The following is a 69,573-nucleotide window of genomic DNA, read 5'->3' on the forward strand; positions in this document are numbered from 1 at the left end:
AGCCACAGGGAGGTGGTGAGCCACAGGGAGGTGGTGAACCCAGGATGCAAACGCTGAGGTGGTGCACAAGAATTTTATTTAAAAAATTAAGAAAGTAACACAAGGGCAATAACAGGGAAAAACAAGAAGGCAAAGGATCTCAAAAACGAAGACGAGGCAGGGGAACTGAAGACTGCCAAAAACTAAAAAGAGAAACAGGGAAAAAAGACAAAAAAACAAGGCAAGGACGCTAGAAAAAAACACAGAAGATATTAACTCGAGAGAAGCAACAATAAAGACAACAGGGGCTTAGGAAACAACAATAACCAAGCGGGGAACAAAGGCAAAAGGGATGGCTTAAATACACAGAACGGAAACAAGACACAGGTGAAAGCAATGAAACCAATTACAACAAAGAAAATCTAAGGCTGGGCGACATCTAGTGGGGAAAAAAAACCATAACACAACAAAAAACACAGAAAAAAGGACCAAAACTCTGACAAAGCATATTCCCCCACCTGACTATAATGCAGTGAAGGCCCATATATGTCAACTGCTTGATAGCCAGGTCATCCAGGAAAGTTGTAGCCCTTATGCTTCTCCTATTGTTCTGGTGAAGAAAAAAGATGGCAGTCTACGGGTGTGTGTCGATTACCACCAGCACAATAGTAAAACTAGGAAGTCTTGTGCCCAGTGGTACTACAATGGATTTGGCTAGCGGCTATAATCAGATCCTGGGTACTGATAGCGACTGCCCAAAGACAGTCTTTTGTACAACTTTTGGGTTCTTTGAATTTAACTGAATGCCCTTTGGGCTATGTAATGCACCCAGTACATTTCAAAGACTTATGGAAAGGATGTTTGATGATCAGAACTGCCAGTCACTGATATTCAAGGTTCAAGGTTCTTTATTTGTCACATACATTACATACATGTGATGTATTAATGTAGTGAAATGTTTTTCCTTAGTGCCTTGTCCCACAGTGCAACAGTGATACATAATAAAACAGAATATAATAAGCCAAATATAATAAAAGCAGAATATAATGAATAAAATAGAAAAATAGAATAGAATAGAATAGAATCTATTAGACAAAATTTTGATGTTATATGTAAAAATATGTTTAGCAGCTTGGAGGAATCTTAGCATCTTTTAGAGGACGTAGTGTGCAAAAGAGTGCAAGAGTTTTCGTTTGTCCATAGCGCAACTGTTTGTGTATGTGTGCCTGTATGTGAGGTAGTAGTATGCAGACTTCAAGTGTCCTCATTCAGTTGCCAGATTGCCTGAGGGTAGAAACTCCTCCTGAATCTCTCTGTGTTGGTTCTCAGGATCCAGTAGCGCTTCCCTGATGGGAGCACTGAGAAGAGACTGTTTCCGGGGTGGTGAGAGTCTTTTATGATCCTCCTGGCCCTGGTCTTGCATCGCTGGTTGTAGATGTATGTGATGCAGGGGAGAGAGGTCCTGATGGTCTTTTCCGCTGCCCTCACCACTCTGGACAGTACATTCCGGTCCTTGGCCGTGGTGCCTCCGAACCAGCTGGTGATGCTTCCGGTGAGAAGACTCTCCACAGCCTCAGTGTAGAAAGCCTTCAGCACCCTCTGAGAGACCCTGAACCTGGCCAGACGTCGTAGATGGTAGAGATGCTAGTGCGCTCTTGTCGCCAAGCTGTATGTGTTTGTGTAGTCCATGACAGGTCTTCTATGAGATGGACCCCAAGGTATTTGAAGCTGCTCACCCTCTCGACCGTGGCCCTATTGATCAACAGGGGGCTACAGTTCCTCAGCTGCTTCTTCCCATAGTCAATAATCATCTCCTTAGTCTTGGTGACATTCAGGGATAGACTGTTATTCCGACACCATGTGGAGAGGATATTCACTTCCTCTAAGTAGGCCTTCTTGTCATTGTTGGTGATGAGGCCTATAACCACTGTATTGTTGGCGAACTTCACCAGCCTGTTGGAGCTGTGTGTGGCCGTGCAGTCACTGGTGTAGAGGGAGTACAGCAGGGGGCTGAGGATGCAGCCCTGAGGAGCTCCAGTGCTGAGGGTGAGTGTGGAGGAGGAGTGGTTTCCCATCCTGACCACCTGGGGGCATCTGGTCAGGAAATCCAGGACCCTGTGGCAGATGGAGGAGTTTAGTCCCAGATCCTGGAGCTTTTTGCAGAGGTGTGAGGAAACTATGGTGTTAAAGGCAGATCTGTAATCCACAAACAGCATTCGCACATAGTTTCCTTTCCTCCGGTCCAGGTGGGAGAGGGCACTGTGTAAGGTGTAGTTGATGGCATCATCTGTGGACCTGTTGGACCAGTATGCAAACTGTATTGGGTCTAGGCAGCTGGGTAGGAGGGAGCAGGTGTAGTTTCTAACCAGCTTTTCAAAGCACTTCATCACTAAAGAAGTGAGTGCTACAGGATGGTAGTCATTCAGGGAGGCAGTACGGGCAGTTTTGGGGACAGGAATGATGGTGGAGGACTTGAAACAAGTGGGGACAACACTCTAGCTGAGGGAGAGGTTAAAAATGGTGGTAAAGACTGGTGTTAGTTGGTTAGCACAGACTTTTAGCACATGTCCAGGGATGTTGTCCAGACCGCATGCTTTTCTGGTGTTAACTATGTGTAGCACCTTCCTCACATCCATTTCTAAAATGACCAGTCTTTCCTACTCTCCAGCTAGACCCGATGGTTCATACTCATGGTTGTCCTGGTCTGTGCTAGTAACCTCAACTGTGAGTAGAAATTCATTGGCTAAGGAGGCACTGGCATTATTAATGGTGAGGAGCATGGGTTTGTAGTCTGTAACAGTTTGCAGGCTCTGACACAGATGCCTGGAATCTGCCTGCTCAAACTGGGTCTTGATCTTCTCTCTGTATTTCCTTTTGGCTTCTCTCACTGTTTTCTTCACGTTGTAAGAAGCCACTTTGCATTTACCCATGTTGCCGGTCTGCAGCCCTGCATTGTAGGCAGCTGTGTGCTTGTTCAGAGCCTTCCGCACAGACCGGTCCACCCATGGCTTCTGATTGGGAAAAACCTTTAAAGAGCATATGGGAATAGTCACATCAGGAACTCTGTATAACCGAACACTGCTGCTGTAAACTTGCTGATGTCATCAGAGCTGTGCCAGAACATCTCCCAGTCTGTGTCCTACAGCACGTCTTGTAGTGTGGCTTGTGATTGGTCAGACCAGCACCACACCTCCCGTGTCACCGGATCTTCCCTCCACAGCCTTTGTTTATATTTTGGGAGTAGTAAAATGGCAGCATGGTCTGACTTACCAAGTGGTGGTGTTTTTATTGCCTTATAGCAGTCCCTGTGTTGTGTGTAAAAGTGATCCAGCGTCACCGGTAATCACCTGGGCTGCATCTGGGTGCAGTGTTTGAAGTAGTCCACTGTCCCTGTCCAATGTCTGTGAAACAGTGTCTGTGTGTGCCTGAGGTGGAATATAAACAGTAATGATGATGGCGGAGGTGAATTCTCTGGGTAAATAAAAGGGACGGCATTTGACCGTGAGGTATTCCAGGTCCGGTGTGCATAATTCCATAAGATGAAGGGTGCTCCCTGAGCTGCACCATTTGTCATTGATCATAACACACACTCCACCACCCCAGATTTTCCCCGAGTTCTCCGTCCTGTCCATGCGGTGAAGGGAGAACCCAGGCAGCTGTACAGCATGGTCAGGAATGGTTGGTGTGAGCCATGTCTTGGTGAGGCAAAGAGCGTTGCAGTCCCTGAAGTCTCGCTGGAACTGTATCCGGGCTCTAAGATCATCCAGTTTGTTGTCAATGGACTGGACATTAGCTAACAATGCTGGGCATTGGTGTGGAGTATGCCCTCATTCGTCCGTACCCAGTTCCTCACACCGGCTCTTTTTCCTTGTTATCGTCGCCACTGTCACAGGAGAGTAAGTCCATTGTTTACCTGGCTCAGAGTGATCTCAGGAGGCCAGTCAGGGTCAGGATGAAAATGGGAATTAGAGTGGAGAGTAAAGTCTATTCCAATGTTGATTAAAGTTTGTCGGCCATATGTTATATGTCCATGGGTTAGCTCAACAATAGTGCAAAAACAAGATAAAAAACAAGGTAAAATACACAAAAGTTGCAGTGTGGGTTGCAAGCACTAACGTAGGCAGCCTTCCTTAGAGGCGCCATCTTAGTGACATTGATAATAATGACATCATAGTGTTTTCTTCTGACATAGGCCAGCTTGGAGCTTGTACTGAGTTGACTGCAACAGGAGGGCTTGAAGGCCAAATTGGAGAAGTGTTGTTTCTTCAAAAGAGAAGTCTGATACCTGGGCCACATCGTTTCTAGTGGTGGAGTATCAACAGACCCTGAGAAGGTGTTTGCTGCAGCTAACTGACCATGCCCCACAACTGTTTTGGAGTTGCACTCCTTTCTAGTTTTCCCCAGTTATTATCGGCAATTAATCTGAAGGGGTTCTCAAAGCTAGCTGCACCTTTGCACCGTTTGATAGCAGATGTTGGTGGAGTCAGGACCCGGGTAGTGGCCTCATTTGGCAGAAGCCTGGTAGGAACAATGCAAAGCAAATGCAAACGTTCAGGAGTTGAAGGTGATGCTTGTAAAGGCACTCACACTTGCTTTCGCTAATTTTACACTCACTTTTATTTCAGAGGTTGATGCCAGTCACCAGGTCTTGGGGCAGTATTTTCTTAGGAGCAAGATGGTAAAGTCCATCCCATCGCCTATGCCAGCTGCAGTCTCAATCCCATCGAGAAAATGTACAGCTCTATGAAACTGAGTTTCTGGGTATGAAGTGGGCCATGACAGAGAAGTTCTGTGAGTACCTTTGGGGACGGCAGTGCATTATCTGGACAGACAATAACCCATTGAGATATTTGGACACAGCCAAGCTAGGTGCCACAAAACAGTGACCATTGACTACACAATTAATTATAGGCCTAGGCATACAAATAAAAATGCAGACTCATTATCTAGTGTAGGATCTGAAGTGAACAGGCAAGGAAAGCAAAGAAGCCATAAAGCTAGGAATCCTGCTCCCAGACTTTGCAGACCCAAGTTTATTACCGCTTGTTTACTGATTGCTGGATTTCAACTGCCCTGTGAACAATCAGCAACTGATAGGACATCCCTGACCAGAGGATGAACCCTTTCAGCCAAGAGGAAATTCTGTCAAACTTATTGATCTAGGCTGTTAGCTAGATGGCTAGATGGCTCACCCAGCATGATGGTAAAACTGATAACTACAGAAAAGGTGGGGGGGACTGACCCAAGGACCCTCATGGAATGAGACCTTTGTTCTCCTCAGGAACACAAAGTTCACCACCCTTCAAACATTCCACAGAACCCAGCTTTAACAGACTACATAAGGCTACTTTACATCTCCTGTAAGGACAATGACTTTTAAGATGATGCACCATAGTTTGGAAACTTGTTGCTTCTTTTAATGTCATTCCATACATGTGTCATGCTTATAGCCACCAGGTCATTATGATGCTTTTTGATCATTTAACAGGGATCATAGTGTTCGTGTGTCTATCAATAACAGCAGGTATGTCATGTTTGGTATGTGTGTGATCACTATTGAATTTCCTAAGGGTTGGTATAACGTGAAGTTGAGTACAATGTATTACATGCATGTTACCCAATTCCTTACCAAAGTTCTAACCTAACCTTATGCAAAGTTTGCAAAGCACATAACTCAGAGACCAGAATGTTAATTAGTGTCAGAGGAGGGGAATACAGTTTACACCCTGCCCCAAGATCCTGCTGATTGGAGCAAACACTTTGGGGTCAGCCCAACTGGAAAGGGTTAAAACCCCCTGACACAAAGGAAACTCTGAGTCTCATCCACCACATCTCTGCAAGAGTCTCATCCACCACATCTCTGCAAGAGTCTCACCCAACACATCTCTGCAAGAGTCTCATCCAAAACACCTGTGCAAGTGTCCAACATCTTCAGAGAGCCTCTACCAACATCTTCAAGGAGTTCTCTTCAACTAACAGCTCAAGAGAGTCTCCATCCACATCTGAAGGAAGTCTCATCAACCAAGAGCTTTAGAAGTTCATCACGAGGAGATCACGCTTGCTCTGAGACTCCGCATCCAGACTGGTTCCTGCAAAGCCTCCAACTCTCGCCTTCGCACCGCTGTGAACCATTCATCAAAGTTTTGCAACCCGCCTACGAGACTCAGCTGGGTTCGAGCCTCACTCTGTTTATCTTCCTCATTGGTCTTTCGAGACGCTACATAAGGCCAACCAGACCATCGACCAATCAACATCGCCGGAAACTCCTTCCAAACAACACTGCAACGAGGGAATCCTGGCAGCACAAACCCAAGTATAGTACCTCCAGATTGTCGCTGAACTGATGCATTTAATACAAGTTTGAAGCCCTTCTAAACGGAGCGAATGTTAAATTAAACTGAGAAGTTGATGGTTCGTTCAGGTCATGGTCTGAAACTGCTAGAAACTTGGAATTTCATTTACTCTCTTTTCAAAGCCATTTTCACCCCTGTTTACGTGTGTGTGTGTGTGCGTTTGTGTTTGTTTGTGTTAGATTAGTTTCTGTGTTTTAGAATACTAATAAAGTCTTGTCTGATTTTTAAAGGCCAGTGTCTTGTGTCTCTGTGCTTCAAATTTATTGCCTTAAACTGCCGATCTTGTTACTGTGCTCTTAATATAGTATTTCACTATATTTAGGATATTATTGCCGGTGGCCACGGAGGTAATATCCCATACACAATTAATAAATACACTCGTTTCAACTTATCGCTGGACGAATAGTTGATCAGCTATTAAAATATTAAGTTTACAAATTTCCCCTTCTGAGCTGATCTGCTAATCACCTACACATTTTGGTGGAGAATACATCAGCTTAACCTAAATGAGCTAAAATTCCTTACACTAGACAAGGCTTGTGTGCCTCAGTTGAGCCCACTGAATCTGTCATCAGGGGTGTGACTTTACCCTTGTCTTTGCAGTAGGTCGCTAAAGAAGCAGAGTCACAACCAGCGGTCCAGTTTTCAATCTCTGCTTTTCCTTCTCGTACCCCTGCTGAATTGAAGAGGCTTCAAAAAGCTGATGTGGGTATCGGTGCCTTCCTTCCCTTTTGGCATGAGCAGAGGCTGCTGAGCCAGGCAGTGAGAGAGGAGTTACTAGATTGAACCCAAGGACTCCTGCAACAGTGGGAATGGATTGTGCAAGTGGATGGACTCTTATATCGGAGGATTCTCCAACCAGAAGGTAGTGAGGAGGTTCTGCAGCTTCTGCTTTCAGAAAACTTATAGGAGAAAGTGTTGTGGCGGTTGCATGACAATCATAGCCACAAAAGTATTGAGCGGACTACAGAACTCATGAGGAAGAGGTTCTGTAGGAATGGAACAACTGGCCAGGAATGGGTAAAGACATCAAGCAAGGTGCCACCAGTGTGAGAGGTGCACTCTTGCTCAGCCCCTTCAGCCACATGTCCATGACCCTATGGGACACTTGCTAGCCTCTAGAGAAAATGAGGTAGTGGCTATTGATTTCTCCTTCTTGGAGCCAGCCCAAGATTGCACTGAACAGGACCTGGTTATGACAGATGTCTTTACAATGTTTACTCAGGCTATACCCACTCATGATCAGAGGGCCTCTACAGTGGCAAATGTGTTGATTCAGCACTGGTTTTATCGATATAGTGTTCCTGCCCCCCTTCACACTGATCGAGGCCAAAGTTTTGAGAATGTCCTTGTCCATCAACTTTGTGAATTGTATGGGGTCAAAAAAACATGGACTCCACCTTACCATCCACAAGGAAATGGCCAATGTGATAGATTCAATCGGACCATGCATGACCTCCTATGCACACTGTCCCATAAGCAAAAATGATGCTGGCCAAAATATTTACCCCAGCTTGTGTTTAAGTATAATACTGCTATCCATCAGTCAACAGGGGAATCTCCTCATTTCCTCATGTTTGGGCAAGAACCCCAACTCCGAGTTGACTTCCTTTTGGGAAGAGTGAGAGAACAAGAGGCTGGGGCAGTTTGTGACTTTGTCTGTGAACATCACTGGCACCTTCAGGTGCCCTTTGAGGGAACTACGGAGAGGCTGCAGGTGGATTCTTCCAGATCCTTCTGTGAACCCTTCCACTTCTCCTGCGTTAGCTGGATTCCTCTGTGTGGAAAAAGGGGGGAGGGCTTCGTCCTTGTATCAATTACAGAGGACTCAACCAAGTCACAGAGAAGTACCGCTACCCTCTCCCACTTGTTCCCTCAGCCCTAACAGTGTTCAGCTAAAATCTTCACCAAGCTCAACCTACATAGTGCATATAACCTTGTTCGTATCCATGAGTACAATGAGTGGAAGACAGCCTTTAGCAACAACCTCTGGCCACTACAAATACTGTGTCATGGCGTAAGGGCTCTCTTGTGCCCCCTCTGTGTTTCAGTGCCTTATCAGTGATGTCTTGAGAGATATGCTCAGAAGATTCATCATAGCTTACATAGATGATATCCTGATTTACTCCCCTTCATCTTAAGCCCATGTTCACCATGTCAGAGAAGTCCTAGCATGCCTTCTTCAGAATCAGTTGTATGTTAAAGGGGAGAAATGTAAGTTCCATGTATGCACAATTTCCTTCCTTAAATATATCAGCCCAGAAAGAGTAACCATGGACCAAACAAAAGTTTTGGCTGTTACAGAATGGACCACACCCAACACCATAAAGTGTCTACTTTGATTCCTAGGCTTTGCAAACTTTTATTGGAGGTGCATAGCAGCAAAGGAGGCTTTCAGAAAACTCAAGGAAGTATTCAGCACAGCCACAATACTAAAATATACAGATTCCTCTAAACCCTTCATTGTGGAGGTAGATGCCTCAGAAACTGGCATGGAAGCCATCCTATCACAGAGGTTTGGAGACAAGCCGAAACTTCCCTCAATAGCTTGTGCCAACTGCCCTATGAGGGAAACTCCTCACATGGGTGCACACCGCCCCAGTCACCGGACACCCAGGTACACATAGAACATATCACCTGTTATGGACCAAATACTGGTGACCAAACATGTTGATGGACGTACACTATTTTGTCTCCTCATGCACCGCGTGTGCCCAAGCACAGCGACACTGCCAGCTGGGATGCTCATTCCCTTACCTACATCACGATGACCCTGGTCACATCTAGCCATTGATTTCATCACTGATCTCCCTGAATCATGCAAAAATATGGTCATCATGGTAGTCGCTGAACAATTCTCCAAGTCTTTATGACTTATCCCACTCCCTAGATTACCCACCACCTTTGAAACTGCAGAACTGATCTTCACTTGTGTTTTGATACTTCAGGATCCTGGAGGATAGTGACAGAGGCACAAAGTTCACATCTGGAGTCTGGCTGCAGTGAAGGACTGGCAAAGCATCTCCAGGGAGGAAACTCAGAATTTGAGTTTTGAGAACATGGGCTCCAGACTTCAGGCAGTCATTGACTGCAAAGGATTTTCATCCAAGTATTAAAATTATGGTCATATTTACAGTTATGTCACTTTGCCCAAATACCTTTGAGCCCCTGAAAATGCAGGTACTTTGCTGATAATGACTGTAATTCCTAAATGGTAAATGCCATATTTTTGTGGAACCTCTTAAAATAAAACTGAAAGTCTATACTTCGATCACATCTTGATTGTTTTATTTCAAATCCATTGTGGTGGTGTATAAAGGCAAAATCACAAAAACTCTGTCACTGTCCAAATACTTCCGGACCTGACTGTAAGTAATAGTTCTGTCATTCTGAAATGATTTTTCTACAAAGTATGTGCTATATTTAAAAATCTTATTCAATCATTGAACTTACAGCTCTTTACTGTGAAACCACACCAGTGAAACTTTGAAATCTTATTCAAACATATACACTGATCAGCCATAACATTTCACTTTACCTGTCAGTGGATTTATAACATTGATTGTCTCGTTACAATGGCACCTGTCAAGGGGTGGGATATATTAGGCAGCAAGTGAACAGTCAGTTCTCGAAGTTGATGTGTTGGAAGCAGGAAAAATGGGCAAGTGTAAAGATCTGATCAACTTTGACAAGGGCCAAATTGTGCTGGCTAGACGACTGAGTCAGAGCATCTCCAAAATGGCAGGTCTTGTGGGGTGTTCCCAGTATGCAGTGGTTAGTACCTACCAAAAGTGGTCCAAGTTAGGACAACTGGTGAACCAGTGATAGCGTCATGGGTGACTAAGGCTCACTGATGCATGTGGGGTGCGAAGGCTAGCCCGTCTGGTCTGATCCAACAGCAGAGCTATGTAGCACAAATTTCTGAAAAAGTTAATGCTGTCTATGATAGAAAGGTGTCAGAACACACAATGCATTGCAGCTTGCTGCATATGGAGCTGCGTAGCCAAAGACTGGTCAGAGTGCCCATGCTGACCCCTGTCCACTCCCGAAAGTGCCTACATTGGGCACGTGAGCATCAGGACTGGATCATGGAGCAATGGAAGAAGGTGGCCTGGTCTGATGAATCAAGAGGACAGCCAGGTGTGTGCTCATCACTTACCTGAGGAGATGGCACCAGGATGCACTATGGGAAGAAGGCAAGCAGGCGGAGGCAGTGTTCTGGGCAATGTTCTGCTGGGAAACCTTGGGTCATGGCATTCAAGTGGATGTTACTTTGATATGTACCACCTACCTCCAAATTCCCCAGATCTCAATCTGATTTAGCATCCGTGGGATGTGCTGGACAAACAAGTCCGATCTATGGAGGCCCCACCTCGCAACCATTCAGCTGATTGGTGTATAATGACAGTAGAATCATTTTGACTATTAGGTGAAGAAGAACATTTTTTCTCATACATGTCAATAACTTTCTAATCCTTCAAATAATAACAGAGGGAAGATGATGTAGGATGTCATGGTTGCACTGAATGCTTCCTCTAAAATTCGTGACAGAACGCTAGACCTTACCATGGATGCAGCAGATGTTTTCAAGGACCAACAGGAACTCCTGGAGAAGAACAGCCAAATGTGGTAGCAACAGGGGAAGGGAGATTGGGTAAACACCATGCTGGAATGGCTTGAAGCCATTTGCCCAAGGGGCACCCAACCAGGCTGGACCACCTTCCCTGCCCCACTGTGGACATCACCCCACCTTGTGGCTCAGCTGAGGACGTCCCTCTACCCCCTGCCCCCAAAGATGCGATTATGGCTCATGGCCTTGGCATGGGTGTCACTCCATCTCCCTGCTCCACTTTGGACATCACTAGGCTACCAGGCTCCACATCGGACAATGCCCTGCCTTCCTGCTTGGCCTTGGACGATGCTCTGCCTCCTTGCTCGGCCAAGGACGTCACTCCACCTCCTTGCTCTGCTGAGGATGTCACTCTGCCACCTTGCTCCGCTGAGGACATTGCTCCTTGCCCCTGCTTTGTGGAGGACATCGCTCCCCCCTCTTGCTTCGAGGAGGACATTGCTTCCCCCTCTGGCCTCAGAGAGGATGTCACTCCCCCCTCTGGGTCTGCCTTGGGCTTTGCTCTCTCCACTGGCTTCACAGTGGACATCGCTCTGCTCTCAGGCTTGAACATCACACTACTCCTTACCTATGTGGAGGAGATTGCTAGACCTCACTGCCCAGTGAAGGATGTCGCATCTTTGGCTGGCTACACTAAGGCTCCTCGGTGACCCAAGGGCCTTCAGAAACAGAGAGACTTTGGGCTTGGTTATGCAGGACCCCCCTCTTTAAGTCATATTGTATGTGTGTGTGCACTTAAAGGGAGACTGGGAGCTTTTTTGTGTGATTTCCATAATGATCATCTGTGAATCTATACAGTAGGCTTTAGAGTTAGCCCCCAGCGTCGTTTCATACCATTCTGTTTGTTTTATTCATGACTGCTGGTCATGCTGTTGTGCTCAGTTCCACAAAGTCCAGCTAGACCACTATTTCCCTCCCTGCACTTACATCAGCTGCATCAGGTTGCAGCCCCAGAAAATGACCAAGGACACTTCCCACCCCATGGAGTGTTTTGCACTAAGCACTTTGCACACAATTGCACATGGCAGTGTGTTCCACTCCCACCTCTCATTATTATCTCCTTTTTTCACTTATTACATACTTTTTCTGCTTTACATTATTTTGCCTAATTCTCTATTTTAGTACATTGCTTTATTGTTTTTCCTTTTTTTTCGTATACTTTACTGTATATACACAGTTCTGTGAAACTGAGCCAGATTTAGCTTTAGACCTGATTGGGGAGCAGTCAAAATGTTATGCTTGGCAATAAACTATACTATTTGTATTATAATGAAGAACTTCTGGTTGACATACAGTGGGGTCTAAAAGTCTGAGGCCACTAGTGAAAATGCTTCTATTTTCTGTGCAGTATGCACTCGAGCTGGCATGGGCTCCTTAAGGTTGTGCTCCATTGTGATCCATTTTAGATCAAGTCCATCAGAGTGTCGTCTGAACACATGCTTCAATCTGACCTTTTGTACAAAGCAATTAACAATTGCTATCACAATTCAATATCACAAATTTGCTTACATTTAAGTAGGGACCTAGAAATAATGCAGAATTTTGAATATTAAATATTCAAGATATTGAACATGCACTTTCTTTGTTTTAAATATTTAAAAATTCTAGACTTCTGTTTATTTCCCATTTTAAATGAAAAAAAAAATCCCAGATTTTCAATGTGGTATCAGATTTTGGACCCTACTTTTTTTTAATTTTATTTTATTTTTTTCATTTCTGCACAGCCATCTATGAGGACAGTGGGATAATGTTTCTGTAGCTCAGTACTATCCTGTAAAAATCAATCAATCAATCAATCAATTAATTAATTAGGAATATACAGTAGATTCAGAAAGTATTCAGACCCATGTACTTGTTGCACACTTTATTGTGTTGTGGGTTTGATTTTTAATTGATATATTTGGAATTTTTACCCATTAATCTACAATTAATTGCCCATAATGATAAAGTGAAAACCTGTTTTTAAAAGCTTTTTGAAAATAAAATAAAAATCAAAAAAGTATTCAGACCATTTGCTGTGGCACTACAAATTGTGGTCAGGTGCATCCTGTTTGTTATAATTATCCTTGAAATGTGTCTAAACCTCAACTGTAGTCCATCTGTGAATTGACTGGACATAGCTTGGAAAGGCACAACTATAGACCCTTATAGGGTCTATTATGGCACACAATTTACACTGCACTTCCAGGAGAAAAACAAGCCCTGAAGTCTAAAGAACTGTCTGTGGATGTCCACGATCAAATTGTGGCAAAGCATAGATCATTGCAAGGATATAAAAGGATGGTGAGACAATTATATGTAAGGGGCAAAAACATAGAATAAAGGTGGCAGTTATTCCCCACCTTTCCCACCCAGTAATCTTGGGGTCCTGGCAATCAGAATGGCGTGAAGTCTGCACCTCCTTGGTGGTTGACGCACTTCCAGGTACAAGGCAGGGACAAGCATTGAGATGACAGGGCCTTCTGAGGTAGACACACCGCCCATTTGCCTTGAGCCGCTAGCGGATTTCCCACTGGAACAGTCACACGACGATACTTTAAAGTGTTCAATCAGGTAGCAGTGATTGACAGGGAGAAATCCAAGTTGCAAACTTTAAACATGCTGAACAGGCCTCCATGGGGTTTTCCCCTTATAAATTATTATACAGGCAGAAGCCCCACGGAGCCCAACCAAGCATGCCCATAAATCTGGCCCAACTATGAAAAAATATTTGGCCCTGTCCTGATGTCATCTACTTTTGTGTATTTGTCACAATTATTTGTTTCAGATCTTCAAATAAAATTTAATGTAAGTTAAAGACAACCTGATTAAACACAAATACAGTTTTTAAAAGATCAGTTCATTTTGAAGAAAAAATGTTATGCAACACCAATATCACCCATGTGAAAAGTAATTGTCCCTAAACATAACAATGCAGTAATGTCAATCAAATGCTTCCAGTAACTAGAGATCAGTCTTTCACATCATTGTGGAGGAACTTTGATCCATTGGTCTTTGCATAATTGCTTTAATTCAGCCAGAATTGATGCCTTACGAGTATGAACTGCCCAGTTATGAGGATAAGTCCTGCCATATAATCTCTTGCCATATGATGAGCTTGAGATCACACACTGATGACCAGACATTCTCCTTCATGACTTTCTGGTAGGGAGCAGAATTCATGGTTCCATCATTCATGCCAAGTCATCAAGGCCCTGAAGCAGCAAAGCATCCCCACACCATCACGTTATCACGAACATGTTTGCATGTTAGTGACTATGATGTTTTTATTGTGGAACACCAGATGTAAAAACTCATGTCTTCCAAAAATTTCCATGTTTGCCTCAGGAGTCCATAGAACAATATCCCAAAAGGCTTGGGGGTCATCAAGGTGTTTTTTGGCAAATGTGAGATGAGCCTTTATCTTCCTCTTGGTTAGCAGTGGTTTTCATTTTGCAACTCTATCAGGGGGTGTGCAAAATCACTACATTTACATACAGAGTAACATTTAGTAACACTAGCTGAGCTGATGTATTTTCCAAAATATTAAATGAAAAAACTGAGTTTACATGCATAATGAAAGAAGAAAAAAAAAACAATAAACAAAATGTCCCTAAGTCACCTGTCTGTGTACAGTGGATGAGTCCAGTCAGCACTAAAAGTAGGGAGAGAAACAGAAGTGACAAGGCTTAAGTGAGGAATAAAACACATGGAGGTGTGCAGTTATTGGAAAATAATAAACAGCAGGGTAGTATGATGCAGCCTGATGAGAAGTGGATTTACTGTTACCATCCCAAAGTTGATTATTTTCTAATAACTGTATATCTCAAGTGTTTTATTTCTCTTATACCACAGCAATTTCGATCAACGATTACAATGCGTTCATTTATTAATGAACCTGCTGTGATTTTTTACTTTATAGTAAAAAAAATTCTTATGTTATAGCAGCTTTAAACATTTGTTCCCTCACTTCATCAGTTTTTTTTTTACACTTGAAGTTAATGAGGTAAAAATGTTTCCAAGAAAAAACAAAGCACAAAATCTTCTTCTTGATCTCCAAAATCCAATTGATTTCCAAAATCTAGTGGAATAAAGACCTCTCTATGGTGGAAAAAAATTACTGACCATTACAAAGCACTGACAATCGAGATATTCAAGTGTCTACTTAGGCTACGTTTACACGAAAACGATGTAGTCATAAACGGAAAAGTTTTTCTCTTGCATTATCAAAAAGTTTCACATATACACGACAATGGTTTCAAAACGATTCGCGTTTACACATATCCGCGATAATGGCCAAAAATGCTGTATTACGTATGCCAGGCCAGTAGTTGGCGCTGTCACCTTGTTAGTAAACAGTACCTGTAGGGTACTACAGGTCTGATCCAAAAATGCCTTTTTAAGACATGTTGTCAGCGCTGATGTGTATTTAGAATTTGTCGTGTGTATATGATGTGTCTCCGCTGTTGGTTGTAATATTGGTGAAGTAAATCCACACTTTGCTGAAGAAGCGTTAGCAAACTCTTGAGCAGCAACAATGCTACCATGTACTCCACCATTGTTGTGTATGTTTGTTCGCGCTTGCCTTTACAATAGACACGTACTGCGCATGTCTACATACCTAACACGTACTACGCACACGCATGACGTCACCGTTTTCAAAGATTCCCGTATTGGGTGTTTACATGGAGACGATAACGATAACGCATGTTTTCAAAAACATGCGTTTTCAGTCCCCAAAACGCCGTTGTCGTGTAAACGAACAGGCAAAACGCATAAAAAGTTTCCCGTTTTTGCCTGAAAACGTTATCGTGTAAACGGCCCCTTAGAGAAAACATCACCATATCACCCATTAGGAATTTGTCTTTTTTAAATAACATAATTTTGTCTGCCATACAGGTTCATGTGAATTAGCTGCTACTATAGAAAAGATAAAGTAAGAGAACATCAAGACAAAGCACAGTTTTGCATTAAAGCCTGCACCATTGTCAGAGCTGCTATTATAGAAAATTAATTAACACCTTCTGACCAATCAGAATTGAGAATTCAACAGCACTGTGGTATAATATGAATTATTAGATGTTATGGCCTATTATTAGCAGGCGATATTAATGTGTTGTGCAGAGCTGAAGTTGTATAAAAAAAAAAATTCAAATCAGTCTGTGCCTGTCCTAAATTAATTTCACATTCTATATGCTTTAATGATCCCCAATTAGACTTATTCAAAGCAGCATCCGCTCTGATGTTAAACACAGTGCCATGTCTCTATGTATATACTGTATATCTTTCATTTAGAAACTGAGACACTTGATTTCCTGTCTGCTTGGTACAGGCTGTGTCAGGCTGCCAGGTTGACACTAAGACCTGTAGAGTTTTATAGTAAATTTACAAAAGCAATGCAGCATTCTCCACTTTACAGATGTCAGAGTACACTGACTGACTGAATGAGAAGTGTCTGTGTTAAAGCTGAGAGATAGAGAGAGAGAAAGAGAGAGAGAGAGGAGATTATAGTGCATTATGTGCATTATAGCAGCTCTCACACACTTCTGAAAATACCATGTGTATACCATGACTCTACATCATGTGTAGAGTCTTAAAACAATATGTATGAAAGAGGAAGTACAGAGAGAGTGAGAGAGAGCGAGCTGTTGTGGTATCTCTGTGTGGTGCTAAAAATTCTTGGTGTTGCTGACACTAATAATAGCAACTAATCAGTCAGGAAAATCTTGGTGTGCCATTTTTGTGTGTGTGTGTTTTTTTAGCCTAAGGTAACAGATCATCAGTTTCCCCTTTAGAGCTGTTAGTAAAAGACTGAAATGAAACATGATTTTTTTTAAAACACTTTCTGTTGTAGGGAGCAAATATATTATTTCATTCACGGTCTAATGGGCTGAACATTCCTGTCTGTGTGTATGTCTGTTTCTATAATGTATGAGCTGATGAGAGAAGGGGAAAGGGGGAAAGGGGGGAAATTAATGACAGAAGCAGAAGACAAGAGGCTTTATTGCAGGCCTTGAGCAGGACAGGAGATATCTTAAGCAGGAAAGAGAGGTCTTGGGCAAGACTGAATAGGCTTCTTCATAAACTTGGGCAGGACAGCAGAGGACCCAGAGTAGGTCTCTGGTTGAAAAGGAGAGGCCTCAACACAGGCTTTTTGCAGGGTCTGAGAGTTTTCAGCACCTCACCATCTCTCTCTCATTAAGCTCATTTTCATAAGTGCTGAAAATGTGGTTCAAACTGCAGAATTAATCCACATCTGGAAACTTCAAAACCATTGTATGGACTTGGTGCAGCCCAGCGAAGTAAAAATGCTGGCAAAAAAAGGGGGGTGACCAGACTTGTCATAAGAGAATATGTCTTCAGACCAGACACAAGGCAAAAACAGGAACAGGGAAATAATGCTCAGTAATACACAGGTAAACGCTACAAGGGTATAAAAAGCTAAAATAATCAAGGATTAAACTGACCAGTGAAGCAAAAGCACATGGCAAAACAAACCAATGCAAACTCACCGCTCTGCAACACATCTTTCACTGAGGGGGAATTCATGAGAATTCCACAGATTCCTGGTGCTGCTGAGGGTTGCAGTTGCACAGAGTCTCAGGATTTTATTCCTTTTTATGTTTTGATTACTGTTTACAATTTTTACTAGTCTACCAAATGAAATACCCATTGTAGGTGGGCACAAGACTGTACCTGTAAGTTTTTATGTTGTTGGACTTTATTTTCTGATTAATTCTACACTGTCCACTGACGGCAGTGCTATTCCATCTTTACAGCCAGTAGTACCGGTAGTATTCTAGGACCAGTAGTATTCTTTTCCACACTGTGGGTGGAGGAGATGACTGCTGAAAGAGATACCAAGTGTCTTGGTATACGTCTTGTGGAGTCCTGTCATTCTTTTTGCGACCACCTCCTCAAGGAGTCCACTGGACAGCACAGGAGCTGGCCTTCCTGATCAGACTTATCTTGTCTCCTTTTGTCAGCATCAGTGATGCAACTGCTGTAGTACAAAACTGCAAAAACGATGGCTGATATCACCACAGCGTTGTAAAACACCTTCAGGAGTGCCCTACAATTTCCTGATACAATAGAAATAATGACATAATGTTGCATTGTTTGGTGCTTTCACTGAATGCTGTGCTGATTTTAAAATAAAATGTACATAAACAGACTATTAGTGATCAGGGGAGACCGGGCTGGTTCTAACGCTTTCAATTTCTCCAATCAGGAACAAGTTATCATTGATATAATTCACTCAACACAAGGTCAGTTTGGCTTTTATCCCACATCTAAGGAAGCAGCACTCTGTAGCAAACACAGCAAGATACATCAGAAAACAATTTTCAGTTAAATAAGTATTTTTTTTAAACTTAAATTACGTTTGTGATAGCATTCTCCTATGTCATTAAATCAATGAAATTTAATAATGTTTATTATGTATCTATGTAAATATCATTCATGCAAGTTGTATGTGCCAGTGCTGCTGCTGTTACCTGCGAGGTAAGCTTATTCATGGCTACCACAGTCTGGGTTACAGTATTTAAAAAGCTGTATTCACCATATAAAGCTAGTTGGTTCATTAATATAATTTGCATTGTATTAGCTATTTTTGTTTAGATCACCTAACTGTTACACGATTATCTGAAAGTGATTGAGCTATAGATTTTACAGTGTATCTTCTTTTAAAAGCAAATTATATAGCATATAATGAATATGTTACTCATTTATTTTCAGTAACTGCTTTATCCACACATTTACATTTACATTAAATATAAATGCATGTGCACACATACTTACACACACACACACACACACATGGTTCAAATGTTGAATATTTTGAAGTATTGTATAATTTTTTTTATATTGTATTGTATATTGTTTTTGTAATAATTCTTCACTTACTGTATTTGATAATGTTACATTTAGCCCCAGGCTATGTTACAACTAACCCATAGTAGGGAGTAAATTGTAATATTTAACTCCATGTGTTTGAGACTAAACCCTTCATTGTCTGTTTGTGATACAGAGATAACAACTAGAACATTTAATAGCAGACTCAAGCAGCAACTTTGCATTACATTTTGAATCCTCTGTCCTAAAAGTGCTCTGAGGTACACAAAGAAATATATATATATATATATATATATATATATATATGTATATATATATACAGTCAGGTCCATAAGTATTTGGACAGTGACACAGTTTTGGTAATTTTGCCTCTGTACACCACCACAATGGATTTGAAATGAAGCAATCAAGATGTGACTGAAGTGTAGACTTTCAGCTTTAATTCAACGGCTTCAAGAAAAATACTGCATTAACCGTTTAGGAATTACAGCCATTTTTTTACAGAGTCCCTCCATTTTCACAGGCTTAAAAGTAATTGGACAATTGACTGATAAGCAGTTTCATGGCCAGCTGTGGCCTGTTTCCTCCTTATATCATGATAACTTAAGGAGATAAAAGGTCTGGAGGTGATTCCAAGTGTTGAATTTGCATTTGGTAGCTGTTCATGGGAACTCTCAATATGCCGTCCAAAGAGGTGTTGATGCAAGTGAAGGAGGCCATCATTAGGCTGAAAAACCAAAACAGACCTATCAGAGAGATAGCAGAAACTTTAGGAGGGCCAAATCAACAATTTGGTACATTCTTAAAAAGAAGGAATGCACTGCCGAGCTCAGCAACACCAAAAGGCCTGGGAGACCACAGAAAACAACTAAAGTGGATGATTGCAGAATTCTTTTCTTATTGAAGAACAACCCCTTCACAACATCTAGCCAAGTCAGGAACACTCTGGAGGAGGTAGGCCTATCATTGTCAAAGTCTACAATCAAGAGCCACCTTCATGAATGTAAATACAGACAGTTTACCTCAAGATGCAAACCTCTGGTAACACTCAAGAACACAAAGATTAGACTTTGCTAAAAAACCTCTAAAAAAAAGCCTGACCAGTTCTGATGCAAGATTAACTTGTACCAGAATGATGGGAAGAGAAAAGTATGGAGAAGGAAAGGAAGGGCTCATGATCCAAAGCATACCACATCATCCGTCAAACATGTGGAGGCAGTGTTATGGCATGGGCATGTTTGGCTGCCAATGGAACTGGGTCACTGGGGTTTATTGATAATGTGACTGTTGATAGAAGTAGCAGGATGAATTCTGAAGTGTACAGAGCTATACTTTCTGCTCAGATTCAGTCAAATGCTGCAAAACTGATAGGACAGCGCTTCACAGTACAGATGGATAACAACCCAAAACATACTGTGAAAGCAGCCCAAGAGCTTGGAAATTAAATGTTCTTAAATGGCCGAGTCAGTCACCTGACCTCAACCCAACTGAGCTGCTTTTCACTTACTGAAGACAAATCTGAAGGCAGAATGACCCACAAACAAATACTTACGGACCTGACTGTATATATATATATATATATATATATATATATATATATATATATATATATATATATATATATGTGTGTGTATATATATGTATATATAAAAAAACACATTACAACCTCCCCTGGTCTCCCCTACTTCATCTTTGAAACAAAGCTGATAATTAATGCCTATTTATTAAACAAAGCTGATGTCTAACAACAAGGTTTCAACATCAAACTGTGTGATAGCAATAACCAGAGTTCTGTTTAATTTTGGCTTTACTGAGAATGTGAAGGAAGGAACATTTCCTCATTTCTCACTGGTTGAAACCACACAGCTTAACTAGAATAGAGAACAAAATAAGAGTAAAATCTTTACGTAATAATGTCAGTCAATTGCAAAATTCATTGCTAGACTTCAACATATTATTCTTTCTTGATGCAAGTCAGATCTGAAATGACTGAAGTGGTCTTGTTTGGACCTGCTTTTTCAGTTCAGTCCACAAATTTTCTATGAGATTCAGGTCAGGGCTTTGTGATTGAAACCCCAAAACCTTCACTTGACTGTCTTTCAGCCATTTTGTTACAACTTTGAAGGTATGCTTAAGATTGCTGTCCTGCTGGAAGACTCGGCCAAGTTGCGACCAAGTTTTAACATTCTGGCTGATGTCTTGAGTTTTTGCTTCAGTATTTCTAGATAATGCTCCTTCCTCATAATATCACATATTTTCTTAAGTCCACCAGTCTCCTTTTCAGCAAAACACTCCCACAACATGATGCTGCCATCATCATGCTTCACAGTTGTGATGGTGTTCTTTGGATTGAAACACTTTTTCCTCCATACATAGCACTTCTCATTATGGCCAGACGGTTCAATTTTTATTTCATCTGACCAGAGAAAACTCCTCCAGAAGGCTAGGTCTTTGTCTTGTGATCACCTGCAAACTTCAGTCTGGATCTGCTAGTCTTGGAGTAGAGGCTTCATCCTTGCACAGTAGCCTTTCAGGCCATGATGATGTAGGACTGTTTAAAGAAACAGCCAACTTGGTGTAAGTAAGCTTCTGACCCACTGGAATGCTGATATAGTGAATTGAAGCTAAAATAAATCTGTCTTTAATCAGTTGTTTAAATTACCTCTTACGTAAACAGAAGTACATACCCTAATTGACTTGCCAAAAGAAATATATGGTAACTTCAAATGTGTGTTTAGCTTTTTATATATTAAACTATTTGGTTAGCACAAACTCCTGCTTCTCTGATTGTTTGGGAGATGGTAAGACTCATAGGTATTACAGTAATATGGGAGCACAGTATTCCATTAGCTCCAGAGACCCTCCCCAAAACCTTGGGCATAACTGATGACCTGTGTTTTCCGCATTTCAAACATGTTGAAGCTAAAGAACAAATACAAAGAACAAAAAAAGAGTAATCTCTTCATGTCATAATGTCAATGAAGATGAAGGTTAAAATAAAACTTTAAAATGTTTGAAAGGTTTATGATCATTATTATTTATCATTCTACACTGTCTCTTTTTGCCCCGTTGTGTAAAATGTCCACTTGATAGAAAGGAAACGTCTCCAGGTTACGTATGTAACCATGGTTCCCCGAGGGAACGAGACGCTGCGTCACGAAACGCTATGGGAATGCCCCCGCGTGACTGCGCTCTGAATCACGTGTCTAATCCGTCCAATGGATGGGCGAGACGTCACGGGCGGGGTGACGTAGCGACCCAGAAGCATAAAAGCCCGAGCGGCAAGCCCCACATTAGCTTACTGGAAAATGAAGCAAGCGCCGCATGGATGCCGGAAGTGTGGCACCGAGACGCAGCGTCTCGTTCCCTCGGAGAACCATGGTTACATACGTAACCTGGAGACGTTCCCCTTCAGGAACTCGAGCTGCGTCACAAAACGCTATGGGAACGAGTACACCCATGCCGCCAGACTGACAAGTCCCTGCCTCCAGGAGGAGGCAAGCCTAAGGCACAAGGACAGAGGAGCCGGGAGTGGCTCGCCTATCTAGGTCATAAAACCTGGCAAAGGTCAGGGGCGTGGACCATCCCGCCGCGTTGCAGATGTCCTGTAAGGACACACCTGCCAGAAAGGCCTTAGAGGCTGCCACTGCTCAGGTAGAGTGAGCCTTGACCCCCAGGGGACTGGGGAGACCAGAGGACTCGAAAGCCAGAGAAATGGATTCTACAATCCACCGGCTGAGGGTCTGCTTAGAAACAGGAAAACCCCTCTTAGGGGGACCAAAGCACACAAGCAACTGGTCCGCCTTTCTCCCCAGGGCAGTTCTGTGGACGTACGCGTCCAGTGCTCGCACTGGACACGTACAATTGAGCTTCCGATGGTCGGGCTCCCTGAAGGGAGGAGGACAGAAAGCCTGCAGCACGACCGGCCGTGGTGCCGAGGAGGGGACTTTCGGTACGTACCCCGCTCGGGGGTACAAGAACGCTTTGGCCAACCCAGGCGCAAAGTCTAAATAGGAAGGGGCCACAGAGAGGGCCTGAAGATCCCCCACTCTCCTAAGAGAGGAAATTGCCAAGAGAAAGGCAGTTTTCAACGTCAGAAGACGGTCTGAAATCTCCTCTATGGGCTCGAAGGGGGGTTTGCAGAGAGCCTCTAAAACCACGGCCAGGTCCCACAAGGGGACCCAAGATCGAGCTGGAGGTCTGATCCTCAGCGCACCGCGGAGGAACCGTGTCACCCAGGGGTGTCTGCCCACTGACTGGCCATGTAAAGGGGGCGCGAACGCAGACCTCCCTGGCGGTTGATGTAAGAGACCACCGTCGTGTTGTCGGTGCGCACCAACACGTGGCGGCCTGTCAGGTCTGGGAGAAAGTGTTTGAGAGCCAGAAACACGGCCAGCATCTCCAGGCGGTTGATGTGCCAAGTGAGATGGCGGCCGCTCCACAGACCACGGGCAGGACGGACACTCATGACCGCTCCCCATCCGGTGAGGGACGCATCTGTTGCTAGCTCTACGCGGCGACCAGGAGCTCCCAGGACCGGGCCCTGAGACAAGAACCCAGGTTCTCTCCACACAGCTAAGGCACGGCGGCATCGCCGCGTGACCTTGATCATGTGGAGCGGGTTTCCTCTGTTTCGGAAAAACCCCCTGGTCTTGATCCACCACTGTAGGGGTCTCATGTGCAGCAGGCCAAAAGGTATCACGTTGGACGCAGCTGCCAATAGGCCCAGCAGTCTCTGAAACTGCTTTACAGTGAGTGACCGGCCTACTTTCACTCTCGCGACCGCTGTGAGGACCGACTCGATCCGAGCAGGAGACAAACGTGCCTGCATCGTGGTCGAATCCCACACGACGCCTAGATAAGCGGTTCTCTGAGCTGGAGAAAGCACGCTCTTCTCGCGTTTAGTCTCAACCCCAGTTCCTTCATATGGGCGAGAATGACATCTCGATGCCGAGCCGCCATCTGCTCTGAATGAGCTAAAATCAACCAGTCGTCGATATAATTCAGTATGCGGATGCCCTGTAGTCGCATAGGAGCCAGGGCAGCATCCACGCACTTCGTGAAGGTGCGGGGTGAGAGTGCTAGGCCGAAGGGAAGAACCCGATACTGGTAAGCTTCGCCCCCGAAAGCGAACCACAGGAACTTCCTGTGTGGGGGAAGGATGGAGATATGGAAATACGCATCTTTTAGGTCGATCGTGACAAACCAGTCCTTGGACCTGATCTGAGACACGACCTGAGTGACCGTAAGCATCCTGAACTTCAGTCGAGCGACTGAGAGGTTCAATTGCCGCAAGTCCAAAATGGGACGCAGCCCTCCCCCCTTCTTGGGAACAATGAAGTACCGGCTGTTGAACCCGGACTCTCTGTCATGAGGAGGGACCACCTCGATGGCCTTCTTCCTCAGGAGAGTGTGTACTTCCTGCTCCAATACCAGAGCCTGCTCGGGACCCGAACTGAATTCGGTAGCCTCTTTCTACAGTACGCAGGACCCAATGAGATACATTCGGCAGAAGTTTCCACGCTGCCAGAAAGCTCACTAAGGGAATCAGTCTCGAGAGACTGACCTCTGGTGTAATAGAAGCGGTTAGCTGGGTGCCCTGAGGCGGCGAACCGACATGGGGAAAATGAGCTAACCGCTGCGAAGGCCTCAGAAGAGGCCGCGAGCCTCCCAGACCCGCTACGTTGCCGGGCGAGAACTGGGAGAGGCGCTCGCCGGAGACCGCTGCGCCCTGAAGCACCATAGGTGGCAGGGTTGGCAGATCGACCTCCTGAGGGCACTGGGGGGACCCGGGCACCATGAGATGAGGTGTACGCCGCGTCGCCCCAGAGGGGCCCGCCCTCGGAAGCCCTGGGCCAAAACCGTCAGGGCTTCTTAGCCGCGTCCCTTCTGGACATGAGGACGGTCCTTAGATCCGTCTTGGCGCCCGAAGGGCCGGGCCCAGAGCATCGTCGCGACTCCTGCTCCCGCCTCGGGGGAGCACGGGAGGCGACGCTCTGTTTTTGGGCCTCCCTGTAGGAGGGGGCCGTACACGGAGGGGGCCCCACGAGCTAGAGAGCGACGGGGGAGGAACCGCTGGAATGCCGCCGCCTGAGCACGGGCCTGCTGGTATCTCTCGACGACGGAATCTACCACGTCGCCAAACAGGCCCGAGGGAGTAAGCGGGGCTTCCATGAGCACGACCCTGTCCTTCTCTTTCATATCGGACAGGGTCAGCCAGAGATGCCTCTCCACCGCCACCAGGACTGCCATAGACCGACCGATAGCACGGGCGGTCTCCTTGGTGGCGCGGAGGGACAGATCAGCGGCCCGCCTGAGCTCAGCTACCTGCTCAGACGTCCTCTCCCCCTGCTCATCCAGCTCTTTAAGCAGGTCGGCCTGGTACGCCTGTAACACCGCCATGGTGTGCAGACACGCACCGGCCTGACCTGCTGCCGTGTACACCTTGCCTACCAGCGCTGAGGTGGTCCGCAGTGGCTTGGTAGGCAACGCCGGAGCCTTCAGGGACGATGCAGCAGCAGAGGACAGATAGCTGGCTAGCGTCTGTTCAACCCTGGGCATCGCCCTGTAACCGGAGTAGTCCAGCCCCGCCACATTAGCGTAATGGGAAGAAGTGGGGCTGAACAACCGGGCTGAAAAGGGCCTATTCCAGGACCTCGACACCTCAGTGTGGAAGTCTGGAAAAAAGGGCAGGCTCCGGGGCAGAGGTGGCGGCCTACTGCGTAGAAAACGCTCATCCAACCTAGAGCACTGAAGCTCAGGCCGTGACTCAGCGGGCCAGTCAATGTTCAGCTTGGCGACTGCCCGCGTAACCACCTCAAGCAGCTCCCCGTATTGAGGAGACTGCGGCTCTGGGTCGACACTCTCCACATCGACCTCCTCGGAGGACGATAGGTGGAGCGCCGAGTCTGCTCCCCGGGGGGAAGAAACCGCAGAGCGTGCTTCCGAGCCCAGGGAGGGGACAGTGGACCTGGAGGGTGAGGAAGGAGAAAGGGACGGGCCCGTCTCCATTCCCTCCGCCAGGTCCATCTGCGAGCCCCACGAGCGCAATCGCCGCTCTGCCTCGGCAGAAGCGGGGCCGGCACCGCGAGGCACGCTAGTGAGGGCTCCCTCCTCAAAGAGAGCCCAGCGGGAGCGGAGAGCACGCAGCGGTAAACGCTCGCAATGTGCGCAGCCGGCTCCCTCGAGAGCTGACTGAGCGTGCTCCGCTCCCAAACAGGCAATGCACAGACTGTGTGTATCCCTGCCCGTAATATATCGCGGACAGGGAGGAACACACAGCCTGAAGCGCTGCCCGCTCTCGCCCTTAGTCTTATCTTTGGCCTTTGGCATGCCGCCGATAAAACACAAAATAGACAGAATAAAGACAGACAATATACACAGAGCGCTTGCTGAAAACAGGAAGCTAACGCGGGGCTCGCTGCTCGGGCTTTTATGCTTCCGGGTCGCTACGTCACCCCGCCCGTGACGTCTCGCCCATCCATTGGACGGATTAGACACGTGATTCAGAGCGCGGTCACGCGGGGGCGTTCCCATAGCGTTTCGTGACGCAGCTCGAGTTCCTGAAGGGGAACAGTAGTTGTGAAAAGAAACACTATAATTCACTTCCAGACCTTCATTTAAAATGAGCATACATTTTGCATTTTACATACAGCCAATCAGAACTGATTAAACCTCATGTCACTTTCATGTCTGATAATGAAGAGAAGAACAGCTGTTTGGAAAAATAATATTTATTTATGCTAATTTAATGCATCATGCTTTAAAACAACACTCATACTTAAAAATGTATTGTAAAGTACTGCTTAAGTTACTTAAAAAGCTAAGATAAATAACTGTATAATAATAAATAATACATTAATAAATCGTAATAAATTTATGATGATAAAAAATGAAGTTATTAAAAATTGAAATGCATAAAAAAAACTGGTAAAAAGTACAGGCCAAAATACATAAAGAATAACAATATATACTTTTTGACATATGAGCAGTATGCATTTTGTATATATATACATATAGTCTAGAATTATAATACTGGCATCAAAACACATAAGAAGTGAATAATAAAACAAACAAAATAATTTTTTTTTTTTCCAAACAAAATAAATTCATAAAAATACCATAATAAAAAAAGAGAATTGCTAAGGTTAATTGTTATTCAAAGCTTTTCACACAGCATGTATACAGCCTTATATTTTTTTTGTTCCTGTAACATCTAAACTCAATTTAACTCAATACTTGTAAAAATACTAAAGAAAATCTATTGTAAAAATAATATTGAAGAGGCACTTGAATAGATTAGCGGTCAAAGTTTAAAAAAGTTAAAAAAAACAAAAAAAAAAACAGTCGTCCATGAGCCAGCACAAGCACACTGCTCACTTAAGGACAATACTGCATCATTGACTGTTTAAAGCAGTGAGGAAAGAATAGCTGATTATTCCTAAGCTCTAAAATGCAATGCTAGAATTTTTACTTTCACAATCCACTAATAGGTAAATAGCATAAGTAAGTAATAGTGAGTAAACAAACACAAAAATAAATATAAAATTCTTAACTCGAACAAAATAATGTGGAAAAGAATGTAAAATTTTGTCAATAGAAATACTGAAGGAACATGTATTTTGTACATGTTTTTTTCTCTAATTAGGATTATTATTAAAATATTAACCAACACTCAGTAATATACACAGAATTGCCAATTTATTAGTTATACTGAGTTTATGAGTAAATGAAATAACTAGCAACTTAGTTTAAAATCGATAAAGCCAATTCTCATCCAGTGTGTGTGGATAAATACAAATACACATCCTGCTCCTCCCTTAACATCCCAGTCAGGAGTATCTAAAATGCTTAGATTTGAGTACTGCGAAAAATACAAGCTTTTCAAAAACTACAGTGCTCCTCTAAATGTTTTTATTTTTTTAACCATGTTTGTTTCCCTATGTTATTTGGCTGCTTCAACAATTCCTGATTGGACACTTTGAAATTTCTTCATGAACCTACAGAAAAAGGATATTTCATATAATTTATTTATTAATGATATAAATGACTATTGGGTGTGATTTGTCAATAATTTAATAAAGTTGTGTGTAAATTCTTTGTTAAGCCAACCAAATGAAAAATTCTAAAATGTTTCATAAATGCCTATTGTCATGTGCATATAACAGAGAGGTCACTCATGAAACCTGGCCTCCAGCAATCAGAGGTGAGCACTCAACCCAGTAAGCCACCCAGAGACAGTGAGGATTAAATTACTAAGAATATCCACAGCACAGATGACTTACATTTAGTGAAATCAACAAAACTCATTATAGGTAAAGCTCACAGACAGCTGAAAATGACAAATTGACAAATTTATCAGGAGTGTTAAACATATACCCTGCAGTCCAAGATCAGCCAGAGAAGGGTTGTAATCTTTCCCCACAAACGAATTTATTTATTTATTTATTAATTATTTTTTAATATTCCTCTAGGGGACAAAATAGACCAAAAAACCCAGGACCATAAATTAAAATTCCTTCCTGTTATCTTCCTTAGAAAGATAACAATCTGATGCTGTACCCATTCCTCGTTGTAGAACAACTAATTTTTGTGTTGAACAGCAATGGAGGTGAATACTTATGCAATCACAACTTCTGTTTTTAATTTAGAAATAATACATTTTGCAAACATATTCCCCCACTTCAATCTATAGACTATTTTGTGTAGATTCTTGACAAATAAAAACAAAACTTCCAGTAATGCAGCTCAGCCATTGCTATACATGGGGACAGTCGTGGCCTAATGGATAGAGAGTCGGACTTGCAACCCGAAGGTGAACCTGAAGGTTGTGGGCTCGAGTCTCAGGTCCGGCAGGGATTGTAGGTGGGGGGAGTGAATGACTAGTGCTCTCTTCCACCCTCAATACCACGACTGAGGTGAGACCCTTGAGCAAAGCACCAAACCCCCAACTGCTCCCCGGGCACCGCAGCAAAAAAGGCTGCCCACTGCTCCGGGTGTGTGTGCACTTGGATGGGTTAAATGTAGAGTACAAATTCCGAGTATGGGTCACCATACTTGGCCACAAGTCACGTCACTTCACTTCACTTACATCATTTTTCATAGCGACAGACCAATTTTTCCTCCTTTAATAGGGTCCTGATTGGAAAGGTTAGTGTTATTTGTCTTAATTTATGGATTTGTTTTGGTTTACTTTCTTTTAAGTCATTAATATGAATGACTGAGTTTCAAAAATTGGCATGTTTATTTAATTGAATTAATGTTTAAATTTGACAGTGTAATCCATATATAAAATCAGAGTAACTGCAAACAATTTATGAATAAATTTGCACATGTATAGTCCTCATTTATCAACATGGATATGAACAGTGATAACATTGAAGAATGACTCCTACCTGCATTATCTCTTTTGCCCTTTTTCCTAACCTGGGCATAAGTTGCATCAGCAGTTTCAGTGAAATCCCCTGGAATATGAAACACGCACATAAAAAGCAGTTTCAGAACAAAAATGAAGAGCATTTCAACTGAATTACAGAAAGGGCTGGTGCATTTTAGATTTTTGATTATGATGGTTACCACAATGATGTATATACACTGTTTTTCTCCTGATTGTCCAAGACATTTGAGAAATCTCCACCATAGTAAAACTGTCAAGCTTATTATTGTCTGAACAATTTATGGTGATAAGAATAAAAAAAAAAAAAAAAAAAAAAAAAGATTAATGAAATACTTCCAAATAACTTTGTGGTATTTATGTCACAGTTGGGTGATTTGTATTGCTGAGCCATAATCTCTTTGCACATTTGTAAGTCTATAAGCATCTGCAAAATTACTGAATGTAGAGCAGATGTAGTGTTTGACTGTGCTTCCCCAAATATCTGTTTGCCTTAGCAATACTGTGGTCTGGAGAGATTGTGTAGACTCTTTGAGCTCATCTTACCTTTATCTATTTCCTGCTTCAGTTCTGAGTAAACAGTGTCACCTCCCTCACTGCTCTTTCCTAGTGGGCAACAGTCACTGATTTAAAACACTCCATTCATAATCCCTTAAACTTCCAGTGCTAAAGTACATTTACCTCTTCTATTAGTTTCATTGTAGCTATTAAATGATTCAAAGCAGTTTCTAAATCATTTGTATAACTGACAAATAATCCAAAGGGTTTAGCAAAAGCTAAAACATTTTGCATTTAAAACAAATTGCACAATGCAAATTGAAATAATTTATTCCCACCTTGTTTTCTGTTTGGTTTCTTTTGTCTTTTCAGGTCAATTTCAGCATAAGTCACATCACTCGGCTTGCTGGCAGCATCTATAAAAAGGAACAGACACAGCTTTCTTTTCTCACTCTTCATGCTTGTATAACATTCCTTTTAGAAACTTTGCGAGATGGTGCAATTGCAGTGACCTGTCCTAATTTCGCAGATATTGAATACAACATGAACACAATTTCCCATAAAGTTTGTATTCCTAGGACTGAATGGTCAAAGTTCTCCACTAGCTGATGCAGAAAAACACACTGTACATAAACACGGTTAGCTTAACTTGTCAAGCCTTCAATCTCTTGTCATACAGGTTATTTGTTGCAACCCTCCAGTCCTCATAATTTTTTTTTTTTTAAATGAAGTGAATTGTAGCTGTGTGGGATTCATGTTAGTTGATTAGCTTGGTCATTCAAGGACATGCCACTTTTTGCCACTTTAGAACACATTTGCAGTATAATCAGCCATAAGTACCATTAGTTTTAAGGGACTGACATTGAAGATGCTTCTGTTCACTTCAGCCTACAGTATATCATGGTGGTGCTGTCCATAACCAAGTCTTTAAAAATAATAAAAAAATCTGTTAAAAAACAAGTCCACTAGCAGCCATATACACTCACAGAGCACTTTATTAGGAACACTATACTAATACTGAGTAGGGCCTCACTTTACTCTCAAAACAGCCTCAATACTTTGTGGCATGGATTCCAGAAGATGTTGGAAACATTCCTTTGAGATTCTGGTCCATGTTGACATGATTGCATTACGCAATTCCTGCAGATTTTTTCAGGCGCACTTTCATGCGGCAAATCTCCTGTTCTACCACATCCCAAAAGTGTTCTATTGGATTCAGATCTGGTAACTGGGAAGGCCACTGAAGAACACTGAACTCACTGTCATGTTCATGAAACCAGTTTAAGATGACTTTTGCTTTGTGACATGGTGCATTATCATGCTGGAAGTAGCCAGTAGAAGATGGTAAATTGTGGCCATGAAGGGATGCACATGGTCAGCAACAATATTCAAATAGACTGTGGCATTCAAGCGATGATTGATTGGTATTAATGGGCCCAAAGCATGCCAAGAAAATGTTCCCCACACCATTACAGCACCTCCACCAGCCTGGTGCCTACCATCTGTGTGCCTCAGTAGAAACTGAGATTCATCAGACCAGGCTACGTTTTTCCAGTCTTCAACTGCCCCTTTTTGGTGAGCCTGTGCCCACTGGAGCCTCAGTTTTCTGTTCTTGGCTGACAGAAGTGGAACCTGACGTAGTCTTCTGCTGTTGTAGCCGATCTGCCTCAAGGTTCGAAGTACTGTGCATTCTGATATGCTTTTCTGCTCACCAAAATTGTACAGAGTGGTTATCTGAATTACTGTAGTCTTTCTGTCAGCTCAAACCAGTCTGGCCATTCTCCATTGACCTCTCTCATCAACAAGGCCTTTCCGTCCGCAGAACTGCCGCTCACTGGATGTTTTTTTCTTTATTGCACCATTCTGAGTAATCTCTAGTAATTGTTGTGCATGAAAATCCCAGGAGATCAGCAACTATAGAAATACTCAAACTAGCCTGTCTGGCACCAACGATCATGCCACAGTCAAAATCACTCAGATCACATTTTCTCCCCATTCTGATGGTTGATGTTAACATTATCTGAAGCTGTTGTCCCATATATGTATGAGTTTGTGCATTGCACTGCTGCCACACAACTGCCTGATAAGATAATTGCATGATTATGTAAATTTACAGGTGTTCCTAATAAAGTGCTCAATGAGTGTAGGTCCATGCCATGATACCACCACTCTGTCTTAATCTTTATTGTATTTGTCTATAAGAATTTTTTGCAGGCTTGTTAATGAACATTTGAGCAAAGCGTAGCCCGAGGTTTCTATTCTTTCCATTATATGGTATGGTAATCTTATACAAGAAACATTCACTGATTGATCATTAAGGAATCATTAATCTTTAGTTACTAAACTTCGTATTACTTGTTTATAAATAATGTATTACCAAAACTTAAATTAACAGGTTATTGACACTATTTTGTCTTTGAGTTTGACTCAGATTGACTCAAATGAAAAATCAAATGCAAAATCAGCTGTACATCTAGTGTTAGCTCTCTTGGGGATTTCACTAGAGAGTCTGCTTTTTGTCACTAAATGTGGCCAAGAACCATTTACATCTAAAGAAGCAGGCCATTTAACTGACACTGCAGACAAACTACATATCTTTTCCCTTAGACCATCTTGTCTTAAACATCTTGCCTTAAAAGCTTGTCTAAAACACTTTAATAACTATTAAGCATCTGAAGAAAAAGGACTATAACCCCTAGTGATTCCATGATTTATTAAGCTGTTTTCTTATATTTCATAATTAATTTTGGGTCAAATAGTGTGTGCGGAGTACAAATTCTTACACACTGTGTATGTATCTATGGATTTTAAAAAAAAATTAGGATGGCCACTGTAACCCACCTAATGAATGTAAACATGCACTGATGTAAATAATTTTAATTGATGTAAAGATTTAATTGCTGAGTAAACCACATCACTTGGTCTCAATGCAGAGTGATGTGATGAGAAAAAATTTAATTTAGTCAACAAAATGTAAGTGCAGATGTAACTCCGTGTCATCTCAATAAAATATCACAGGGTATCTGTAAAAATGAAAAACTGTATACAATAAGTACAACAGTACACAGTATGTCCTACAAGACATTATATTTACCCTTGGGTCTCATGTTATTAGATTTAATCACGGAGTAAATCACATCACTTGGTCCTGATGCAGAGTCATCTAATGAGAAAAAATGTAATTTAGGCTGTTTGCATGGTAAAGAGCAGTATCTAGTGAGCACTATTTGTTCCTAGAGTAAGTCTCATGTTCTTTTAAAATAATGCAGTTGACCATCTTACCTTCACTGTGACGTTTAAAGTTTTTCATCTCAATTTGGGAGTATATCACATCACCTGACCCTCTGGCTGAATCATCTAATATAGAAATTCATTTAGGTTAATGCAAAAGGCAAAAAAAGTAAAATCAGAAGAGTTGACAGTAGTTTCATGCAGCGTTCTTACCATTTTGTTTCTTTTTTCTAGTCACAACCTGTGAATAGATTGTATTGCTGGAGCCAGCTGCAGAATCAACTAAAAGAGAATAAAATTGAGAAGCTACTGCAATGTTATGCTGCCAAATCTGTCTCATGTTTAGCCACATAAATGTATATAAACTATACCTGTGGTCCTGATAGCAGCATTTTCATAGATATTTTCAGCATCTTTTAAAGAGAAAATTAAAGACTTTAAGTGGAAAATATTAAATAAGGAAAAAAAAAACTGAAAAACAAATGCTGATGTGGTTAATGTTATTGCAGACTGACCTGCAGGCTGATTGGTGTCCTGATTTACTGCAGAAGGAGTCTGATATTCTACACCTTCTCAACAGAGTAAAGCAGTGATACACATCAAAACATTGCCTTTACACATACATATATTTGGTAAAACATGAACACATAATAAAAAAGAGCTAGAATGGACATTATTTTTCCTCAAAAAGAGACAAAAATCTGCAAAAGCAAATACACCATCTGTTAACAAACCTTTTTTCTTCTTGTACTTCAACAGCAGAATCAGTAAGATCATTAAGATGACAAACGCGAAGGCCGAACTCAGTCCTATAATTACACCAGTGGATCCATAAGCTGAAACTAGGAAAAGAGGGGAACCTGAATATCCATTTAAACACTACTATTTGTTACAAATCTAATTCAAGTAAGAAGAGATGGTTTCCTCACCTCTGACTGAAACCCAGCTTTTCGGTGACTCTCCTCTTTCTGGGTGTTTACAGTGGTAGAAACCTTCATCTGACTTTGAGACAGTGTGGATGGTCATCTCTCCTGTAGTCTGGGACTGGAGGATGGAATCATTTTTACAGAAATCAACACCAGAGTGTGAGTTTTTTGTGTTGCGATATAAACAGCGTAAAGTCAGAGGATTTCCCTCAGTTACGGGATGGACAGGACTGTCCAGGATCACATCACCATCTGTAGGAAAGAGAAAGACGACACTGAAAACACAAAGTGTACAAAATACAGTAATAATTTTACATCATTACTGTAACATGCAGACCTTTATAAGGCTTGGAAAACACATTGCATTCTTTAGTGAGATAGATCCATTTTATGGGGTTGTTGTTTAACATGCCATAATTACATGGAGCAGAAAACACAAATGAGGTATTTTGCTGCATTCTCAGAAAAAAGGGTACTAAAATGTACCATTCCTTGTCACTGCATTGGCATATCTCTTAATGGTTCCCCGTTTTGTACCTTTAGGGTTTATCTTTTACCTGGAAAGGTGCATGTACAGTGAGTGCATTACTCCAAAAGCTTTTTATCTTAGAAGGTACAGATGACAAGCTCAGTGACATGTTCCTATACAGAGGGAAAACCAGAAAGAGGAAAAGTGGAATAATTTGAGAAAATCAGGCTGATTAAAAATTTTGATCCATATGAATTTCCAATAAGTGGATTATTATGACCCACAGGTACTAATATTCACTTACTTTTTTTTTTTTTTTTTTTGGCTAGATTTCTATTTTATTGGTGGCTTCAGTGCATATTTTTAAAAAGTCAAAGCTCATGTGGAATTCACAAATAAACTGACTTATAAACTGAATATTATGGATATTACAATTAATTTTAAATCCAGTTATGGATAATATCAAGGTCTTGGAGATAATATTGCAGTCATTTAGACCTGCACACTATCCTGCCTGCAACATATCATACATCTTAAAGAACCTAGCAGTAACTTAATAACTATCTATGAACATAGCTTATACAGTATGTTAAAGCTTTCATCATTTTCTCAGGTTATGGAAATACATAGCTACGCAGTTATGTGACAACAATGACAGAGTGACTCAGAGAGAAGGAAACAGAGAAATACATGAGCTGAAGAGTCTAATATAATTGTTTATTTAAATGTAACTAACGGCACTGTGTTAAGTAAAATTTCCAGAAGTTTTTCAGTAGCTTTCAGACATTAAAATAGGTTTTACTGCAATTCTGTTAATCACAAGATACTAAATTAATTTTCATGGTTTATTATTACAAAGTATCACTTAACTTCTTTATAATTCTTAAGAATAGATTTTTTAAAATGTTAGATTTTTTGGTTTTATGTATTAAAATACTACTGATGAGAATTGATAAAATGACTCACTGTGCACTGTGATGTTGACAGAATTACTACGTCCTCCAGATTCAGACTGACACCAGTAAACTCCAGTGTGTGATGTAGAGAGGGAGCTGATGTTACATGTAGATCCTGAAACTGATGAACAATCGAACAATGCCTCACTGTGTGTGTATCCTCTCACTGTCCATCCAGTAGAGTCACTCTGGTCCTCACAGCTCAGTGAGAGAGAGTCAGCAGTAAAGTGTTGAGTTCTGCTGGGACTGACGATCAGAGACACTGGAGGAGATCCACCTGTTAATAATTATAAAAATTAATATTATTCTATTTCAATTTATGTCAATATTATATTAACATTTATTATGGTTAAAAAAGTAAGAAAATTAAAAGAGATAAAAAGATTTGCTTAGAAGATAATAAATTAAATTACACAGTGCTGCATTGCACCAGAGCTAAATCACAAAAACTCAGACAGACACTTCTCTACTAATCATTGCATGTTGCGTGCACACACACACACACATTATCAATTCATGACACCTCACAATAACTCTCTAATCTCAATCATTCTTTCCGATTCTGCAGTTTTTTTCACACTCAGTGGTTCAGAATGAAAGTTCAGTCCTCCTCCTCTTCACTCATTCACACTCGAGCATGATACTGGGGGAAAATTTATTTGTGCTGTATATGTAGCTGTGTAAATATAGCTTACTGTGTGTTAATACCCAGCTCTACTCTTAACACGTTCTGTGCAGTGCAGTCACATACTCACCAGTAACTTTTACCCACAGTGCATCACTGTAGTGTGTGTAGTAGACTGGGTTTCCTCTTCCAGCTCTGCACTTGTACTGACCTCCATCAGAGACTCTAACTGATCTGATGAAGCAGTGGTGTGTTTCAGTCTCAGTCTCAGTGCTCTGTGTGTCTTTGATCCAGTAAAACTTCCATCCAGCAGACTGCAGCTTCAGTGTACAGGACAGAGTCATTGAGTTTCCTGTCAGTGCAGCTCCTTTAAGGTCTGATGTGAGTTCAGGTTTAGGTTTTTCTGTTAGAGAAGAAACTCACAGTTCAGGAGTAAAGTAATCTTTACTGTACTAATCACCTCTACAGTGAAAACATTTTTGTTGTCTCTGTGACCATACTGGTCTCAGCAAAATAATAACTAAGCCTACATCTTTTCCTAGTATTATATTACTTTATTAGTGTAGCACAGTAAGTTAAAATAATCATGTTCATAGTTATTTGCTAAAAAAGGAAACGGATCAAACATTAGAGAAATAGGAGGTCCCTACATGAAGTCATTCTTCTATTCATCACGGTTGTGTGGTGTATTAGGAATAGATTATTTAAGAAGTAAATAAGACTATTTACACAAGTGAATGACTTACTTGTAAAGGCCCCTGTGAAATTGCTTTTCCACAGTTTTTTTTAAATCGGGTCTCAAATTCTGAATCATACTGCACACATTAGTGTCTTTTTAAAAAGCTTATTCATTCATTTACCTCTTTACTGTAAAACCACAGCAGTGAAACTTTGAAGTCATTTTTCAAACACGCAAAATCATGAAAGTAGAATCAGCTTGACTATTCGGTGAAGAACAATATGCTTCTCATAAATGTCAACTGTTTTCTAACAATTTTAACAATAGCTGAGGAAAAATGTGTCAAATCGATCAGAATAGCTAATAAGTTGTAGTGATTCTTTACAAATCAAATGAACCGATTACTTAGTAAAGTGAAAATCTTAAGTAAACAGAAAAAGAAGCTGTAAAATCATTTTAATGAGACTTTGTGTCTCAAATGATAAAATCTGGAACAAAATCTGAAACAAGTGATAACTTTTACTTACATATATAAGTAATAACATACATTCACACACTCACCTGATACAGAGAGTGTAACAGGATCACTCGTCTTTGAGATCTGAGAGTCACTTCTCCTCCCTCTGCAGGTGTATTTACCACCGTGATCATTTTCAACATAGCTGATGCTGAACTCCTGTGTTGTGTGGGATGGGTAGAATGTGGAATCGTCCCTATACCAGTCGTATGTCCACTCAGTGCCTCTTCCTTCCTGTATGTCACACCTGAAAGTCACAGTCTCTCCTCTGAACACCTGTGTATCAGGCTTTATAGACACCACAGGTTTAGGACTCTCTGTAAGAAAAAAAAATCACTACTGTTTCTATATATGAATTAATTTCCAACACTATCATTTAAAGAAGTAGTAACATTTTAAAATTGAATACAGAATTTGGGTAAACATTCAGAGTGTAGATACAGTATATCTGCTCACATGTAAATGATTAAGCTCTGTCAGACAACAATCACTACTGATGAAGTAAATGTAGATCACAATTTTAAATACAGACTCAGAATAAAAGATACACTGGTATGCTAGCAGTGACTGACTGAGTACTATTTGATTACTTTTTTTTTTTTTTTTTACAAGTGTACTTAATGAAAAATTAATATTAAGTAATAGACCGATCAGTCATAACCACCTACCTATATACATATATACATATATACACACACACACACATATATATATATATATATATATATATATATATATATATATATATATATATATATGAAGAGTTGGTTCCAAAACGTGATAAACGCCATTTTTAAAAAAAATTGAGTTCCCGCCAAAAACAGTATTGTATCTGGTCGGTATTGAAAAGTCAATTTTTAATTTTATGCAAAATGCGATATCCTCCGTGTTATTTTGTCATGTTTTTTCCCTTTCTTTCCAAACCGCGACAAACGCCAGTCTCTCTTCTCTGCAGAATGCGATACATCCACTCAACCAATCACAGCGCACCATTCCACGCATTGTAAACAGTAATGGCGGCGCTTTGAATACACCCGGCATCCTAGTTTTCCTCATCTACTTTGTACTTTGTGATCAACAAACAAACAAAAAAATGAATAATTTTGACGGCAGTGATGAACCTGTGGTGGTTTCTGCGGTGGGGAACAAACGTAAGCCATTGAAATCTAACCATTTACGTGAGGAGATTAAGAAGATGAGGCACTCGGGAGGAGCAAAAATGCCGGCTGTTGCTTGAGCAAGCTATTCCTTTACCTGTCAATAGCTCGTGGTGATCTTGCTCAACAGGGCTATGGGTTGAATAAAATCTTAAAAAAAAATCTTTTAGGCCTACAAGTGATATAAAATTGATACTATAATATGTGAATCTTTCTTCTTTACAGTGTTCTTAATATGACAAAGTAAGTGTTTTTATTAATGCCATTAATGTTTTTGTTAATACAGCGTATAGCACTAGTCAACTAAATGAATGTAACATGGCAAAGATGAATGCACTTTTGGAAGTTGAATGTAAGGGAAATGTCATTTTGGAATTTCTGTGGTCTAATGTGATATTGTTGTTCATGTTCTTGTTCATGATGAAATTTTCTTTTATTGTATAATTAATTTATAGCATTAACAAGATGACCCGTTGAATGCATTTTGGGAGCGATGACTGATTGAATGTATTTTTAGTCCAGTGCCTGTATATAAGTTTAGTATTGACCAAGTTCAGAGGCTGTCATATGTGGATCAACTTACTTTGTTGTTGATATTTTCTTCCAAAGCTAAACTAGTGTTGTGCCACTTGCTTTCCAGCTCACCTCACACCAGCCCTGCTCAGCCGTGCTCACACTGTCTCTCTCTAACTTTAATAAATGATTTAGCTGAAAGAGTTCTCTGTATGTAGCTGTGTAAATGTTGCTATATTGAAAGTCTCTTACTCACCAGTAACTTTTACCCAGAGTACATCACTGTAGTGTGTGTAGTAGACTGGCTTTCCTCTTCCAGCTCTGCACTTGTACTGACCTCCATCAGAGACTCTAACTGATCTGATGGTGTAGGAGTGTGTTTCAGTCTCAGTCTCAGTGCTCTGTGTGGGTTTGTTCCAGTAAAACTTCCATCCAGCAGACTGCAGCTTCAGTGTACAGGACAGAGTCACTGAGTTTCCTGTCAGTGCAGCTCCTTTAAGGTCTGATGTGAGTTCAGGTTTAGGATTTTCTGTTAGAAATTAAATACACTTTCAGAATGTTAAATAATCTTTACTACACTAATCACATCTACAGTAAAACAGTAATACTCTCTCTGTAATGATGCTAAACAACTTATGACTACTTTTAAATTGTTTTAGAATTTTTAGTTAAACACATGATGAGAATGAAAATAGGGATATTAAATGTAAAGCTTCACTGTGATTGAAGTGAGGGTCAGAAAATAACTGCTGTGTGATGATGCAGGTCTCTAATCTCTCTCTACTCTACATCAATTTATTTTATGTGCATTTATAGTAAAGATTATTTTGGAAAAGTGGAACACAAAATGCAAAACTACACATATAATATTTATTGGAAGACATATTGGAAATGTTTAGAAATGGTCTTGTTTTTTAACACTTTGTGTTTTGCCTAAACATCAATAAAAGTGGGTCGTGTTGCCATCTCACAGCAAACAAACAAACAAACAAACAAATAAATACCTGTACATCATTAAAATGATATGAAGACAGTACACTAAGTAGAAATCTCTGCATACTCAGTAGGAGGTCTAAGTAACATTCTGTATTTCCCAGTCTACCTTAATCACCTGCTTATTCACACATTTCATAAAAACATCATTTAATGCACATATAATCCATCAATGCCTCATTTAACCATAGTTGTGGGGTGTTTCATTCATCCATTCATGCATCCATCACATCCCTTCACTTTTCCTCTCTCCACTTATTGTATTTAAGACTGTCCCAATTAAACTGAACACTGTGCTGTTCCTAATGACCTCCCCATGTCTGACAGTCTTCACAATGATTACATTATAAACATTTGGACATGATTTGAACTGATTTTATGCTTATTTTGTTACAGTTTATCATGTGTTTGTATTTATCTTAAATAATAATTTTAGAACATTATTATTTAAAAAAAAAACTATATAGTGTGTGTGTCTGTGTGTGTGTGTGTCATTTTTCTACATTGAGAAATTTTTTAGGTCAACTTTTTTGGGATGCTATGATGCTATGCTAACTCTGTTGTATAATTGCGTGACTGTTTTGCTTGTTGAAACTTTGCATGCTGCCTTCTTGCCCAGGTCTCTCTTGAAAAAGAGATTTTTAACCTCACTGAGACTTTACCTGGTTAAATAAAGGTTAAATGAAATAATAAATAAAACTTCCTCTTTCCTTCTGATCACTCCCCCTTATATGATGTCACATAAATGACATTCACTTATCAAGCCAGAAAATAAATAATGCTAAGTTTAACTGTCCCAATATACCTGAATTTATCCTATTATATCTACACATTTTATAATGTTGTCAATATTGAAATTGAAAATTATTGTTTGGCTTTGTGATTTTCTTATTAGAGTGCACATTTGTAGTCATTTTTAACAAGCAGATCTTTATTGCTGAATTCTCCAGTCAGTGAAGGTAGGGCTCTGTGCTGTAGCTGATGTGTTACAGAAACTTTGTGTTCACTGTAAAAAACTTTACTGTAGATTTTACAGTAAATTACTGGCAGCCTGGTTTGCCAATAGAGTACTGTGAAATTTACAGCAAATTTTACTATAAAACATCTTTACAGTAAAGCACTGTAATATTATGCAAAGTATAAAGTAAGACATAACCCCATATATTTGGTTAATGCAAGAAACAACTGAGCTGAAGAGTCTTACTCAAGGACACAGTCAATGCAGTTTAGTAGTGCTGGGATTTGAACACAACCTTCTAATCCTTGACTCAAAACCTTAACCACTGAGGTACCGGAACTAGCACCACTAGCTGGCATTGATTCAATGTAATCTTTTAGTGGAGTTAATTCAGTGGTAGAAGTAGTTGAATGAGTGCAAGTTAATTATGGTGTAGTTGTGATGACTCAGTGGTTAAAGCTTAGCTTCATGAATCAGAAGGTTGTGTGTTCAAATGCTAGCACTGCCAAGTTTTCGTGGTTTGGCAAGATCCTTCAGCTCAGTTTTATCCTGCATCACACAAATGAGCAAGTGTTCTGGGTTATGTTATTTTATACAACATTAAGATATTGCAGTACTTCACTGTAAATATGTTTTACAGTTGTTTACTCTAAATTTTACAGTACCTTACTGCCAACACAAGTTCTGGCAAAGTGTGTTTTGCTGTTGTAAGCTTGGGTTGACACAACCTGCACCACCAACTGCACACATCAGTATCTATTTAAAAAATCTTCTTCACTTAATTAAACTTACAGATCTTTACTGTGAAGCCACAACAGTGAAGCATTGAAATCGTTTTTCAAACATGCAGAATCATGACAGTAGCATCAGCTTGACTGTTAGGTGAAGAACATGTTTCTTATACATATCAATGATTTTCTAACAATTTAAAATAAAATCAAAGGCAAAATGACGTTCCAGCAGTCAGACTGAATAATAAGTTGTCATGATTCATGTCTTGACCAGTAATCAAGGGAATTCGAGGCTTTAAGACAGAAAAGTGAGAATTAAAAGTAAACAGAGAGAAGGAAGCTGTAAAGTCATTATAATGAGACTCAGTTACAGTGCAGCTCATTGAAAAAACTCTGGAACAAATCTGAAAACTTAAAGTAGCAATACATTTTACATATAATAAAAACAAAAATAATAACATATGTAATAAAAAAGTAATAACAAACTCACACACTCACCTGATACAGAGAGTGTAACAGGATCACTGATCTCTGAGCTCTGAGAGTCACTTCTCCTCCCTCTGCAGGTGTATTTACCACCGTCAGAGTCTGTAACTGAGCTGATGCTGAACTCCTGTGTTGTTCTGTCTGAGTAGAGTGTGTGATCATTCTTATTCCAGCTGTATGTCCACTCAGTGTCTCCTCCTCTCTGTATGTCACACCTGAAAGTCAATCTCTCTCCTCTGAACACCTGTGTATCAGGCTCTATAATCACCACAGGTTTAGGACTCTCTGTTAAAAAAAAAAAAAGATGAAGCTCTGTCAGAGGTGCACTGAGTCATTTTAACAATCACTACTAATGAAGTAAATGTAGATCACAATTTGGAAAACTGACTCAGGCCTAAAATTAATCAAGTTACTGTTCTGAAAATTTAGATCTTTTTCACTATTGATTCCTGTCTGAATGACAGTGTGTTTGTTATCCTGTTTTCCTGATTATTCATCTTTAGGAACACCGAGTGTCAGCAAGCGAACAAGAAACTAAAGGTAAAAGCTGGAAAATAAAGCTAGAAATAACTGAGTGAGTATAATTTGTTTACACTTTTAACAGGTATATTTAATAAAAAGAAAAAATAAGGTTAGAAGACAATAATTCTGATGTGCACATCCTTATCATTACTGGAGGAGACACTGGAGAAGACTCACCTGTTAATAATTATATTCATATTATTATATTTCAATCTACGTCAATATTTTATTAACATTTATTTAGGTTAAAAAACTAGTTATTTCTATTAGTTATATTTATTAGGTAAGACATAAAAAAAGTTTTGTGGTGTGAAGTAATGAAGATAATAGATTAAACTACACATAGAGCATTAAAGATGCTAGCAATGACAATAATTTTCTGAGTAAAAAGTAGCTTTTTGTTTGAAGTGCTGCATTGCACCGGAGCTAAATCACAAAAACTCAGACAGACATTACTCATCACTGCATGTCTAAACACACAGATACACACACACACACACACACACACATTTTCAATTCATAACACCTCACAACGACTCTCTAATCTATCTCATTCTTTCTGATTCAGCAGTTTTTTACACTCAGTGGTTCAGTATAAAAATTTAAACCTCCTCCTCTTCACTCATTCACACTCGAGCATGATACTGAGGAAAATTTATTTGTTCTGTATATGTAGCTGTGTAAATATAGCTTACTGTGTGTTACTACCCAGCTCTACTGTTGACACTTTCTGTGCAGTGCAGTCACATACTCACCAGTAACTTTTACCCACAGTGCATCACTGTAGTGTGTGTAGTAGACTGGGTTTCCTCTTCCAGCTCTGCACTTGTACTGACCTCCATCAGAGACTGTGAATGATCTGATGGTGTAGGAGTGTATTCCAGTCTCAGTCTCAGTGCTCTGTCTGGGTTTGATCCAGTAAAACTTCCATCCAGCAGACTGCAGCTTCAGTGTACAGGACAGAGTCACTGAGTTTCCTGTCAGTGCAGCTCCTTTAAGGTCTGATGTGAGTTTAGGTTTAGGTTTTTCTGTTAGAGAAGAAACACACAGTTCAGGAGTAATGTAATCTTTACTGTACTAATCACCTCTACAGAGTGAAAACAATTTTGCTGTCTCTGTGATGATCCTGGTCTCAGCTAAACTATAATTAAGCCTACATATTTTTTCCTTTTATTATATTACTTTATTAGTGTAGCATAGTAAGCTAAATAATCATGTTCATATTTATTTGCTAAAAGAGGAAACAGACCAAACATTAGAGAAATAGCAGGTGCCTACATGATGTGATTCTTCTGTGGTTTATAATTAGTAAATTACTTAAGAAGTAAATAAGATTATTTACACAAGTGATTATCTTTCTTCTTGATGAACTCATACTCAGATCCCTTCAGTCTTGATGTACAAAGTTGATACATTCTTGTGATACACATTACTCTTTTAGTTGATATTATTCAATATGTGATTCACACTCACAGTCAGTTTGGATTTTTCTGTTGATATGAAATGATGAAGATATGAGAGCTGCTTTTATCTTTACAATATTTGTGCTTAATAAAGCCTTTTGATTTCAAATTTATTGAAAAAAAAAACCTACAATTTTATGACTTTTCCTATACAATTTGTATGTAACACGTTGTGTTTATGATGAAATTTGTACTTTGTAGCTTCACATAATCATCTATCTCACAATTAATAATCAGATATCTTTTTCTCTGAAACAGTGTGATCAGTCTGATCATCTGCTGCAGAAAATATAATGAAAGTCAGTTGTCAATTAATGAAAACTGGCCTATAAGTAATTTTGCTAGAAATTATGTGTTCGTTTCAGCTAACACTCATAGTGTTCCCGGTCATTTTTGACCAGGATCATTTCATTCCATTATAAATCCACAATAATACATATATTATCACCTAATGTTGTATTAGATCTTTTTATCAACTTCAGCTCTTGGAGAACATTACAAGTTTTTAACTTGTATTTGCTGTGTATGCCCTGCAGGCCACATTTACCTGAGCTCATACCACTCGTCTTTTTAGGGAAAAAACATTACATAGATATTATTTTGACTATAACAAATACTAAGATTAAACCTATTGTACCATTTATCACAGAGTACTTCACTGAAATGTTTACCAAAATCACTTTTTTGAAACCAGTTATATTTTCTAAACTGTGGCACAAAATAACAACTTTTGTGTTCCTGGTCAAAACTGACTGGTATGATTTATTTATTGAAAAGAAAAAAGCCCAAATGAACACAGGGAAAACTTAACTATATTACAAAAGTAATGCTTGAACCATACCCTGTATGAACACATTTACAATTTTTCTCATGTAGCTCTGAAAAGACAGTGCCATAGTGTCATCCCAATGTTCCTCAGTTTTGTCCTCTCATGAGCATGTTGGGCAATATACTGAGGTCATTGCATGTTCTTTGCAAATATATACACCACATCTGTGGCACACAAAGCTTGTTTTTTTTTATCTCTTGGTGCACACAGTTGGCACCTCTTTCTTTTGCCTCCTCCTTCTCTGCTTGGCGTGGATGTTGCTGCTTTTGCTTGCATGTCTCTCACCCATGCAGCAGAGGATGGCGTTCGTGGAAGGTGTCGGCACCCTTGAATGAGGGGCTCCACCATGCTTTTTCCAAGTTCTTCAAGGAACAGTCTCCTCTTGTAGTTTTTGCCCTCCTTCCAGCCTGGATTGATCTTGTCAGAAAAGTGGGAGGCAACTCAAGCTTGTTTTGTTTTTTGTTTTTTCTTATTGTTCCGACCATGGTCAGTTTTTTTTGGAGCAGCTCCTGACCCAGGGCATAGCTGGTGAAAAAATTATCACAGGTAATGTTGTGTCCTTGTAGCCCTGCTGTCATTTCTAGGACCACCCTCTTCCCCTGATTTTTCTCAGGAATACCATCAGCCGGTTTGCCTGTGTACACTTGCATGTTCCAGGCATAACTTGTCTTCACATCACATGCTGCCCATATCTTTATACCATACTTAGATGGTTTGTTTGGCATATATTGCTTGAATGGGCACCGTCCCCTAAAACCGACTAGACACTCATCAACAGTGATGTGTGTGTGTATGTTGAGGTGTGGTAAGAGTGTAGAAATGTGCTTGAACTCTGTTTTATACACTAATTGTAGTCTTACCCATTCATTTCCAATGAGCGGTCATTTTTGACCGGGAACCCCATGGGTGTATACAAGTTCCATAAAACACACAAATTTTTATAAAAATATTTCAAATTTATTTTATGTGTTCAAATGCCACGTGTGAACAAAGTCATGGAACCTCATGACAAACAGATGAAATTTACTGCACTTTTTTAGAGAGGAAACTTGTAAATCGGTCAGATTTGACCGGAACACAAAAGGAGGGTTAAGACAACACCGTCAGTTGAATTTGTAGATTGTCACTATTGTGACAGATTTGAAAATCCCCTGTTTATCCTGTTTCTTATTTATAGCCTACAGGTAAACTTTCCACCACTACCTGACCTCAACATTTACACATTTACCAGGCCTGATTTTTTTGTGTTTTCTCACTAGAGTTGAGCAGATGAGCATGTTTGTGTTAAATTAGCACAGGGCTGACATTATGTGAATCAAATAAGCCCTTAGTACATGTAGACATCACAACCTTTCATTTTTTTTTTGTAAAATATGCTAGTAATGAAAAATAATTTAGTTTAAAAACAGAAGTGATATAAACAAAACTTAATGTAGTTTAAAATCATATGTTTGTTATATTTTTAAATTAAATTCACTAAGGTCATACTTCAAGAATACTGATATTGAAAATCTGGCATGTTGAACATGTGAATACTGCTCCTGACTTGAGCTGATATCTTAAAAGAAAAGTCGACTTAAGTTCAAGGTTAGAATTGTGCATAACTGAGATATGCTTCTGTTTTTGGAAAATTCTGTCCTGAGCATACAATTCACATACAAATTTACCAGAATCCCAATGTTTGTAATGTCACTATTCAATTACAATTTATCAGCTACAGGCTACCTGCAGTATCTACATATTATATGATATATAACTGATTAAAGTGGAAAGTGATTTCTCTATATAAATTTTTTTTTACCCAAATTTTCTTTCAAATTTTAGTCATTTCCATTTCCCTCCCACTAGTTAGTGAACACACTCAGAGGAAAACACTAACTGCCCTTTTCCACCTATATGAGCTCAGAGATGCTCAAAAGTGGCATCAGTTAAGTTTCAGTTGACATGGGATAGCGTGCTGCCATCAATCAAAGCCGGATATCAAAGTCACTGGACACGGGTAGCTGTGGCATCATCAGGTCTAAATCTCCTGATCTCCTGAGGACAGGGCGAACGCTTTACTGTTCTGCCATTCAGCCAAGATACAGAGTGACCGGGGGGAGTGTAATTGTTCACTGGGTATGTAGCGTTGCTGCACTTTAGTAAAATGGACATTAATTTGTATACCCATAAGCCCCCACAGCTGCCCAGTAGTGTAATCTTCAGTGTCTTGTTTAGTTGGAATTAGTGTTTTACTGAAAAATATGTTTATGGGCTGCCTGTGCCAGTACATGTCATACCGATGTACCCGCCGCCGGTTTACCCCATTCTAGCGGTCCTGTGGCTAATCACCCAGCCTGTGTTTGTGCTGGAAGTGTCAGTTTATCAATAAAAGAGAAAGTGCATTGTTTTAATTATGCTTCCAGTTCAGGCTTTTTTCTTGCCAACACCATATTAATTAACATTAATGGTATGACAATATAATAACATTATTAATTATTAAAATACAATAATTCAATCACATTGGTAGCTTTCTTCTGCATGTAATTTTACAAAAAACATTTAGCTCAGAGTGTCCTCTTAGTTCCCATAGTGTGGAACTCTACACAAAACAAACATGGCTGACAACAGACACAAGGTAGCATGTTATTTAAAGTAAACAAGCTAACAGGCATCACAAAACTCAACAACATGTGATAACACAGTAGATAAGCCCAATAAGTGTCCTTAGATGTGTATGCATGTTTTATTTGCATTTCATACAGCAGGTTAGAGATGATTTTATAATGTGGCTGTGTCAGTGTATGGAATCCAGCTAGAGGCTAATTCTGTGTTTGTGTGTGTGCGTGGGGTAATTAAATATTTCATCATTAAACTGAAATGGTGCAGTGGCCCGTGATAGAGCCCTTTGTCACATATGAAAAATACATGTCTACACTTTAAAATGTTAATGAAATAGAAAATATGAGAGATAAAACACACTCACCTGACACAGTCAGTGTAACAGCATCACTGATCTGTGTGTATTTTGGGTCTGATGACTTTGTTCCTTTACATGTGTAATCACCTTTATCAGAGGCTTTAACATCAGTGATTGTGTACATTTTCTTTCCTGCAGCATCACTGAGTTCTTTATTATTTCTATACCAGTGGTACTGCCAGTATCCTCCAGTCTGTATCTCACAGGAGAAAGTGACGGTTTCCCCAATGAACACAGGCTCAGCTGCCTGTACTTTCACTACAGGCTTTGGTCTCGCTATACAAAGATAGCAAAAACATTTTAACCATATACAGAATCAATTAATCATATTATATATTTACATAATTATATAATTATAATACTTCCTGAAACAGTTACTAAAATAATAAAATAATTAGGTTTTCACCATCTTCCTAATTTTAAATGTGTAGTGAAAATGTAAAAAACATGACGTACCTCTCACTGTAATCGTGGCTAGATAACTGATCTCTGAGTTGTAGTTTCCCCTGCGTGCTTTACAGTAGCAATATTTTTGTCCTTCATTAGAGACTGTCACAATTAGTGTGTTGGTCACTGTAGCTACAGAGGTCAGAGGTTTTAATGGCCAATAACCTTGGTACCAGAGAAAAGTCCATCCAGTAGACAGCAGATTACAGCTCAGAGTAACTCTGTCTCCAGTGTAGACGGAGCTCTGAGGATTCACACTCACAGTCGGTTTGGGTTTTTCTGTTGATATAAAATGATTAAAAGCTGGAGTTACCTTTACAACATGAGCAGTAGTTTAATCTTTGTGCCTAACTAAGCATTTAGATACAGTGTTTATTGTAAAGGTTTCAGTGATGTGACTTTTTATTTTTACATGGTTTATATACAGTACATTGTCTACAAAAAGAAATTAATGATTGAACTGAAGTGTAAAGGTCACTGTATTGCTCCTGTGATTTTGCTTTTACACATGATGATTTATAAATCATGTCTCAAATTCTGTATCACACTGCATGCATTAGTGTCTTTTTAAAAATCTTATTCAATCATTTATCTCTTTATTGTAAAAGCACAGCAGTGAAACTTTAAACGTTAAACTTTTTAACTTAAATAACAGCTGTGATCGAAGTGGGGGTCAGAAAATAACTGCTGTGTGATGATGCAGGTCTCTAATCTCTCTCTACTCTACATCAATTTATTTTTATGGGTGTATAGAGCAAAGAATATTTTGGAAAAGTGGAAAACAAAATGCAAAACTACACGTATAATCTTTACTGGAAGACATATTGGAAATGTTTAGAAATGGTTTTGTTTTTAACACTTTGTGTTTTGCCTAAACATCAGTAAAAGTGGGTCGTGTTGCCACCTCACAACAAACAAACAAACAAATAAATAACTGTACATCATTAAAATGATATGAAGACAGTACACTAAGTAGAAATCTCTGCATACTCAGTAGGAGGTCTAAGTAACATTCTGTATTTCCCAGTCTACCTTAATCACCTGCTTATTTACACATTTCATAAAAACATCATTTAATGCACATATAATCCATCAATGCCTCATTTAACCATAGCTGTGGGGTGTTTCATTCATCCATTCATGCATCCATCACATCCCTTCACTTTTCCTCTCTCCACTTATTGTATTTAAGACTGTCCCAATTAAACTGAACACTGTGCTGTTCCTAATGACCTCCCCATGTCTGAAAATCTTCACAATGATTACATTATAAACATCTGGACATGATTTGAACTGATTTTATGCTTATTTTGTTATGTGTTTATATGCATCTTAAATAATAATTTTAGAACATTGTTATTTAAAAAAAAAAACTAAATAGTGTGTGTGTGTGTGTTTTTCTACATTGAGAAATTTTTTAGGTCAACTTTTTTGGATGCTATGATGCTATGCTAACTCTATTGTATAATTGTATAATTGACTGTTTTGCTTGTTGAAACTTTGCATGCTGCCTTCTTGCCCAGGTCTCTCTTGAAAAAGAGATTTTTAACCTCACTGAGACTTTACCTGGTTAAATAAAGGTTAAATGAAATAATAAATAAAACTACCTCATTCTTTCTGATCACACCCCCTTATATGATGTCACATAAATGACATTCACTTATCAAGCCAGAAAATAAATAATGCTAAGTTTAACTGTCCCAATATACCTGAATTTATCCTATTATATCTACACATTTTATAATGTTGTCAACATTGAAAATTATTGTTTGGCTTTGTGATTTTCTTATTAGAGTGCACATTTGTAGTCATTTTTAACAAGCAGATCTTTATTGCTGAATTCTCCAGTCAGTGAAGGTAGGGCTCTGTGCTGTAGCTGATGTGTTACAGAAACTTTGTGTTCACTGTAAAAAACTTTACTGTAGATTTTACAGTAATTTACTGGCAGCCTGGTTTGCTAATAGAGTACTGTGAAATTTACAGCAAATTTTACTATAAAACATATTTACAGTAAAGCACTGTAATATTATACATAGTATAAATTAACATGTAACTCAATATTTTTGGTTAATGCAGGAAACAACTGAGCTGAAGAGTCTTGCTCAAGGACCCAATCAGTGCAGTTTGGTGGTGCTGGGATTTGAACACAACCTTCTTATCCTTGACTCAAAACTTTAACCACTGAGGTACCGGAACTAGCACCACTAGCTTTAATCTGTTAGTGGAGTTAATTCAGTGGTAGAAGTAGTTGAATCAGTGCAAGTTAATTATGGTGCAGTTGTGGTGACTCAGTGGTTAAAGCTTAGCGTCATGAATCAGAAGGTTGTGTGTTCAAATCCTAGCACTGCCAAGTTGTCATGGTTTGGCACGATCCTTCAGCTCAGTTTTATCCTGCATCACTCAAATGAGCAAGTGTTCTGGGTTATGTTATTTTATACAACATTAAGATATTGCAGTACTTCACTGTAAATATGTTTTACAGTTGTTTACTCTAAATTTTACAGTACCTTACTGCCAACACAAGTTCAGGCAAAGTGTGTTTTGCTGTTGTAAGCTTGGGTTGACACAACCTGCACCACCAACTGCACACATCAGTATCTCTTTAAAAATCTTCTTCACTCAACTAAACTTACAGATCTTTACTGTGAAGCCACAACAGTGAAACCTTGAAATCTGTTTTCAAACATGCGTAATCATGACAATAGCATCAGCTTGACTATTAGGTGAAGAACATGATTCTTATACATATCAATGATTTTCTAACAATTTTAAAATAAAATCAAAGGCAAAATGACGTTCCAGCAGTCAGACTGAATAATAAGTTGTGATCATTCATGTCTTGATCAGTAATCAAGTGAATTTGAGGCTTTAAGACAGAAAAGTGAGAATTAAAAGTAAGCAGACAGAAGGAAGCTGTAAAGTCATTATAATGAGACTCAGTTACAGTGCAGTTCATTGAAAAAACTCTGGAACAAATCTGAAAACTTAAAGTAGCAATACATTTTACATATAATAAAAACAAAAATAATAACATATGTAATAAAAAAGTAATAACATAAACTCACACACTCACCTGATACAGAGAGTGTAACAGGATCACTGATCTCTGAGCTCTGAGAGTCACTTCTCCTCCCTCTGCAGGTGTATTTACCACCGTCAGAGTCTGTAACTGAGCTGATGCTGAACTCCTGTGTTGTTCTGTCTGAGTAGAGTGTGTGATCATTCTTATTCCAGCTGTATGTCCACTCAGTGTCTCCTCCTCTCTGTATGTCACACCTGAAAGTCACTCTCTCTCCTCTGAACACCTGTGTATCAGGCTCTATAATCACCACAGGTTTAGGACTCTCTGTACAAAAAAAAAAATGATGAAGCCCTGTCAAAGGTGCACTGAGTCATTTTAACAATGACTACTAATGAAGTAAATGTAGACCACAATTTGGAAAACTGACTCAGTCCTAAAATTAATCAAGTTACTGTTCTGAAAATTTAGATCTTTTTCACTATTGATTCCTGTCTGAACGACAGTATATGTGTTAAAAGTAGCTTAAATTAAAAAATAAGGTTAGAAGACAATAATTCTGATGTGCACATCCTTATCATTACTGGAGGAGACACTGGAGAAGACTCACCTGTTAATAATTATATTAATATTATTATATTTCAATCTATGTCAATATTAAATTAACATTTATTTAGGTTAAAAAACTAGTTATTTCTATTAGTTATATTTATTAGGTAAGACATAAAAAAAGATTTGTGGTGTGAAGTAATGAAGATAATAGATTAAACTACACAGAGCATTAAAGATGCTAGCAATGACAATAATTTTCTGAGTAAAAAGTAGCTTTTTGTTTGAAGTGCTGCATTGCACCAGAGCTAAATCACAAGTCAGACAGACATGACTTATCACTGCATGTCTACACACAGATACACACACACACATTTTCAATTCATAACACCTCACAACAACTCTCTAATCTCTCTCATTCTTTCTGATTCAGCAGTTTTTTACACTCAGTGGTTCAGTATAAAATTTCAAACCTCCTCCTCTTCACTCATTCACACTCGAGCATGATACTGAGGAAAATGTATTTGTTCTGTATATAAAGCAGTGTAAATATAGCTTAGGGTTAGGGTTAGTAACTGTGTGTTCCTACCCAGCTCTACTGTTAACACGTTCTGTGCAGTGCAGTCACATACTCACCAGTAACATTTACCCAGAGTGCATCACTGTAGTGTGTGTAGTAGACTGGGTTTCCTCTTCCAGCTCTGCACTTGTACTGACCTCCATCAGAGACTCTAACTGATCTGATGGTGTAGGAGTGTGTTTCAGTCTCAGTCTCAGTGCTCTGTGTGGGTTTGATCCAGTAAAACTTCCATCCAGCAGACTGCAGCTTCAGTGTACAGGACAGAGTCGCTGAGTTTCCTGTCAGTGCAGCTCCTTTAAGGTCTGATGTGAGTTCAGGTTTAGGTTTTTCTGTTAGAGAAGAAACACACAGTTCAGGAGTAATGAAATCTTTACTGTACTAATCACCTCTACAGAGTGAAAACATTTTTGCTGTCTCTGTGATGATCCTGGTCTCAGGTAAACAATAATTAAGCCTACACATCTTTTTCTTTTATTATATTATATATGCTACACTAATTAAGTATTATATTACTTTATTAATGTAGCATATAAAATAATCATGTTCACATTTATTTGCTAAAAAAGGAAACCAAACATTAGCGAAATAGCAGGTGCCTACATGATGTGATTCTTCTGTGGTTTATGATTAGTAAATTACTTAAGAAGTAAATAAGATTATTTACACAAGTGATTATCTTTCTTCTTGATGAACTCATACTCAGATCCCTTCAGTCTTGATGTACAAAGTTGATACATTCTTGTGATACACATTACTCTTTTAGTTGATATTATTCAATATGTGTAAAGCAGTTCTATACAGAACACATCTCTACACTTTTCAGTTTTAATGCAATAGACAATATTAACATAATAGACATAAAACACACTCACCTGATACAGTCAGTGTAACAGCATCACTGGGCTGTGTGTATTCTGGGTCTGATGACTTTGTTCCTTTACATGTGTAATCACCTTTATCAGAGGCTTTAACATTAGAGATTGTGTATTGATTATTTCCTGCAGCATCACTGAGTTCTTTATTATCTCTATACCAGTGGTACTGCCAGGATCCTCCAGTCTGTACCTCACATGAGAAAGTGACGGTTTCCCCAATGAACACACGCTCAGCTGCCTGTACTTTCACTACAGGCTTTGGTCTCACTATACAAAGATAATAAATACATATTATATATAATATATTATATAATTTCACAATTATAATAATTCCTTAAAAAATATATATTTTTTCTTTCCACAGACTTACTAACGTTAAACCTGTAGTGAAAATGTAGAGAACATGACGTACCTCTCACTGTAATCGTGGCTGGATCACTGAACTCTGAGTCGAAGTTTCCCCTGCGTGCTTTACAGTAGTACTTTATTTGTCCTTCATTAGAGACTGTTGCACTGAGTGTGTTGGTGTCGGGGTCCTCGGGGGACAACAGATTTGATTTCTGATCATTTTTGTACCAGAAAAACCTCCATCCAGTAGACTGCAGATTACAGCTCAGAGTAACTCTGTCTCCAGTGTAGACGGAGCTCTGAGGATTCACACTCACAGTCGGTTTGGGTTTTTCTGTTGATATAAAATGATGAAGGTATCAGAGCTGCTTTTATCTTTACATCATAAGTTTTATTATTTTTGTGTCTGATTCAGCATTTAGATACAGAGTTACACAATTTTCAGTATGACTTTTTAACACAGTTTATATGCAGAACATTCTATAAAATGAAATTGAAGATTGAACTGAAGTGTAAAAGTCACTGTATTTGTTATTGTTAGTTTGGTGTTTTGTAAATAGTGTGTTAAGTCATGTACCACAACCTGCACCTATCAGTATCTGTTTAGAAATGTTAGTTAAGTTAATTATTAAACTTGAACACTTTACTGTGAATCCTCAGCAGTAAAACTTAAAAAAAGCTTTTTTAAACATGACAGTAGAATCAGCTTGACTATTAGATAAATAGGAAAGTGTTTCTCATACAAGAAATTATTTTCTTTTGATTCAAATAATAGCAGAGGGAAGATGATGTGGGACTGACTGCCTTTCTTACTTAATGCTTACTCTGTGCCACCAATCAGATTGGCTAATCAGCTGTGGTGATTCTTGACAAATCAAGTTAATTGATGGCTTTAAAATAGGAAAATAAAAATCAAAAAGAAGTTTAAAGTTGCTATAATGACACTATGTAGCTGAAAAAATCTGGGAAAAAAAAACATGAAACCTAAAACTACTGATAACTTTTACATATAAACAGTAACTGTTCTCTGAGCTCTGAGAGTCACTTCTCCTCCCTCTGCAGGTGTATTTAACACTGGCATCATTTCTAACTGAGTCAAACTCCTGTGTTGTTCTGTCTGAGTAGAGTGTGTGATCATTCTTATTCCAGCTGTGTGTCCACTCAGTGTCTCCTCCTCTCTGTATGTCACACCTGAAAGTCACTCTCTCTCCTCTGAACACCTGTGTATCAGGCTCTATAATCACCACAGGTTTAGGACTACAATTAAAAAAAAAAATCAATACTTTTTCTATATATGAATTAATTCCCAACACCATTATTTAAATGAGTAGTAAGATTTTAAAATGGAAGACAGTATATCTGCTCACATGTAAATGATGAAGCTCTGTCAGAGGTGCACTGAGTCATTTTAACAATCACTACTAATGAAGTAAAAGTAGATCACAATAATGTTAGAAATAACTGACAGTATAAAGTGATTACACTTTTAACAGGTATATTTAATAAAAAAGCAAAAAATAGTGCTAGAAAACAATAATTCTCATTCGTTCAGATTCTACAGCCTCTTACACTCAGTGGTTCAGTATAAAAGTTTGCTCCTCGTCCTCTTCACTCATTCACACTCAGGCAGGTCTCGACTCGAGCATGTTGATGTTTCTGAAGGAGTAACTTTATGACCTTTATGAAGCCCCTTTTACAGCCTCTGAGCAGCTTGTAAAAAGAGTTTTACAGATTTTGGTGATATTTTCTTCCAAAGCTAAACTAGTGTTGTGCCACTTGCTTTCCAGCTCACCTCACACCAGCCCTGCTCAGCCATGCTCACACTGTCTCTCTCTAACTTTAATAAATGATTTAGCTGAAAGAGTTCTTTGTATGTAGCTGTGGAAATGTTGCTATATTGACACTACTCATATGCGTGTGATAATTTATCAGGTTTCTAATCTCTCTCTACTCTACATCAATTTATTTTTATGTGTGTATAAAGTAAAGATTATTTTGGAAAAGTGGAATACAAAATGCAAAACTACACATATAATCTTTACTGAAAGTGTAACAGCGTTAAGATATAGTGTATATATGTTTTGTTAGGAATGTAGTTCATACACACACTTGGGAACACACTCGTGCACATGGCGCAGTTTGTGAATGGGGTTCAGTTCATGGAGGTTGGTGGGGATGAAAACTTTTGTTTCATTTGTTTTGGGATGATTTCATTGCATTGTTTAAAAAGAGAGTGGAAAAGTACAAACCTAGCAACATGCATGATTCTGATTGGTTACTTGGATAGGGGTTAATGAGCGGAGAGAACGGGAAAAGAAAAAAGGAGAGATTTTTTTTTTCTCTGTGAAAAAACTAGGAATTATGAATAACTAATGAACTGTGACTGTAAGTTAAAACTTGTGGTTGTTAAAACAATAATCTAAGCGCAAGAACTTACTAGTTATGAACTGTAAAAAAGAAAGGGAGCTGCTGTTTCTACATGAAGTTTGCACACAGTGTATTACCTAGTTGACTAGCCTAGTTAGCTAGCCGAACTGCTAGCCTGTTGTTCAGCTCACAGCTACACACTATTGGCTGCCGTTCTTCTGTTTCCTCTGGGAGTCTCTAAGGAGAAGCAGATAGCGCTCTGAGCTACCGGGTAACGCTCAGGGTTCCTCTGGCACCGCTGGATAAACGCCTATGGACGAGTAACACGGAGTGATGCAGGTGCTAACTTCGGAAACATGGAGCACGTAAAAGCCCCGAAACCCGCAAATACCAGGTCCTTTTGCACTCAGTACAGACATTTGCTCTTCATAGAGTGAAGAGGCCATTTCAGTTTGGGCCACACCGAACCCCAGCCACGTTACAGGCCTAAAGGTTTTGTTTTGTTTTGTTTCTGTATTTTCAATTTGCCAGTTTGCGTGAGAGAGAGCGCGCTTGGGTAAATAATTAACTGTTAGCCTGTACGAAGTGTTGGATGATTGGTTTAAGTTTATATGATTTGGGATTACTGTACTACAGTGGAGTTATTTTTATTTTATTTTATTTTGTTCTCATTTAGCAAGTAAACATTTTGGTTGGTGAATATTGAGTGAACTTGTTTTACGTACTGGCACAAGAGTAGATACCAGTAATAGTCCCTTTGGACACTGAAATACAGTAAGCTACAAGTAGGAGTCCAAGAGATATTCCTTCATCTACTATAATCTAGGAAACAACAAAGTGAGTTAGGAGCCCAGAGCTGTGCTCTCTCAGCAACAGGGAGTAAAAAGGGCTACAAAAGACATATTGGAAATGTTTAGAAAAGATCTTGTTTTTTAACACTTTGTGTTTTGCCTAAACATCAGTAATAGTGGGTCGTGTTGCCACCTCACAACAAACAAACAAACAAATAAATAAATAACTGTACATCATTAAAATGATATGAAGACAGTACACTAAGTAGAAATCTCTGCATACTCAGTAGGAGGTCTAAGTAACATTCTGTATTTCCCAGTCTACCTTAATCACCTGCTTATTTACACTTTTCATAAAAACATCATTTAATGCACATATAATCCATCAGTGCCTCATTTAACCATAGTTGTGGGGTGTTTCATTCATCCATTCATGCATCCATCACATCCCTTCACTTTTCCTCTCTCCACTTATTGTATTTAAGACTGTCCCAATTAAACTGAACACTGTGCTGTTCCTAATGACCTCCCCATGTCTGACAGTCTTCACAATGATTAAATTATAAACATCTGGACATGATTTGAACTCATTTTATGCTTATTTTGTTACAGTTTATCATGTGTTTGTATGCATCTTATATAACAATTTTATAATCTTATTTAAAAAAAATATATACACAAGAAATATTTAGGTCAACTTTTTGGGATGCTATGATGCTATGCTAACTGTATTGTATAATTACTTGTCTGTTTTGCTTGTTGAAACTTTGTATGCTGCCTTCTTGCTCAGTTCTCTCTTCAAAAAGGGATTTTAATCTCAATGAGACATTACCTGGTTAAATAAAGGTTAAATGAAATAATAAATCAAACTTCCTGTTGGATTCTGGCCACGCCCCCTTATATGATGTCACATGAATGGAGTCATTTAATTTCTATCAAACACTTCCACTGCAAGGCCTCAGTAACATACGTTTTTACTTTCACTTATCAAGCCAGAAAATAAATAACACTAGGATTAACTGTCCCAATATACCTGAATTTATCCAAGGCTTTTGGTTTTGATGTGTTACAGAGACTCTGTGTTGGACTGAGGTGTGTTCTAGTTCTTGTGTGTGCATGTTAAAGAAAAATGGGGTAAAGTGTGCTTTGCTGTTGTAAGCTTGGGTTGACACAACCTGCACCACCAACTGCACACATCAGTATCTGTTTAAAAATCTTCTTCACTCAACTAAACTTACAGCTTTTTATTGTGAAGCCACAACAGTGAAGCATTGAACTCGGTTTTCAAACATGCAGAATCATGACAGTAGCATCAGCTTGACTATTAGATGAAGAACATGTTTCTTATACATATCAATGATTTTCTAACAATCTGAAAATAAAATTAAAGGCAAAATGACGTTCCAGCAGTCAGACTGACTAATAAGTTGCAGTGATTCTTTACAAATCAATTGAATCAGTAACTTTAAACTAGGAAATTGAAAGTCAAAAGTAAACAGACAAAAAAGAAGCTGTAAAACCATTATAATGAGACTTTGTGTCTCATATGATAAAATCTGGAACAAAATCTGAAACAAATCCTAACTTTTACATTTACAAGTAATAACATACATTCACTCACCTGATACAGAGAGTGTAACAGGATCACTCATCTTTGAGATCTGAGAGTCACTTCTCCTCCCTCTGCAGGTGTATTTACCATAATGATCATTTCTAACAGAGCTGATGCTGAACTCCTGTGTTGTGTGGGATGTGTAGAATGTGGAATCGTCCCTATACCAGTCGTATGTCCACTCAGTGCGTCTTTCTTCCTGTATGTCACACCTGAAAGTCACAGTCTCTCCTCTGAACACCTGTGTATCAGGCTTTATAGTCACCACAGGTTTAGGACTCTCTGTAAGAAAAAAAAAATCACTACTGTTTCTATATATGAATTGATTTCCAACACTATCATTTAAAGAAGTAGTAACATTTTAAAATTGAAGTTTAAATTGAGTGTAGATACAGTATATCTGCTCACATGTAAATGATTAAGCTCTGTCAGACAACAATCACTACTGATGAAGTAAATGTAGATCACAATCTTAAATACAGACTCAGCCCTAAAAATAATCATGTTACTGTAATGACAATTGACATCTTCTACACTAGTTCTACACTATACGTATATATATGGTACTGTTGAAAGTGAATATGGCAAGTTTGTTATTTTCAGTGTTTTTTTCTAATAAATGTGTTTTTGTAGTTTTATATAAATGAGAATGAATATTATTGTGTTCTTTTTGTAAAATGGTTATTGTTTAAAATATTGTAATCAGTAATTAATGGGTTTATTTTGTTTTGCTACACTATTGGACATGGTGACTACATATGGAGTACAGGACCGAGTGAGTACTTGGTTATATTTTTGTTGCCGTATTTTCCAAGGATTTACCTGTCATATGTGCACCAACGATATGAGCCCCAACGAGGTTACCAGCGCTGGTACAGTTTAAGAACTATTTCACATGAGAGTTTGGTTGAATTTGTCTTCTCAATATTTCCAAGTTAACCACTGAGGTTAAACTGTGAACATTTCCAGACATACTCATACCTGACTGGGGTTTGAACTTTTCCTCTCCATTCCTGCATTGTCCATAGGGGTTGAGAATTACTACTGAAACTTGAAGGTTGTTTTGGTGTTATAAATAAGTGGTTGTGTATTTATTTTTCAGGAGGATTTTTATAGTGGTTAAAGTATTCAGCATAATTGGGAATAGAAGAATAAACATAAGCTGTATTAATAAAGTAAGAGGGTTATGTTGCTAAGCTAACTGATTCCTTTATTTGTTTCTTTCCTTTTCATTGTTTATCTACTGATTGATGGTTTATTTGGTCGTTTGCCTAGATTTAAATAAATTGGGTATTTTATTACTATTGTATGGGTAGAAAGTGTCATTTTAGCCCTATATAGGCTCTGTATTTATATTCTTTAACATCCAGCACATTTCACCATCACAAGCTGGGGACCCAGAGATTTCCTTGTAGGAAGCTATATATGTAAATGTAACACTTTATTAGACTTCACCCACTGGTGCTTTACCAGAGGTTTCTGGGATGGGCCAGAAAGGGTTTTTTTTTTTTGTTTTTTTTTTACACACATATATATATATAACTCTGTGATGCACATTCTTAGTCATCACCACACACCTGTTATCAGTTCATAACTCCTCATACACACTCACTCTCTAATCTCTGTCATTCTTTCAGATTCTACAGCCTCTTACACTCAGTGTTTCAGTATAAAAGTTTGCTCCTCGTCCTCTTCACTCATTCACACTCAGGCAGGTCTCGACTCGAGCATGTTGATGTTTCTGAAGCAGTAAATTTATGAAGCCCCTTTTACAGCCTCTGAGCAGCTCGTTAAAAGAGTTTTACAGGTTTTGGTGATATTTTCTTCCAAAGCTAATCTAGTGTTGTGCCACTTGCTTACCAGCTCACCTCACACCAGCCCTGCTCAGCCATGCTCACACTGTCTCTCTTTAACTTTAATAAATGATTTAGCTGATAGAGTGGCTGTGTAAATATTGCTATATTGTGACACTGCTCATATGTTGTTTATATGTTCATTGTTGTGCAAAATCACTTAACAGAAAGTCTCTTACTCACCAGTAAAGTTTACCCACAGTGCATCACTGTAGTGTGTGTAGTAGACTGGGTTTCCTCTTCCAGCTCTGCACTTGTACTGACCTCCATCAGAGACTGTTACTGAGCTGATGTTGTAGGAGGGTGTTTCAGTCTCAGTCTCAGTGCTCTGTGTGTCTTTGGTCCAGTAAAACTTCCATCCAGCAGACTGCAGCTTCAGTGTACAGTTCAGAGTCACTGAGTTTCCTGTCAGTGCAGCTCCTTTAAGGTCTGATGTGAGTTTAGGTTTAGGTTTTTCTGTTAGAGAAGAAACACACAGTTCAGCGTTTGAAATAGTCTTTAATCACTTCTCCAGTGAAAAGCAGTATTACTGTCTCTGTGATGCCACTCGCCCTAGCTAAACAACTTCACCTTATGACTACTTTTCTATTGTTTTGGAATTTTAGCTAGACAAATAAATAGGATAAAAATAGTGATATTAAATTTAAATCTTCACTGTGATCAGAGTGAGGGTCAAACAATAACTGCTGGGTGATTTTGCAGATCTTTAATCTCTCTCTGTTCTCTAAACCATTTCATTTTTATGGGTGTATACACACACACACAAAAACACGCACATATCAGAAATCTCTGCACACTCAGTAGAAGGTCGAAGTAATATTCTGTATTTCCCAATCTACCTTATTCACATAAAATCCATCAGTCCCTCATTATGCCTCATCTGTGAATGTGTGAAATTACTTCACAGCAGTTTTTTTTTAATTATTTTTTTTTTTTACCCACAATTAATACCAACCCATAATGAATTACTATTTCCTTAAACAATGGGATTAAACAAATTGTAAGCCGCTAACAGTTATTTGGGTCAATAAATATCAAAACACAGTAACAGGCTAAGTAACCAGTCTACAAAAACAAACAAACAAATAAATAAATATACTCATCAAACAATGCTGTAGGCTTCTCATGACCAAGTAGCCTATATGCAGTTATGATGGAACTGCATAATTTGATATGTATTGTTAATACAGAATTTTGGTAAATGATTAAGCTCTGTCAGACAACAATCACTACTGATGAAGTAAATGTAGATCACAATCTTAAATACAGACTCAGCCCTAAAAATAATCAGGTTACTGTACTGACACTTGACATCTTCTACACTAGTTCTTTCTGTATATATATATATATATATATATATATATATATATATATATATATATATAAATGCAGAATCATGACAGTAGCATCAGCTTGACTATTAGGTGAAGAACATGTTTCTTATACATATCAATGATTTTCTAACAATCTGAAAATAAAATTAAAGGCAAAATGACGTTCCAGCAGTCAGACTGACTAATAAGTTGTAGTGATTCTTTACAAATCAATTGAATCGGTAACTTTAAACTAAGAAATTGAAAATCAAAAGTAAACAGACAAAAAGGAGCTGTAAAATCATTATAATGAGACTTTGTGTCTCATATGATAAAATCTGGAACAAAATCTGAAACAAATCCTAACTTTTACATTTATAAGTAATAACATACATTCACACACTCACCTGATACAGAGAGTGTAACAGGATCACTCGTCTTTGAGATCTGAGAGTCACTTCTCCTCCCTCTGCAGGTGTATTTACCACCGTGATCATTTTCAACAGAGCTGATGTTGAACTCCTGTGTTGTGTCGTATGGGTAGAGTGTGGAATCGTTCCTATACCAGTCGTATGTCCACTCAGTGCGTCTTTCTTCCTGTATGTCACACCTGAAAGTCACAGTCTCTCCTCTGAACACCTGTGTATCAGGCTTTATAGTCACCACAGGTTTAGGACTCTCTGTAAGAAAAAAAAAATCACTACTGTTTCTATATATGAATTAATTTCCAACATTATCATTTAAGAAGTAGTAACATGTTAAAATTGAATACAGAATTTGGGTAAACATTCAGAGTGTAGATACAGTATATCTGCTCACATGTAAATGATTAAGCTCCCAACAATCACTACTGATGAAGTAAATGTAGATCACAATCTTAAATACAGACTCAGACCTAAAAATAATCATGTTACTGTAATGACAATTGACATCTTCTACACTAGTTTTACACCTATATATATATATATATAAAACTCTGCGATACACATCCTTAGTCATCACCACTCACCTGTTATCAGTTTATAACTCCTCATACACACTCACTCTCTAATCTCTATCATTCTTTCAGATTCTACAGCCTCTTACACTCAGTGGTTCAGTATAAAAGTTTGCTCCTCGTCCTCTTCACTCATTCACGCTCGGGCAGGTCTCGACTCGAGCATGTTGATGTTTCTGAAGCACTAAATTCATGAAGCCTCTTTTACTGCCTCTGAGCAGCTTGTTAAAAGAGTTTTACAGTTTTTGGTGATATTTTCTTCCAAAGCTAAACTAGTGTTGTGCCACTTGCTTTCCAGCTCACCTCACACCAGCCCTGCTCAGCCGTGCTCACACTGTCTCTCTTTAACTTTAATAAATGATTTAGCTGATAGAGTAGCTGTGTAAATGTTGCTATATTGGGACACTGCTCACATGTTTATATGTTCATTGTTGTGCAAAATCACTTAACAGAAAGTCTCTTACTCACCAGTAAAGTTTACCCAGAGTGCATCACTGTAGTGTGTGTAGTAGACTGGGTTTCCTCTTCCAGCTCTGCACTTGTACTGACCTCCATCAGAGACTGTTACTGAGCTGATGTTGTAGGAGTGTGTTTCAGTCTCAGTCTCAGTGCTCTGTCTGGGTTTGATCCAGTAAAACTTCCATCCAGCAGACTGCAGCTTCAGTGTACAGGACAGAGTCACTGAGTTTCCTGTCAGTGCAGCTCCTTTAAGGTCTGATGTGAGTTCAGGTTTAGGTTTTTCTGTTAGAAATGAAATACAATTTCAGAATGTGAAGTATTCTTTACTACACTAATTACTTTGACAGTAAAACAGTAATACTCTCTCTGTGATGATGCTAAACAACTTATGACTACTTTTAAATTGTTTTAGAATTTTTAGTTAAACACATGATGAGAATGTAAATAGGGATATTAAATGTAAAGCTTCACTGTGATCAGAGAGAGGGTCAAACAATAACTGCTGGGTGATTATGCAGATCTTCAATCTCTCTCTGTTCTCTAAACCATTTCATTTTTATGAGTGTATATATACACACACACACACACACACACACACACACACACACACACAAAACACGGACATATCAGAAATCTCTGCACACTCTCTAATATTCTGTATTTCTCATGCTACCTTATTCACATAAGTCCCTCATTATGCCTCATCTATGAATGTGTGAAATTACTTCACAGCAGTTTTTTTTTTTTTTTTTACCCACAATTAATACCAACCCATAATGAATTACTATTTCCTTAAACAATGGGATTAAACAAATTGTAAGCCGCTAACAGTTATTTGGGTCAATAAATATCAAAACACAGTAACAGGCTAAGTAACCAGTCTACAAAAACAAACAAACAAATAAATAAATATACTCATCAAACAATGCTGTAGGCTTCTCATGACCAAGTAGCCTATATGCAGTTATGATGGAACTGCATAATTTGATATGTATTGTTAATACAGAATTTTGGTAAATGATTAAGCTCTGTCAGACAACAATCACTACTGATGAAGTAAATGTAGATCACAATCTTAAATACAGACTCAGCCCTAAAAATAATCAGGTTACTGTACTGACACTTGACATCTTCTACACTAGTTCTTTCTATGTATATATATATATATATATATATATATATATATATATATATATATATATATATATAAATGCAGAATCATGACAGTAGCATCAGCTTGACTATTAGGTGAAGAACATGTTTCTTATACATATCAATGATTTTCTAACAATCTGAAAATAAAACTAAAGGCAAAATGACGTTCCAGCAGTCAGACTGACTAATAAGTTGTAGTGATTCTTTACAAATCAATTGAATCGGTAACTTTAAACTAAGAAATTGAAAATCAAAAGTAAACAGACAAAAAGGAGCTGTAAAATCATTATAATGAGACTTTGTGTCTCATATGATAAAATCTGGAACAAAATCTGAAACAAATCCTAACTTTTACATTTATAAGTAATAACATACATTCACACACTCACCTGATACAGAGAGTGGAACAGGATCACTCGTCTTTGAGATCTGAGAGTCACTTCTCCTCCCTCTGCAGGTGTATTTACCACCGTGATCATTTTCAACAGAGCTGATGTTGAACTCCTGTGTTGTGTGGGATGGGTAGAATGTGGAATCGTTCCTATACCAGTCGTATGTCCACTCAGTGCCTCTTTCTTCCTGTATGTCACACCTGAAAGTCACAGTCTCTCCTCTGAACACCTGTGTATCAGGCTTTATAGACACCACAGGTTTAGGACTCTCTGTAAGAAAAAAAAAATCACTACTGTTTCTATATATGAATTAATTTCCAACATTATCATTTAAGAAGTAGTAACATTTTAAAATTGAATACAGAATTTGGGTAAACATTCAGAGTGTAGATACAGTATATCTGCTCACATGTAAATGATTAAGCTCCCAACAATCACTACTGATGAAGTAAATGTAGATCACAATCTTAAATACAGACTCAGCCCTAAAAATAATCATGTTACTGTAATGACAATTGACATCTTCTACACTAGTTTTACACCTATATATATATATATAAAACTCTGCGATACACATCCTTAGTCATCACCACTCACCTGTTATCAGTTTATAACTCCTCATACACACTCACTCTCTAATCTCTATCATTCTTTCACATTCTACAGCCTCTTACACTCAGTGGTTCAGTATAAAAGTTCGCTCCTCGTCCTCTTCACTCATTCACGCTCGGGCAGGTCTCGACTCGAGCATGCTGATGTTTCTGAAGCACTAAATTCATGAAGCCTCTTTTACTGCCTCTGAGCAGCTTGTTAAAAGATTTTTACAGTTTTTGGTGATATTTTCTTCCAAAGCTAAACTACTGTTGTGCCACTTGCTTTCCAGCTCACCTCACACCAGCCCTGCTCAGCCGTGCTCACACTGTCTCTCTCTAACTTTAATAAATGATTTAGCTGATAGAGTAGCTGTGTAAATGTTGCTATGTTGGGACACTGCTCACATGTTTATATGTTCATTGTTGTGCAAAATCAGTTAACAGAAAGTCTCTTACTCACCAGTAAAGTTTACCCAGAGTGCATCACTGTAGTCTGTGTAGTAGACTGGGTTTCCTCTTCCAGCTCTGCACTTGTACTGACCTCCATCAGAGACTGTTACTGAGCTGATGTTGTAGGAGTGTGTTTCAGTCTCAGTCTCAGTGCTCTGTGTGTCTTTGGTCCAGTAAAACTTCCATCCAGCAGACTGCAGCTTCAGTGTACAGTTCAGAGTCACTGAGTTTCCTGTCAGTGCAGCTCCTTTAAGGTCTGATGTGAGTTCAGGTTTAGGTTTTTCTGTTAGAAATTAAATACAATTTCAGAATGTGAAGTATTCTTTACTACACTAATAACTTTGACAGTAAAACAGTAATACTCTCTCTGTGATGATGCTAAACAACTTATGACTACTTTTAAATTGTTTTAGAATTTTTAGTTAAACACATGATGAGAATGAAAATAGGGATATTAAATGTAAATCTTCACTGTGATCAGAGAGAGGGTCAAACAATAACTGCTGGGTGATTATGCAGATCTTCAGTCTCTCTCTGTTCTCTAAACCATTTCATTTTTATGGGTGTATATATACACACACACACACACACACACACACACAAAACACGGACATATCAGAAATCTCTGCACACTCTGTAATATTCTGTATTTCTCATGCTACCTTATTCACATAAGTCCCTCATTATGCCTCATCTATGAATGTGTGAAATTACTTCACAGCAGTTTTTTTTTTTTTTTTTTACCCACAATTAATACCAACCCATAATGAATTACTATTTCCTTAAACAATGGGATTAAACAAATTGTAAGCCGCTAACAGTTATTTGGGTCAATAAATATCAAAACACAGTAACAGCCTAAGTAACTGGTCTACAAATACAAACAAACAAATAAATAAATATACTCATCAAACAATGCTGTAGGCTTCTCATGACCAAGTAGCCTATATGCAGTTATGATGGAGCTGCATAATTTGATATGTATTGTTAATACAGAATTTTGGTAAATGATTAAGCTCTGTCAGACAACAATCACTACTGATGAAGTAAATGTAGATCACAATCTTAAATACAGACTCAGCCCTAAAAATAATCAGGTTACTGTACTGACACTTGACATCTTCTACACTAGTTCTTTCTATATATATATATATATATATATATATATATATATATATATATATATAAATGCAGAATCATGACAGTAGCATCAGCTTGACTATTAGGTGAAGAACATGTTTCTTATACATATCAATGATTTTCTAACAATCTGAAAATAAAATTAAAGGCAAAATGACGTTCCAGCAGTCAGACTGACTAATAAGTTGTAGTGATTCTTTACAAATCAATTGAATCGGTAACTTTAAACTAAGAAATTGAAAATCAAAAGTAAACAGACAAAAAGGAGCTGTAAAATCATTATAATGAGACATTGTGTCTCATATGATAAAATCTGGAACAAAATCTGAAACAAATCCTAACTTTTACATTTATAAGTAATAACATACATTCACACACTCACCTGATACAGAGAGTGGAACAGGATCACTCGTCTTTGAGATCTGAGAGTCACTTCTCCTCCCTCTGCAGGTGTATTTACCACCGTGATCATTTTCAACAGAGCTGATGTTGAACTCCTGTGTTGTGTGGGATGGGTAGAATGTGGAATCGTTCCTATACCAGTCGTATGTCCACTCAGTGCCTCTTCCTTCCTGTATGTCACACCTGAAAGTCACAGTCTCTCCTCTGAACACCTGTGTATCAGGCTTTATAGACACCACAGGTTTAGGACTCTCTGTAAGAAAAAAAAAATCACTACTGTTTCTATATATGAATTAATTTCCAACATTATCATTTAAGAAGTAGTAACATGTTAAAATTGAATACAGAATTTGGGTAAACATTCAGAGTGTAGATACAGTATATCTGCTCACATGTAAATGATTAAGCTCCCAACAATCACTACTGATGAAGTAAATGTAGATCACAATCTTAAATACAGACTCAGACCTAAAAATAATCATGTTACTGTAATGACAATTGACATCTTCTACACTAGTTTTACACCTATATATATATATATATATATATATATAAAACTCTGCGATACACATCCTTAGTCATCACCACTCACCTGTTATCAGTTTATAACTCCTCATACACACTCACTCTCTAATCTCTATCATTCTTTCAGATTCTACAGCCTCTTACACTCAGTGGTTCAGTATAAAAGTTTGCTCCTCGTCCTCTTCACTCATTCACGCTCGGGCAGGTCTCGACTCGAGCATGTTGATGTTTCTGAAGCACTAAATTCATGAAGCCTCTTTTACTGCCTCTGAGCAGCTTGTTAAAAGAGTTTTACAGTTTTTGGTGATATTTTCTTCCAAAGCTAAACTACTGTTGTGCCACTTGCTTTCCAGCTCACCTCACACCAGCCCTGCTCAGCCGTGCTCACACTGTCTCTCTTTAACTTTAATAAATGATTTAGCTGATAGAGTAGCTGTGTAAATGTTGCTATATTGGGACACTGCTCACATGTTTATATGTTCATTGTTGTGCAAAATCACTTAACAGAAAGTCTCTTACTCACCAGTAAAGTTTACCCAGAGTGCATCACTGTAGTGTGTGTAGTAGACTGGGTTTCCTCTTCCAGCTCTGCACTTGTACTGACCTCCATCAGAGACTGTTACTGAGCTGATGTTGTAGGAGTGTGTTTCAGTCTCAGTCTCAGTGCTCTGTCTGGGTTTGATCCAGTAAAACTTCCATCCAGCAGACTGCAGCTTCAGTGTACAGTTCAGAGTCACTGAGTTTCCTGTCAGTGCAGCTCCTTTAAGGTCTGATGTGAGTTTAGGTTTAGGTTTTTCTGTTAGAAATTAAATACAATTTCAGAATGTGAAGTATTCTTTACTACACTAATTACTTCGACAGTAAAACAGTAATACTCTCTCTGTGATGATGCTAAACAACTTATGACTACTTTTAAATTGTTTTAGAATTTTTAGTTAAACACATGATGAGAATGAAAATAGTGATATTAAATTTAAATCTTCACTGTGATCAGAGAGAGGGTCAAACAATAACTGCTGGGTGATTATGCAGATCTTCAATCTCTCTCTGTTCTCTAAACCATTTCATTTTTATGGGTGTATATATACACACACACACACACACACACACACACACACACACACACACACACACAAAACACGGACATATCAGAAATCTCTGCACACTCTGTAATATTCTGTATTTCTCATGCTACCTTATTCACATAAGTCCCTCATTATGCCTCATCTATGAATGTGTGAAATTACTTCACAGCAGTTTTTTTTTTTTTTTACCCACAATTAATACCAACCCATAATGAATTACTATTTCCTTAAACAATGGGATTAAACAAATTGTAAGCCGCTAACAGTTATTTGGGTCAATAAATATCAAAACACAGTAACAGGCTAAGTAACCAGTCTACAAAAACAAACAAACAAATAAATAAATATACTCATCAAACAATGCTGTAGGCTTCTCATGACCAAGTAGCCTATATGCAGTTATGATGGAACTGCATAATTTGATATGTATTGTTAATACAGAATTTGGGTAAATGATTAAGCTCTGTCAGACAACAATCACTACTGATGAAGTAAATGTAGATCACAATCTTAAATACAGACTCAGCCCTAAAAATAATCATATTACTGTACTGACACTTGACATCTTCTACACTAGTTCTTTCTATGTATATATATATATATATATATATATATATATATATATATATATATATATATATATATATAAATGCAGAATCATGACAGTAGCATCAGCTTGACTATTAGGTGAAGAACATGTTTCTTATACATATCAATGATTTTCTAACAATCTGAAAATAAAATTAAAGGCAAAATGACGTTCCAGCAGTCAGACTGACTAATAAGTTGTAGTGATTCTTTACAAATCAATTGAATCGGTAACTTTAAACTAAGAAATTGAAAATCAAAAGTAAACAGACAAAAAGGAGCTGTAAAATCATTATAATGAGACTTTGTGTCTCATATGATAAAATCTGGAAC

At 38.9% G+C, this 69,573-nt stretch overlaps 1 protein-coding gene across 1 annotated transcript; it reads right to left on the minus strand.

Annotated features, from left to right (window-relative positions):
- Window positions 1-26,797: 26,797 nt before the first annotated feature.
- LOC113526752 (basement membrane-specific heparan sulfate proteoglycan core protein-like) lies at window positions 26,798-60,180 on the minus strand. Its single transcript, XM_053233526.1, has 25 exons — window positions 60,157-60,180; window positions 58,298-58,487; window positions 53,583-53,852; window positions 53,168-53,437; window positions 52,352-52,624; window positions 51,221-51,493; window positions 48,157-48,426; window positions 47,707-47,976; window positions 43,205-43,477; window positions 41,940-42,212; window positions 39,097-39,288; window positions 37,134-37,406; window positions 36,024-36,296; window positions 35,279-35,545; window positions 33,847-34,095; window positions 33,652-33,759; window positions 33,433-33,486; window positions 33,289-33,330; window positions 33,131-33,199; window positions 32,969-33,043; window positions 32,781-32,849; window positions 30,025-30,102; window positions 29,735-29,794; window positions 29,190-29,258; window positions 26,798-28,932 (listed from the first exon to the last, which is right to left on the minus strand). The coding sequence occupies exons 1-25, from the start codon at window positions 60,178-60,180 to the stop codon at window positions 28,922-28,924; spliced, it is 4,275 nt and encodes a 1,424-aa protein (XP_053089501.1). The 3' UTR covers window positions 26,798-28,921.
- Window positions 60,181-69,573: the final 9,393 nt, after the last annotated feature.

This window comes from Pangasianodon hypophthalmus, chromosome 4 (assembly GCF_027358585.1).
Source record: "Pangasianodon hypophthalmus isolate fPanHyp1 chromosome 4, fPanHyp1.pri, whole genome shotgun sequence".
Taxonomy (NCBI): Eukaryota; Metazoa; Chordata; class Actinopteri; order Siluriformes; family Pangasiidae; genus Pangasianodon; species Pangasianodon hypophthalmus.

What these genes read in the sequence shown, in the direction of transcription:
- LOC113526752 (XM_053233526.1), bottom strand. Translation starts at nt 60,180, where the DNA reads ATGGCTGAGCAGGGCTGGTGTGAG. An exon ending in ACTCTGGGTAAATGTTACTG is followed by an intron (nt 51,494 to 52,351) that starts GTGAGTATGTGA and finishes TTTTTTGTACAG; the next exon opens with AGAGTCCTAAACCTGTGGTG. An exon ending in ACTGTGGGTAAAAGTTACTG is followed by an intron (nt 42,213 to 43,204) that starts GTGAGTATGTGA and finishes TTTTTTTAACAG; the next exon opens with AGAGTCCTAAACCTGTGGTG.